We start from the raw sequence: 72,089 nt of genomic DNA, 5'->3' as shown, positions 1-72,089 counted from the left end.
AGTGCTAGCCCACTGAGATGCCATGCCGCAGTTAAACAGCAGTTTAACATGAATGCCCCACTCAGACACAGTCACAGCCCGAGCCGACCAGTCCTTGTTTTAGCCCCTTAATGACGAGCGCCAGACAGGGTAACAACAGGTACCTCTTTTTAACGTCTTTTGGTATGACGCGGCCGGTGATCGAACCCCGGACCTTCCGCTCTCCGGGCGGACGCTCTACCACTAGACCACGGAGGCGGTCAGCATACAAATGTGGACATGATAAATGTTAACAGGAACACAAATGCAATGCATACTGTTATAACGAACACGTTTATAAAGAACTGACGGGTTATAACAAACGTATTTTATGGTCCCGAACATTTGTTATATTTATGTTGTACATATGCTTCTAACGAACTACGGATATAACGAGCTAAAATAAGTGGTCCCTTTGAGTTCGTTATAACCGTAGTTTGAACAATGTGAGCCTTCAACGTAGACGAATAATTCCATTTAATTATTACATATTCAGCATTGTCTTACGTTTTCACAAATATGGAATACACCAGAGTTTACTGAGGCTCTTGAAATGCCGAATGTATCGTAGCCATCCAGCAATTACTTCCCAGTGGGAAACACCAGAAATGGCCTTTACACATTGTAGCCATGTTGGAAATCAAACGTGGCCTCTTAACTAACGCTTCACCACTATTCTATCCCACCTTGAAAACCACATGCGAAATGATGACGAATAAATGCGAAACATTGGAAAACGGCTCTACAAGTAGCATTAACTGAAGGGGGCGTTATGACATGACAAAAATCATGCTGTGGGGCGGTGGGGTAGGCTAGTAGTTATTAAATCGTTTGCTCGTTAAGCCAAAGACCCGGGTTCATACCCGATATGGGTGTGGCCCATGTTTTGTGTCCACCGCCGTGATATTGCTGGAATATTTCACAAAGGCGGCGTAAAAACATGTCCACTCACTCACTTGCGGGGTGTTCGACGCTTTACGAGCTGTACACCACCAGACCGAAGGAAAGTAAAATCCCCGCCAGTGACACACGTATCGAATTCATCATTACGAGTTCACAAGTACATTTAGTTTCCGTGAAATATTAGTGTATGACAATTATATCTATCCTGCAACTGCCATCGGGCTTTTAGCGGTTCAGTTGTGCTAAAAATTATGACGTCATGACATCCGTAGAGGCTGGCCAATCGACAACAAGACGTTGACATGCCAACTTGGGGAGTGAGTGAGTGAATATGGTTTTACGCCGCCTTTAGAAATATTCCAGCAATATCACGGCGGGGACACCAGAAATGGGCTTGACACATTGTACCCATGTCGGGAATCGAACCCGGGTCTTCGGCGTCACGAGCGATCCCTTTAACCACTAGGCTACCCGACCGCCCCTACGTGCCAACTAAACTGCTGGATGACTGAACGAGTTGTAATGAAACCTCTTACAAGGGATATCCTTCAGCACTGTCAGACAGAGGGCCGAGTTCTACGCTGAGGTTGTACGGCTTGACACACTTGTGGTTGGCAGGCAGAAAGTGTCTATCAAGCTGGTCGTAGATCCCTCCTTGGGGGTTGAAGGGGTTGATGGGGTTGATGGGGGTTTGAAATGAGGGATTGTGAAAGGGGAAATTTGGAGGCAAATTGAAAGGGAGATTTGGTATTTGGACACCGAATTGTTGCCCCTGATGATCCGCCTGGCGTTTTGCGATAACGTGGTTATTTAACGCTGCACCCAGACAGGAGGAAATGCCGAGGGCAATAATAATGATCTGAAAATGAAAAAAAATAAGGTAAGTAAATTAAAAACAATAAAACTAATCACTGTCAGCGTATTCGTAATCCTGACGATGAAATACTGTACGACATTGGGTACAAGTCATGATATGTTGTATTTGTCAGGATACACTACTTCAAACTTTTGACTTGGCTTTGCATGTGTTTGTGACCGGTGCCGCAGGTGGGACAGGATACGCACACCTTTTCGCAATCATCTGGTATCATTACCACTTCACGTTTTTTCATAAACATAATGTCATGCTTATAATGTCATGATCAAAATCGTACAATTTCTTATGATTATGGAAGGGGTACGGGTGGCCCAGTCGTCTAAGGCGCCGTGATTCGCTCTGGAGAGTTGCGTCCCTTCTAGCACGCCATAAACCTATGATTGTGGGTTCGAATCCCTGTTCGCCTCGATTATGTTTCTAAGTTTGTCAGCACCATTCCCGTGCTCGTGGGTTTCACCAAAGTGGTAAACGTCTGAAACATACATCACTTCAGACTTTCCTCCCACATTAAGCTGACACGCCGTGATATAACTGGGACACTGTTTAAAGCGGCGTTAAACCCAACTCACTCACTATGATTATGGAAATAGTATTGTCACTGTTATTTAGCAGGGTTCATTTTCCGTACTGCTCACAGATCCCATAAGAAATAGAAATGTGTGGTAGTCAAAGTTATATGACATACTTCATAAACCTATTACAACCAGTCTTGCACACTGTCCCAAATAGTTATCTATGGTAAAAAATAAACTATTCAAATCATTATGCTATTTGCTGCAATAATGGATTTTTTAGATGTACTTATGTAGACCCTGCAACGTTGTTGTGCTATGAACATGTGCCAGACATATTTAGCACTAAGTACAGAAAGTACATTTCCAAAATGTCAGCATAATTATGTAGAACGTATACATGTTCACGAAATGTACTGAATATAGCATTTGGTAACATTCCGTAGTTATCCCGTCCCTTTCAGTCGACACGAGGCACGTTCGTTTACAGTGACATAACAAATTAATGAACACAGAAACGTGTCCGGCAACACTTCTAGTCCCTTGGACATGGCAAAACCCTACGATTGTGGGTTCGAATCCCGGTAATCATCTGAGACCTGCATCATTTCGGGCTCTCCTCCCACATTAAGCTGACACGCCGTGATATACCAGTAACTAGAATACTGTTTAAAGCGGTGTTAAAACCAAACTCACTCACTCTCATATAGTAAACCTACGTGTCGAGTTACATGCATGGTACATGTACCTATTGATACAACGCTATATTCAATCTTCATTCTATCGTATCCAATAAAAGGCGGGCCTATAGTCTGGAACAAAGCCCATAAGATCCGAATGAGGGAAGACCTGAGCTTTCACCTTTCTTCTTCTCAAAAAGTCAGTTTTGTTCATTTGAATATTTTCATATAGTATTTTGTAAAGAATGATTTAACATCTCAATCACTTAGAATCTTCTTCGGGCTATTGTCCATTTCTTACGTGATACAATGCTACATAATTTCTGCTTCTGTTATACATGTGTCAAGTATACACATATTAACATCATCTAATGGCAAATGGTCATGGACAATTTCGTCATTGATATTTACATGAGCATCAACATTGGCAAATAAGTTCTTAAAATGATTAAACCACTCAGGATTCATTGCCGATATTGGACTGATTATTAGATTCCTGAAATATTTCTCACTCCTTTCCAAAATCTAGCTGAGTCTTTAACTGACAGTTTACGCTTTGTTCGTTTGGTTCTCTGATTTCGTTTATCTATCTGCACATACATTATGTATGCCCACATACATTTTTTATACATTTCTTATATGGCAGTAGATACGTTTATGTACATCTGTTTTATTACGTCTGAATCGTCGTAGGCATTTTTGGCTTCTTGGTTTGCTTTTTATGTAAACATATGTATAAAGGATTATTTATGCACCTAACCTAAATAGCACAAGAAATGTGCTATTTAGGTTAGGTGCATACAATATTATTCTTCATAGCTTTGTCATGCATTTCATCAATTTAAACTCATGTCAGAAAAAACTCTGATTTGAACAACCTATTTTTGCGGTTCATAAATTAATTTTTGAAAGCTCATTACACATATTACAAAAGAAAAAAAAGAAAGATTCAGCACAAATGGGGCACTCACCTTCATCATTCTGTCGATTTGTCGTCGTTTCGTCAGGGAGAACTGGTCAACAACTGAATGAAGAACTGTGAAGTTCCCTCCGTATTTAAATTGTTCGGTGAAAATAAAGAGACAATGCGATTCCATTGAGGTAATCCTACAGGCTTCTGATATCCTCAACGTAGCAGCTTAGAGATTATCTGCATCATCCTAATGCTCCAGTCTGTCCATATAAGTCAATGATCAAAAGGAGTGGACACTTTTATGACAGATTAAAAGGCCAATTTGGTCCACAGGGGTGCTTTTATTTACCGGTTCACGTCGACCATCCATGGGTAATAGGCGAGATTAGCGGTCAAATGTGCGTATACAAGTATCTGCATGATTGTTAAAACGGTTTGACGTTTCGTCTGAAATAGTTCTCCCCCCAAAAAAATTAGATTACAGAAACGTTCAAAGATACATCTTATTCCATATCAGGTATAATTAAGTAATCATTTTAACAATGCGTCTAAACCGTCTGTACCTGTATGCACGTGCTACAATCATAATCGTCAGTGTAGATTCAGCGGTAAAGTCGGGAGGAGGGTTGATGTTGCGTTAACATAAGTTTTTGTCCGATCAATACAATATTGTTGCAATATGACTTGTATGACGTTTAGTTAGTGGGTGCTTTCACCCGTTTGTATAATGTGACCCTTTGACAAATGTAAACGCAGGTTGTTTAAATAAAGCGTGTCAATAGATGAATGCTACAAATATGTGTGTATTAGTGATATTTGTTATTAAAACCGTAATCACATTATGATTGAAAAGGAACATACGGGTGCTCTTGTCTTCATCAACGTCCTGACAGTGATAATGCAATAGCCGTTACTATTTGTGCAATAAACTGTGTTTTAAACTTATCACTTTGAAGTACTCATTGATGTCAATGTAATGAATCGAGTTGACTTTTGCTTCGCTGCATAACGATCATTTTTACAGGATAACCTCAATTACAATCGTTGAATATAGCGATGATGTTAAAAGGAATTCACTTTTTTAGAGGACTGTAGGACCGTTACGGTATAGCATCTGGGCATAATTTGAAATTAATGTATTCCCGGAGAATCATATGTCAGTATAATCCCGATATGCCTGGTCGCAAATTCTTAAAAAATGCCCAGGAAATAATTTAATGCAGGAAACACACCAAGAATGACCTGTCATTTGGTGTAATCATTCTGCTATAACATTTATATCATAGTTCTTTTCCATATATTTTTACACAATTATTGTTTATGATAGATAAACATAGCAAAAAAAGACATTGTGCACAAGGGTTAACTATTGCGATAATAATAATTATTGAAGCTCATAATTTTGAAAAATGACTCTCTCATAACGCACGCGCCAGTACACAGAAAGCACCGTGAGCAACAGTTGGATTGACATTGCCAATCATGCATGAAGGCGCGGTTAGCGTTTAAATGTATGCTTACTTTGAGAAAGTGCAGATTCAAACATCGACGCAATATAGGCGCTTGCAAAATGCCCAAAAGCAATTGGGAAAACGACCAATGACCATAAACAAAAAATGTCTTTGTTTTTTCAGCGTCATCTGTTATATATTAGATATAAGCAAGAATATAAAGAGGAACAAACCACTATCAATAAGGCTATTTGAATGGAGGACGACTTCACCTTTCCAATAGTCAACTTTCCCTAAGTATGGCAGTATGTATGTGTGTATATGGTGTGAGTGTTTGTGTTGGTGAATGTGTATGTACATGTGTTGGGCTTCTAATATAGTCGTTATCGAACAATTGACTCTGGTTTGTGCAGAGATTTCTTATGATTGTGGTGACATTCTTGAACAATGTTGACAATGACGTCCCATCTGGGCGAAGTGTGAAATCAGCATATGTTTTACACAAATGGAAGGAGATATTCGGAAATAACTTAGAATTTCCCAAACTGTAACTGGTATTAGTTTCTAGTTATAGTTGTATGATAATAATGAAGGAATTCGAACACATTGTAACCGGTAATGAGGTATGGCAGTAGATGTTATGACTGCCACCGATCAGGAAGGACGTTAGGGGTAAGATTGGAAATTTTGAAGTTGACGTGTTTGTATAAGTAGTGCGTAACATCGCCAGGATATGTCAAACATTCATTCACTCGACTAGGCATACTGCGTATGATTCTTCCAATGGCGATTTGAAGGAGTCTGTCCCACTCCTCTTGCAGCACCTGGCCAAGTTCAGTTAACTTGGTTGGCGGCCTATGACGCGCACGTCTCCCTATCATGTCCCAATGGGTGACAGGTCTTGGCCCATTGGTGAGCAAGGGTGGTGTCTCCGTGAAAGACAACACGTCGACCCACACGTTTTGCAACGGGACAACAAAGGGTGTCAGAAGGTTGTGCCGATGGGACCGTTCCGTGATCCTTCCTTGCACAATATGGAGTGGGGTTAACTCAGTCATAGTAATGCCACCCCATACCATAACCTTTCCACCGCCGAATCTGTCATGAGCTTGACGTTCATATCGACGTCGCCTCAGTCGACCACGCCTTTGAAGGAAGTGCAAAGTGAATCGGGATTCATCTGAAAACAAGACACGTGACTAGTGACGATTACTCCAGTTTCGACGATGTGTACACTAAAGACAAAGTTTATGCATACCAACTTCAGACAATCTTTAATTACTGAAAAGGCGACGTTTCGGTATTGATCCTTATACCGTTGTCAAGCAAGACTAAACACACCGTCACAATGGCTAGACTGGAGCCTAGTGGAATAATATAATTATGCATATATTCGACCAACCGAACATAGGCAAACCTTGTGTTTATGGTCTGGTGAACACATGTCCTTGGTCGTTCATGAACGCAAGTCAGCATTTCAGGCATAACGTGATCAGAACATGTCCTGCATTAAAAACGATATATTCAAAAAGGTCAACGATGGATGGCACAGTACAACTATTTTGTGAACATTTAAAAGAGGATACAATTACTAAACAACACAACATAAAATCGGGCTATAGCAAAAGTTAGGCCACCATACAAGGGACCGTGGGACTTACGGTACCTCTGCTACCCCAGCAGGATTTACACCATCCTTAGTTTGCAAGTTTAGCCAAAACATTAAAATGTCAAATATACCACGTTTAAGACGGTATCTTCCCATTATGAACTACTGTTTCATTTTTTCATGGTTCAGTGATTGCAAAGTACTACCTACTACTGTTTCTGGTTATAGGCCGGGAAAGCCATATTTGAAGAGCAGAGAGTCCTGGAAACGCCAAACACATAATTCTATTGTTGGTCTTGGTTTGTTGGTTAACGTCGCGCACAGCAATATCCAAGCTATATAACAGTGGTCTCAAAATAACCGAGTCTGGACCAGTCAATCCAGTGATTGACATCTTGAGCATCGATCTTCGCAATTAGGATACGATGACACGTATCAACCAAGTCAGCGTGCCTGACCATTCGACCCCCTTAGTAGCCTGTTACGACAAACATTGGTTGCTGAAGACCAATTCTAACAAATTCAATATTGCCAACCCGACTCGATGTGACATTTTAACTAACTCACTCGTTCTAAAAAGAAGGTGCGGTCGAGTAGCCTAGTGGTTAAAGCGTTCGCTCGTCACGCCGAAGACCCGGGTTCGATTCCCGACATGGGTACAATGTGTGAAGCTCATTTCTAGGTCCCCCGCCGTAATATTGCTGGAATATTGCTAAAAGCGGCGTAAAACCATACTCACTCACTTCGAACGGTATCGTCCTCATTCATGTCAATACACTATGCCTGCCAAACAAGATTAAGTGTTTGTAATAGTTTGTGAGGTGCACCCTACAGTAACAAATCATACCATGCCCTGGCAGGACTACAAGAAGTCGAATATGTTCCATCCCGTAGAGGTACCCACGGTTCTGAGCTGAGCAGACATATTTGTACTGAGATGTTTTGACTTTGTTAGATACGGTTTTTATTAATTTTGTGTAATTTAAATTGTTATATCAACATGCTGGTACAGAAATGAAAAGTTTATACATACACACACATACGAGTATATATATATACACACATACAGATTTACACTTATTCGCGTACATATAGATTACTACACGAGTGCAGTAATCTGTTTCTTACACACCCTAAAATCGCACCTTTTTATCATCGAATGGATGCATTTTGTCTATTCTCATGATCGCACTAGCGCATTCATACATAACACCACTGTCATAAGTGACGTCATCCTATGTACTGCTTACTACTTATAAATGATTGAGTGTACACAAAAAAAGGTTTCCGCCATACCTGTGGATTATCAAGGCGGTGATGATAATGCAAACTAGATAAAAACAAAGATCACGCCGAGATAAAAAAAACTTTACACCTAAAAAAATTTACCAAATATGTACAACAATGTTTACTTCCGTATGACATCACTACCGGTGACCGACTTTTACAAAATGGCGTGTTCACTGACAACAGTACGCAGGATTTCCAGAGGAGGATTTTCGTTGATTGAGGGATCGTATATACATAAATTGTCACGTAAGTAATCAGAAAGATTCTGACAATCTGCGTACTGTTATTTGTTTACCATGTTCTTCAATGTAACAAAGAGAATTAGTCAGAAATGCAGATAACAACCGTCGTCGTTGTGCGTGATTTAGCGTCAGTCATGGCGTCACACAGGACGGAAACTTTTACGGTTTCTGTTGAATTTACCACATCATTGTTATGCATATATTTGAAAATTCAATAGTTAGTGCAACGAATATTCTCAAACGCGTGATCAAGTCAATGTAAGCAACAATTAGACGAAAGTACCTCTAAAAATGCTACATAGTCCTAACTCTGAATGTTGCTTTGTTTACATTTCGTTTCCACACCTAATTTATTTCGCATGATTTCATCTTGATAATTTGCATTGGTGACAAACACCTTTTGTCATTTGTTTCTAAAATGTATGAGGAATTCAGGGATGCACGTTTTGCAGCTGAGTTTGAAATATACCTGATTGAATAGGCGTCTTATAACCGGCATTTTGAAAACACAATCCAATATGGCGGAACGTCCACTTCGGCGTTCGTGTATGCGTATTTACCAAATCATTCTGAACGATTCTAGGCTTATCAGCGAATTATCAGAATTATCATTGGCGATGTGATACCCGTGATCACTAATATGCTATTTTTCATCTTTATTATTCGAGTAAATATCCGATATTTAGATGTCTAAACGCCGTGAATTGTAACTTGGCGAGATTTACGATGTACCTAATTTTCAGAAGTCACTTTCAGTAATTTTGCTTTGCCTAAAATGACAGTAAATGATAAACAGAAGGGGGAATTCAAAACTGTTTAGTGTATGTTTGCGTGATGAATTTTGAATTTAATTCCACTTCGAAGTGAGGGTTGAAGAGGAGGCACACATGTGTCGTTGTGGCATTAAGGGGGTTTACACTCTAAAAAATCAATAACGTTGACATATCAACAGATAATGTAACTGATTAAAATAACAAACTCGCAGACGAGGACGAGTTTGTTTGTTTGTTATTATTATTATTATTATTATTATTATTATTATTATTAATTACACGGCCCTGTGGATCAATACAGACGTAGGTGAACTGAAGAACGAGCAACTTGTGAATGGCTTACACTCAGGAAAGTAGTCCGTCATCATCTGACCTCAGGTCATCACCATTGAGTAGCCAATCACGCGCCTGGAATTCGATCTCACGCATATGTTTGATACCAGTTATCTCAAATGGGTTTCTCGCCCACAAGTGTGCAAGAAATATATATAACCAACATAAGCACTCTCATACCACACACCCATACCACTCACAGTCACCCAGCGACAGCACCTTCACCACCCCACCCCCTCACATGCATACAAACGCTCACTACCATTATCATCACCCCACACAATATTTACATCTGTAGTCCTTCCCACAAACATGTACATACACATTCACCAACACAAACACTCACACCATATACACTGCCATACTGTGTATACACAAATACTATAATAGGCGAGACAGTTATGTTTGTACACATATTGCAATATAATAAATATAGATATATAAATAAAAGCGACAAAACCCATTACATACTAGTATTCAATAAGGGTGAAACGATACACCGATATTCCGATGCATCGCGATACTTGACCCACGATACGATATACGTGGGCCCATTTATCGATACGCCACGATACGGAACGCAAATCTCAAGTACAGCGTTTCCTTACTATTGTGCATTTCAATAAACCGCTAACTTGGTTATAGCGCGCGGTAACGCATGGCTAAAAAAACCGTAATAATCTTACATTTTTAATACACTGACAGGTGTTTTTCCCAATCTCCAAAAACATTATTAGCTGATCACCGCAATCACATAACACCGGTCAGCAAATCCGAACTGAAGTACGCAATTCAATACCATTATTATACTATCTTTTTTATTAAAACGTGTTCATTGTATATCTGGACTTGTGTTTGTAATATATTTTATTAATTTTATTCAAAATTTCATTTAATATTGTTTTCATTAAGTTAGCTGAAATCGTGTGTGAAGAGATACAGCAACCACGGTCAGATTACCGCTTTTGGCGCACTGAAACGAACTTTAGTTGCTAGATACATTTATTAACAATGCCCCACTTTGACTCGTTAAAAGTCATATTTGTGGCAATTTGGCTAATATATGTCGACATAACGTTTTCGCAATCGAAATACATGTAGCGAGGGAAGTCCCTACGGTGACTGGTCAAATTGTTCCATACGTATAAATATCCTGCAACAATAATCACCAGTACCAAAATCCTACGCTTGTGGTTCTTATAATTTTAAGAATATATATAGTAAAAGTTGCAACTAAAGTAACATGATATTAGAATATATTGTTCCTGATAAAACGATAATTTCAGATACAATTTATTCGACCATTGCATCAAAATTCTTTGAAGTTGTATCACTGGTGAAGTACATTAATTATTTTCTAGTGTTTGAACTTTGAATTGTTTTGAAGGAAAGTAAGGGAAAGTTCCACCTTGAAGCCTAACCACTTCAGTAGTCTTGTTATTATAAAATAATTTTGACTGTTCCAAAATCATGAAAGGTTCAATCTGGACATGCTTTAAGTCTTGTTTTTTTATCATTGCGTTTGGAGATACGTATCGTATCGTGACCAGACTATTGAGATGCGTATCGTCTCGTGACCTTCCTGTATCGTTGCAGCCCTAGTATTCAATAGAAATGTCTGCATAAAGCAGAGTTGATTATACAATTCCGACTACATCATGAGCATGTGTTCATACTATGAAAAATAGTGATGATACAGGTGTTCACGAAAAGGTGACTATATCATGCCATGCGAAGGCACCGTCATAAACACATGCAAAGGCAAGTCAATTGTTCACTTGAAAAAACAAAAGTCAAAATGGGGACTTGTGACTGATGCGTAATACACACCATAAGAACACGATCGTATATCTATGGACATATAATATTTAAAACATGGTGTTTGGAAAATATTGAACACATGTGGTCCTTCTGAACATCTTATATAATGTTGACGATAGTTGATTTGGCACTGAGTGTGTGGTTCATTACATGACAATCTGGTCTGGTTAAAGCTGGTGTTTCTACACGCTCTCCCTAACAACCAGTTATATCACGAGATGACGAATAACCAATCCATCCAATGTAACGGAACAGGACGCAGAATGTTACGCACTTTCATTCGGGCCTAGGCATCTCATCCCCTCAACAAGCATTAGGTAAGAGAGACTTTGGTCTTACAATTCATTTAGAAACCTATGAGATTTAAGCTTCATTGTTCAACAGAACTATGTGTGTATACATACATGAACTGTGAATGGTAAGCAAGTATTGTCTTGCCTAAAAGGCTGTTTTAAATTAATGTTCTGTCGGATTCGTTTTGATTTCTAACCATTAAGCTCTTTACATGTAACGTTTTCTTGCAATTGATGACTGTCAGGGTTATATAACAGAAAATGTCTTAATATGTTTGCATAATCTAATAACAGTATTCGTGAAGATACATATTATTGGTTACCTGAGCGTGTGAAGTGATATAAAAAAGTGGGACCCGTGCTGAAAAGAAAGACGTTACCCTGAACGTGTGGTGGATTGTTGGTTTAATTTAACCAAATAAAGCTCTTGTCAGTGACAATGAGGTGGTGAGGTGACATGGGGTTTAACGTTGCATCCAAGATTATTGCACTTATATAGCGACGTCGCATGCACGTGCACCAGACCATATGACAATGAACGATAAGAATAATAGGGAAAGGGAACTGAGATATTTATGCGGGATAAGTCTGGCGCAGTTTCAGTTGCAGAGACCTCTACTGTTGTGCTGTCTAAAGTCATATCAAATGTGATGGCTGCAGCAACTTGAGATATTTCTGTGATAGTGCTATCGTATATGTGTTGATCTCTACATTTAGAACAGACGAAGCCGCCTGATATGTCAGTACAATATCTGTGTGCCCATTCATCACAGACATCACAAGAGATGTACTGCTGACGAGGGTATACCTGACGGTCTCCTGACACTCTGAACACTTAGGTTTCATAGTGAAGAATGATTCTATATTGAATTTCTGAGTATATATATACTTATTTTGAAAATCCTATTTAATCTCTTAAAACAGCTGCATCAAAACAACATCACAGGCCAGTGTACAAATCATTAAGTGTCATATCATTCACTAAATGTAACTTTATCATATTCGAGCAAAAATATACAAGAAATAAGTAAGCGTGACCAGAGAAAGTTTTCTTTAAACATAGCGGACGTTTTCTCTAAGTGCAAAGGGCGTTTTCTCTAACGCGGCGGCCGTTTCCGCTAATTGACCAGCGGCCGTTTTCCCGGGCTGACGTTTTCTCCAGTTCCCGCCATAACTCTGTACAAAATGAATTTACGATACCAATTTTCGAACTAATTTGAGATCAGGAAGGACGGACGGACGGACGGACGGACAGACGACCTCCGTTCCTATACCCCCCTCCCCACTTGGTCATTAAGTGGTACACCTTTGAAACATCTTTTCTTAACGCTCATACGTCTCTGCATGTTTCTGTGGTTGTCCGGGAGTCTATTATTGTAATCCAGTTGATGTTATGACAAATGTAAATGACAAAATAAGTGATGTGCTTCTTCATACTGCTGGTGAAGTGTTCGGATTTATTAAAAAGTGTAAGAGAAAATCAACATCACACAAGCGCTCTGGTTTGGTATACAGTGTAAAATCGCCCGTGGAATAAAGGTGATCCACCAAACCTCGACAATTACAGACCTATCACCTTGCTGAGCTGATTTGGCAAACTTTTTACAGCAGTTTAAAATAACTATTTGCAAACATTCATCGAAACCAACTCTACACTGTCGGAAACTCAGGCAGGTTTCAGCAAGGAAAAAGAAATACATTTGTGCGTTTTTAGATTTTCAAAAAGCGGTTGATACAGTTTTGCGATCAGGACTTTGGCAAAATCTATCCCACAATAATTTGTTTGGAAAATGTTTAAGGTTATTTATAGTATGTACCAGAATATGAAATCATGAGTTTCCTGTAATGGTAATTTAATAAGTTTCCTTTATGTAAATCTGGAGTAAGGCAAGGAGAAATCCTGTCTGCTGTTTTGTTTGCAATATTTTTAAATGGTCTCACAAGTCGAGAAGCACCCATTATCAAATTTCGGGGAGTGTCCATCTAACATAACCGTTGATAGCTAAAGTGGTGCATATTTACCTAGGCCTAGATAAAAGCATATAGCTCTATGGTGCACTGTTTTCACGCATAAATGTACCGTCGTACACCCATACAGATGACCCGTAGTCCAAAATTGACCAGACCATTGTGTCAAATAGTTTGCTGAATACATTAAAGGACATGACTCCGAGGGATTTAAATTTGGAAATCAAGAGTTCAAGTGCTCTACTAGCTGATTAAGTTGCTGACTTCGCCATGTTGCTGTAATCTGGATGCTGTGTTAATAAAACTCCCAGGTAATTGTAGCAGTTTCTTTTCTCAGCTCCGTCTAACTACACTTAAAAACTGTTTGTGTTCTCGTGCTAGATTACCCTCTGAAATGGACCTCTTTAGATAATAATAATTTATCTTGATTTATCACCATCTTGTTTTTGAGGCACCAATTTGAGTTTGAATTTTAGCTGGCGAGGGCTGTGTGCAGTACTGATGATGATGTTGGAGATTTAACGAGCGCTTCCGGAGGTGCCGATTTCGAACTCGGATATAGTACAGGGTGCCGTTGTACAAAACAACATTACCGCTACGACTGTCGTAAGTCTATGTTAAGATATGGGCGTTACGATCTCCTCTGCGCCAAGATCACTTTGTACAACGACATTTGCCACAGCTCCGATGTCCTTAAATGAGACGCGCGGACGTCAGTGAAGACAACCTCCCCTTGCTAGCCGCGAGAATAGTAACAGAATTTCTTGAATAGGAAAAACACGTATAGCAACTGAACTACCAACTGAACCCATATTGGAGGTATCAAAATAAGGGCTGAACATATTCTACCAAAAGGTACCATGAAACATTTACAATCAGATGAGAGATACATATCAGCTAAGAGAGAGGCACAGACAATCCCCATATGGATACCTACTACTTGTGTAAATGTTCTATCCTCAAATTTGACGAAGATATTACCAGTCAAATATCATATCTTGAAAGACACCAAGGTACAGGCTGAAAAATGCATCCACGTTTGAGAAGTCAACAAAAGAACTTGACAGGGGTGAGACGTTTGAGAAGTCAACAAAAGAACTTGACAGGGGTGAGCGAAACTGCAAAAATGAGCAAACTGAGTAACGAACTGTGATTAAGTACCTGCATAAAATGCCATGTCACCAAAGGAAAAACTCAAATGTAAAAACGCACACTTGGGCATGACTCATGTTCAAGTGTTCTAATGGGCTTCTGAATGAAGCAAGATGGAATAATCACACAAGTGGCAGTGGCTGCATCCGCGTATTGCGGCTTTAATCGCTCCGCCATGTACCTGACCCTCTTCTCGTAAACTGAGCAACGTCATTCGCCGACGAGGTACGATGACACACAACCATCTAAGTCACTGGGCCTGACAACGCGACCCATTTAGTCACTTTTTACAAAAGATTGCTGGGGACTTTTGTAATTACGCAGAGACCACACGGGGAGGATCAGAAGCGCTGCCACATGACAGCCACTTCAGATGGCATTTTGAAACCACATCGACATTTTATTACGTCAGTAGCTATAGATGAATTAGATGTTTGTATGACCGTGGTGGCATGACAGAAATATAAACATTGGAAATTCAATTTATTTGACAATTCATTTGAGAACACATAATAATAGTCCATTTGTATGGCGCTTTTACATGCTAAATGTCATGCTCCAAGCACAAACGGGATTTGGTTCAGTGTTCATTCTGTTTTGATTCTCTTCTCCCTGGAGAGTACACAAACAAAGCAGCCAGTAGTTACCATTCACATTACCATCCCATTCTACTGGGTACCCACTTTCTGCTTGGAGGAAAGTCACTTTCCCAAGGAGATAAGCTTTAGAAATTCACAGGAGCCAAGCTGCCGAACACATGTGTCGTAATATAAACTAAACTAGTTAAAGTAGTGGTATTCATGAATGGAAAGATGAGACACACTACAGTGGCCACTGTGTTGATGGCGAATATGTTTACACGTTTCATTTATTCCCCAATTGTAATGATGTAAGATTTCGAGCCTGACAGCAGCACAAGTCGTTTCCAGCGATAGGTTTGCGTGTTTCATTTATTCCCCAATTGTAATGATGTAAGACTTCGAGTAAAAGGCAAAATAGACAAATATTGTAATGGCAAAATAGGCAAAATAGGCAAAAATTATATGAATAGGTCACTGAAAATCAGTGATGATGCATTTTATTCACGAACATAGACGCGATGTTTTTGCTGTCGACGTGAATCGCGGCACTGGTTTGTAAGTGGAATCCTTTAGGCTTAGAAATGTCGCTGTACGTCAGTGTTTCGTTTTGCTATTCTTATGTTTATTAGTGAATCAGATTATGTTGGTAATAACTTCATTAATATTCCATTTGCCTGTCAGTGAGTAACCTACGTGTATGACGCTATTCATACATTAGCCTACAGATAGGTCCCCTTGGAGACCAACGGATTGTGGGTTATATATTTATAATTTTGTAATTTGAAGTTTACACCATATACGGCTTTTCCATTGGACGAGATGTCGGTCACATGACCGCGAAACTGACGTTCATAAGTGTATGAACGACACAATTTGACGTTCATACGTTTTTTACGAAACCGTGTTCTTGAAATGACGTTAACACTGACGAACTACTTCCACACGCCTGGGGAAATCCTGGGTATTCCCCAGCACGAATAAATACAGAAGCGTTGTTTCTCATCATTTAGACCCTTTTTTCTTCCACGTTTAGAAAACATTGGGATGAGCTAGAGAGTATCAGCTCTGACATCCCAACAGTTTGGCCCTCACTCTATGAAGGTGCATACAGTCCAATGAACATACACAAAGTGAAAATCATTTCTTAAAAAGATCTAAACGTTCTTTGTGGATGGTAAACAATAGTTGACAGATTTAGTCAACATGCGTATAGTAGACCCCATGCACGGAAAGAGCAGTTAGGGTCTTTAAGGGTCAATAAAGGATTACAGCGTGGACATTACAGCCCCTGTATTCGCAGGTGAAGGACACGCATGGTGCGCCATCTGCAGGGAAAACCTGTCTGGCCAGTTTATGGCGCTGAACATGAACTGCAGATTATCTTTAAATGGCATTTTAGAAGCTCCAGTACCAATTAAGACAAAACTGACTTATGGATGTCAAGTTCTATATTATTACAGACGCTCGTACCTTATCCAGAAAGGGACAAAAGTATGATCATGACTTGTTACGAATTTGGACGGAAACGTAGCTTTGAAGTAAAATAGAAGTTGAAATCAGTCAGTCAGTCAGTTTCAGTATTTTAGTAAAGGCTATGCTCTTACCAACAATCAGGTGTGGTGAAATGGGCTTTAACGTCGTGTCCAAGATTATTGCACTTGTATAGCGACGTGCATGCAAGTATGATTATGTGTATGTGTGTGTTGCTGCTTGTACCAGTTCGGACTAATGCCGATTTCATAGTGCTAGCCCACTGAGATATCATGCCACAGTTTAATATGCATATATCACTCAGACACAGTATACTGACTCTGAGCCGACCAGTCCTTGTTTTGCCCGCTAATGCCGAGCGCAGGGTAACAAAAAGTAGTATCACTTAAAGTCTGTTGGTATGACGCAGCCGGGGATCGTACCCCGGACCTTCCGCTCTCGGGGCGGACGGTCTCCCACTAGACCACGGAGGCGGTCTACCTACAATCAAAGTGTACATCTGATGCATTACTTTGTGAATATGTCAGCGACGTGACTTACAAGTAATCGAAACTGAATATCATTAATTAGGATGCTCGGCGGCTAACAGATAGTTTCAATTTGTTCCAAATGTTATGCACTAGACGATATGTGAAACCCATTTCTGGTGTCCGCCGCCGTGGGTTTTCTAGAATATTGTTAAAAGCTATGTACATAGAACTATTCACACAACTGGTCTCATGACATTGGCTAGTGCCCGGTTGCCTGTTGCAATTTAGTTTTAAAAACTTCATTCTTAAACATGTCATATTACAAGATGCACGTTATACTACTGGTTGTACAGAAAGGTCGAATTTTGGGAAATGAAGATCATGGTACGTTCTCATTGCAGTTAAACGCAACGTAGATTCAACATCTATTGTCACAACGAAGGAAGGATGTCCGAGCAGCTTCACCCATGGGATTATGCTGCAGTGGGCGGGTACTTCGCCCTGGTGTTAGGGGTGGGAATATGGGTAGGTATTTAATATTCAGACGGTTATTGTATCTATCAAATCTTAAATATTTCTTAATTTGAATTGCAGAGATATTACGTGTCGCTGCTCTCGATCTATCGGTAGGTAAGGATCAATAACGTACGCAGTAAAAACGAAGAAATAGAGGGATTATTAACACCACTTCAGCTTTGACCAGGGTGATCGTGTGTCATTGACACTATGATGGCATGGGTCGTTGTTCATGCTTTTGACCACCTGTTTTTCGGGTCCAGACTGGATTACAGACATGTACTGTCTCTTATAACAATTTCCTGAGAGGTGGATATTGTGTTCTTTTATCGATTTCTGTTCCTGTATGTATTATTCATGACAAAAGTGGCGTTTCAATTTTTTTTGTATAATTGTGTCTTACATGATTAGTGTTATTTATTTTCATTTTTGATTGACAAATCTTTCTCTTCTTACAGGCCAGTCTACGACGTGGTAAAGACAGTGCAGAGGGCTACTTTCTGGCCGGGAAACATATGACGTGGCTACCGGTTTGTTATTTTTAGTTTCGTTTAAAGACATGTTTGAGTCTAAAATTATCATCTACGTAGATAATACTTTCATCTACGTAGATGATGCTTCTTTCATTTACGAAGACAATACGTTCATCTACGTATGTGATATTATAATCGTGCGTATCGTTACCTCAACAGTAATTTGTCTTGTGAAGTTGCGACCCGAGTTGGATACTAGTTTATACAAAACAAATATATGTGGCAACTTAATTAAATAATTGGGAGCATGTTGGTCGTTTATTATATTTTCGCCTTTTCCGTATTTTTACGCTAAACTGCGATCATTTCAAATGGTCAAACTTTCTGCTAAAATTAAAACACAAACTGTAGAAGTGTACCTTTAGTGATTTATAGGATGATTACGAGTATTGGTTTGATATAGTTTTTTCATAGTTTGAATGATTGTCACCCCTTCATATTCACGCTTTACCTCTGAAACCTATAAATCATAAGAATCTCCGTCTTTAACCATTTTATCGTTGATTTTTTTATTTCAGAAGTTATCTATAACTGACCCGATTAATCGAAAAATATATTGTTACAAAAGTCGATAATTCGACAGAAGATGAAAATAATAATATCATATGCCTAGATGAAAGTATCTTCCACGTAAATGTGAATAGTATCATCAACGTCGATGAAAGTATTATCTACGTCGATGAAAGTATCATCAACGTGGACGATATAGTGTTCAGATTATGGCACGAGTACGCTTCCATACCTATTGCCTTGAGGGTGTCATTGAATAGTGAAACGATAATCCGGAAACCCCTCCTTCCGGAGGAAAGAGTGAGTGAGTATCTGTCTTTCTTATTTTCAACCAAACGCAATTTTAGAATTAGTTAGTATCAGTGTTTGAAAATATGCACACATGTTAATCACAGTGACTGTTGGAAGCACACAGTAAGTGTGAAAAATATCATGCCGTCATGAGGAATTCGTTTTCCGAGCTAAGCGGGTCTGAGTTATCCTCCTTAGATTATGACGTAATTGATGCGAATTTAACTGGTTCCCTGTCTTTTATTTTTCCCAAAGGAATATATTTTTGGACCCACGATACGGTATTCCTGACCTTTTCGCTTATCACACTTGGCAACAGCTTCCTGGAATGTCATTTGTCGACGTTGTAAATCTCCATTATTTGAATGGTTCTGGTTAACACTTTCGCATCCTCATCACGCCCGCATCCTCATCACGCCCGCCTCCGCAATGTGTTGGATATAGAGCGTATGTCCATAGAGCGGGAGGTCGGTAGTTCAATCCCCTGGCATAGGGCGTTTTACCTTGTCCAGCGCTCCGCATTTAGGTAATACAACAAGGACTGGTCGACTCGGAGTCAATATAATGTCTCTGAGTGGGGTTTACACTTTCAACAGCGTCATAGTATCTCAGTGTGCTAGCACCATAAAACGGGCATAACACACACATGTTCAGGCAAATCGCTATACCCATGCAATAATCTTGATCGCGACGTTAATCTCCATTTCAAATCACCATCTCATCAACATAGCTTCTCACAGCGACATTGCAGCTGTATCGGGGAACGAGTGGCAGACGCTGGGGCAAAGCTTTGCCGGGACAATGCGACTCTCTTGTACTTTTGTTTTTAAACATCAGTGGGGCCAATTAACCTGTTTTATTGCATATCCCATCATTGTCGTAGGAGTCGACAAACTTGCATCGGATGGTCAGGCTCTGATGATTTCACTGAGGGGATTGCGTGTTATTGTTGTGGCGTTAATCGTTCTTTCAGTCTGTTTCTTCTGCTCCATGCGCGATTATTTACAGACCACTGTGAAAAAGCAGAAGTATGGAAAACTTTGGCCTTGAAGAGCATTCACTTATTTCAGTCTTCCGTGTGTCGTTTTCTGTACTGATGTGGACCGCCTCCTGGTATAGTGGTAGAGCGACCGCCCGGATAGCGTAATTCTGGCCGCGTCATACCAAAAGACGTTAAAAGATGGTACTTGATGTTACCCTGTCTGGCGCTGCGCATAAAGGGGGCTTAAACAAGGACTGGTCGGCTCAGATTCAGTATACTGTGTATATTCATGTTAAACTCATGTATCTCAGTGGGCTAGCAATGTAAATCGGCATCAGTCCGGACTAGTACAAGCACACACACACACACACACACACACACACACACACACACACACACACACACACACACACACACACACACACACACTATATATATATATATATATATATTAAGTGCAATAATCTTGGACGCGACGTTAAACCCCATTTCAACTCACCTCACCTGTTCTGATGTGATTCATATATCGTATCCGCAAATTAAGGACAAATATTTTCTTATTTACGACAAGCAACACAAAAATACTCACAGTATAATGATACCCGGTAAAGACAAATTGGTTATCTGATCACAAGGGATAGTGCATTTTCGTTGAGGATTCAAGCTAAATTATAGTTAGCACACTTTCATAGTCACTTTTATAGGCTTGTCAGATTGTGGGGTGAATTAATTTGTTTCCATAAAATAACGTGTCATATTATATATTCTGTTACTATAGCGATAAACATACAGTGATTTATCGCTGTTGTAGTTAAAACAAGAATGATAGCTGTTACTCACAATTCAAGGACACAATAGTTTCTCGTTTTCAGCGTCAGATTTCGCGAAAACCTTGTATCATCTGTTCACCATTTGCTAGTGATTTATAAACAACAGGTCATGATATACATGTAGTTGTAATCGTACAATAGACTCTGCTTCAACGGAGATTTATTATGATTATGAAAATTGTTTTGTCGCTTTCATTTGGTTTCAGCCATCTGATGTTTTGTTTTCCTGTTATTTATGCAGGTAGGAGCATCTTTGTTCGCGAGCAACGTTGGTGCGCCGATGTTCATTGGGTTAGCTGGAGCCGGGGCTGCATCCGGGTACTCAGTTGTGCTTTATGAATGGACAGTAAGTATGAAGAGGCAGAACAGAAGCCCGATGCAGCGGATACCTTTGCACTTCCACACATACATTTGTTCTGTTGCATGATGACCACCTCCGTGGTCTAGTGGTAGAGCGTCCGCCCAGAGAGCGAAAGGTCCGTGGTTAAATCCTCGGTCGCGTCATATCATCAGACGTTAAAAAGATGGTACTTGTTGTTACCCTGTCTGGCGCTCGCCATTCAGGGCCTAAAACAAGGACTGGTCGGCTCGGAGTCGTACTGTATCTGAGATGGGTATTCATGTGAAACTGCAGCATGGTATCTCAGTGGGCTAGCACTGTAAATCGGCATACGTTCGTACTAGTATAAGCAGCCAAATACACACACGTGCATGCAGGTCGCTATATCGCTATAAGTGCAAATCTAGGATGCGACGTTAAACCTCACCTGTTGCATTATGTTGCATATGTTTCCGACACCATGGTTGGTAAAGTATTCGCCACATGCCGACGAATTTTATTATCCCCCAGTCTAGCTATTGCAACAATACAGTCACAGTCTACTTACTCATTCCTATTACCGATAAATCTATTCACTACTATATCATCCGTTTTGCGACTTTACATTCTCAAGTATTATCAGTGTAATGGAATATATCGGCAAATATATCAACAGTAAGTAGCACTTAGTACTACAGTAGTAGTAGTAGTACAATAATAATCTTGACGAAGTTATGGACCAAAAGAGTCATCTGTCTTGAGTGTCTTTTGTTTAATGTGGCACAGAAGAAAAAATGAAAATTCATAATTGTAATTCTGAATGTTTGAACACAAGTTGTATCTGATACTGTTAAGTGTCCATGTGTATCTAGTATCCAGGTCTCTCTATTCCCTTAAGCATTTTGACAATACAATAAGTAAAATTAATTAGAACAGCATCTCGTGTACAACCGTCGGTAGTGTTTCGAGAAAAAAAAGTTGAGTTGAGGTGCAAGAATCGTAACCACTTGTCTCCTTAAGGTTGTGTTGCCCGAAGCGTGTCCTGCAGCTGAACACAGTAGGACGTGGATAACACCAATCTGTTTCTTATATATTGTGTCTTCAAGTATAGCTTGAAAAGCCAATGGAATGTTTTGTCAGTGTGCGAGTATATTTCGGAATATAGGGCTCTTCAGTACATACCTTCAGATAGCCTTCAATTGCGGTTGTGGTTGAATGTGTTTTGCGTTTGTTACATCCTCAAAATGATTTAAACCTTATGTTTGTTATTTGTTATTTATGTATAATTACAAACATCCAACAAGGAACATAGGTCAATGCTCCCACACTGTGTCAACAGAAATCACTTGCACGAGTGACCTGAACCCAATTTCTTTTATATTCCCTACAGATTTAACCCCTTAATTATTCTGTCGATGTTTAATTACAAATAGTTACCGCCCTTGACATGTCACGATTCTTGCGTATGGGCGTTATGGTGGATGGAGTAGGCAAGGGGTTTTGTTAAAAGCTTTTTTGAACAGTGTTTCAGTAATGTTACAGTGTCACAGTTCAACCTTGTAGATATCAAATCGATAACGTTCCTGTTATTTAAAACATGACAAAAGAAGGTGCACTAAAAAGTTTAAATGTTTTTTTTTGCAGGCAACGTTCCTCCTCATTGCTCTTGGTTGGTTTTTCGTTCCAATTTTTGTCGCTAGTGGGGTAAGTTATGTTCTGCAAAGAAAAAAACTAAAAAATCAATTTCTTGTCACTTATTATGGTTCCTGTATGAATTATTACTTAATAATTATTTAATATGACAGAATAGTTACTGTAGATAATATTTCCTAATAGTAACTGGTTTAACGATGTTAAGTTGGATGTCACGAGAAAATGCATCCGCAGTGAACATGTAGATGAAGAATTGCAATGTCTTTGAACATTTATTGATGATTATAACTTATTTCCATCCTCTATAGGCCTACACTATGCCGGAATATCTGATGAAGCGATTCGGTGGAGTTCGTCTCAGGATCTGTCTCTCCATCCTTGGGCTGTTTCTGTATATCTTGACAAAGATATCGGTATGGAATTTAATTTATCATGAATTCAGTTTTCTCTGTGTCAGTTATAATGGTTAAATCTTAAATTTAAAAATCCTTCTAAGTTAAAAAATAAAATTGAAGTTCGAACTTACCATAAACCGTATACATATGGCAAATCATCACCAACAATGATCTCTTTTCTCGTTTACTTGCAGTTAATATGGTCATATTTTATGTTTTGTTTTGTTTTTAAATCAGGCTGAAATCTTCTGCGGGGCTCTATTCATGCAGCTACTTCTTGGCTGGAATCTCTACATATGCATCATAAGCTTACTGGCCGTTACAGCTGTCTATACAGTCATAGGTAAGCCAAATCACTTAAGATTATTTCAGTAGTATTGTGAGGCCACAGTTCCAAGATAAATTGCCCGACAACCTCGATCATCCACCGGAACGGAATAAATGAAACAGGCATGAGTAAAGAATAAGGAAAGACAATTTCATTTCAGCTGTTTATTAAATGAAAAGTTTTGTTAGACGTAACATTATTGACCTTTCGTTGAAATGGTCTGTGGAATGTACCATATGCCTTCGTACATTTCTTTTCAAAATGTGTGAAAGTCCTTAAAATGTTGCAGTTATTACAAAATATAATTGATACGTTTTCTAATTCTTGCTATGAATCAATAGTCTCACCTACATTTCTTGAAGATTATGCTTACATAAAGTTCACATTTCAATATAAACTGTACATATCTTACAACTAACAAACACATCCAAAATAATCAAGATCATTTGATGTATCAGACCTTGAATGTGTTTGTTCGAATTGTAATATTTGTGCTATCGAACATGAATACTATGTACTCAGTGTTTGGGACAAATACTCATAAATTCGTTGTAAATAGCTTGCAAATATACATTTATAGTATAAAGTTAAAACAACGCAATCACTTTAAAATACACACTTCAAAAAGGAAACGCACAGGTAGCATGTGGTTCAGTGAACCTGACTACACAAAAAATCCGGTATATAAATTAGATATTTGTCAAAACGCAGCTGTTGTCGATTTGCAATGTCTTAATATAAACGGCATTCTTTTCACACTTGTTCAAAAATGTCATGGAGAAAAACAGTAAAGCACATGCAAGTTATGGCATTCGTAACTCGTGGTTGTGGCTATAAAAAGGCAGCATTAGCCAATAATTTGTCATTCAATTGTCAACATTTTTCAAGTTCGAAACTGCCGAGACTCAGCGCTGCCGATCGGAACATCGCCATAGGACGTATCCACAGAGGGGAATCGCAGTCTTCTGTTGTACGCCACGCCACTTCAACGTCCATCACAGCACCATTTGCCGCCTTTGTGACCGATACACACAGTCCAATGCAACTGCAGACCGTCCGAGAACCGGCCGACCAAGAGTTACCATCCCTGCACAGGATCGCTACATTCGATTGTTCCACCTTCGTCATCGCAATGCCACAGCTACGGAGACTGCAGGACGCATCCCTGGTTTGAGGAGGATATCGGACCAGACTGTCAGAAACCATCTTCGCGAGGCTGGAATCCGACCCAGAAGACCAGTTATCGTCCCTGTTTTGCAACAGATCAATCGACAGCGACGCTTGCGTTGGTGCCATACCTTGCAGCCTTGGTATTTGAGAAACTGGAGACGAGTGTGGTTTAGCGATGAATCACGATTTCTTCTTCGCTGGCTAGATGGGAGCGTTTTGTCCCTCATTGTGTACGTGAATTCGACAATTTCGGTGGCGGTAGTGTCATGGTGTTGGGGGCCATATCTAACATCGTTACATGAATCAAATTCTTCAACCACACCTACTTCCAATCATTGACCGCCAGAGGGAGCTGTTTCAACAGGACAACGATCCAACGCACACAGCTCGTGCATTAATAATGCCAACATCAACGCCTTGCTTTGGCCTTCGAGATCTCAAGATCTCAACCCAAACGTACACCTCTGGGATGAACTCGATCGATGTGTACGTCAACGTAAGACCACGCCGCAGACACTCCTACAACTGGCTAACGCGTTACAAGCAGAATGGCGCAGAATTCCGCAGGACAGAGTTCGTACACTTATCCAGTGCCGAGGAGATGCAGAGCCGTGATTGCTGCCCGGAAGGTCAGACGAGATACTGAGTTCAGCGCAAACTTGTGGCCTTATGTGACATGACAATGAACAGTTTGCAATGCCTTTGTACAACGACAACATGTAACTATCTAGCTCCAAACTTTCATATTTGTATCTATGATATTAAATTAAATATATCGACCTTATTGGGTACAATAAATTTGCTAAAAATCTGCCTGTGCCTTTAATTTTCTTAAGAGTATATGTTCTTCAAGAAATAAAAGGAAAATACAATACAACATGTTGCGCTTTTCTTGATGCATATGTTTACAATGTAACATTAATACTTTGTAACACAAACTATATTACTGTATAAACATTTCCTTGTTTTACTTTGCAAGAACATCGATAGTTTCCCGGATTTGTATTAGAATGGTAGATCTTAATATAACCGACAAAAAAACATTTCCATAATCTCTGCTAAAAGCAAAGTCCATTGTTCGTTTCCGACGATTAGCACATCATGAGCATGAGGCTATGAACCACGATCAAATATTGATGATACCAGGTGATCGCGAAACATAAAAAAACACTCCCATAATAGGCATTTTACGTATGCTTTAATGTAATTCAAAGTTTCTTAACACTGGAATATGTTGTCAATCATATCTACTTTTGGTCAAACTGACTCTTATAATGAATCTACACCTCTTATTCGCGAACACACACTCAGAACCAATCAAAATTATCACATATTCACTTGAAATCAAATTTGGTGATTGCACATTTGTGGGTGTCACGACAACGGGTAGAATCATGACACCAGAGCTTACATATCACGTTCAAGAGAAACGCTTTCTTATAAGAATACCATCTGATTTTCATCACATCGGCATTGTAGTATAAGTAGTATAAATACTGACGTTTATTGCACCTTCTACACACAGTGTTCTATCAGAAACACGAGGCCCCAATCCAAGCGTCTCCGGACGCATCTCTGAGAATCGTTTTGATAATAATTACCTATTTGTATTTATAACACGTAATTATTTATCAAGTCTCATCACATATATTTGTTTCATAAATGTAAATGGCTTCACGAACCACGTAAACATGTGAAGGATTTCTCTTTGCAGGTGGTCTTGTTGCAGTTATGTACACGGACACACTACAAACAGGGATAATCTTAATCGGGGCATGCATTCTGACATTTAGAAGTACGTTGTACATGAGTATGACAGATAGTGAGTGAGTGAGTTAGTGAGTATTTGCCTTTTGCAATATTCTTGCAATATCACGGCGGATGACACCAGAAACGGGCTACACACATTGTAGCCATGTGGGGAATCGAACCATGGACTTCGGCGGGGAGCTTTAACCACAAGGCTACCCCACCATCCCTTTAAGTAAAAAATATCATATAATGTATTAGTAAGTGAGATTGATTTTTACACTGCTTTGAACAATATTCCATTTCTGTCGTGACACCAAAATAATGCTTTGGGACTTCAATCCGAAAAAACACCAATACAAATTATATGGAATCAACTTTGATAATCTTAGTTGTATCGTTTACTTATAATGAAACCATTATCTTGAGACTGTATGACGTCTTTTGCATGTGTAATTAGTTACTTCATAAACACGTGTTTTAGGCTTCCAGGAAATCCACGGCTTCGATGGCTTAGAAGAAGGGTTTGTGACCGCAGTCTCCAATATAACAAAGGCTAATGTCACCCACTACAGCTGTGGTCTTCCCCCGAAGGACTCTTTGCACATATGGAGAGATCCCGTGCATGGGGATATACCATGGCCAGGTGCTGTCTTTGGTCTTTTAATCATAGCAACGTGGGTGTGGTGCACTGATCAGGTAAGTCAGGATACATGGAGGATCAACCACGGTGTTCTGTTGTTATCGAAAAATCTACACACGAGTGATTCATCTGTCACGATTAGAACGAGGCTTGGCCGAGTGGCAGATTTATCACGAGTTAACTAATAAAAGCTGATGGGAGTAACGTTTTGAGAATTAGTAATGTGATTTGATGTTTGTTAATGGTTTTGGATTACTCGGCCCATAACTTTATTTGCATTCGTCTCGACGTGACTATCATTCTCAATGCGTAACACTAAATAGGCCCACCTTTTTAGTGTATCATGTAAATACGTTATTCGTTTATTTGTCCGCTAGAAACAAATGTTGTAAACCCAATTAAGAGGAAATTAAATATTGTCTTAAATATTGTGAAATATCGTTAACGAAAAACAAGGGCCCAAGGAACTGTCAGCAGGGTTGATCAGGCAAGATTCTATAAATACCAACTCAGGCAACTGATCAGCTGATTACTGCTAGGTAAATCATCTCAAATCCATCAATGGATTGTAATATTTTTTAACGAATTTTAAAACGAATTTCACAGTGAATAATTTAATAATATTATGTAAAATGATGATTACTTCATGTCATCTTTTGTTTTGTTTTTGTTTGTTCATGAACGTGTTGAGCACATGTGTTTTTATTATATAAAAAAGTAAAATTATTCAGTGGAATTTTTTTCTTTTTGAACATAATATTTAACAACATAACACAAAAAATGTTACTTAATGAGTTATCTAATTTCCCCATATTTGCGAATGACAAGAAACAATGTGAATTTGACAAGCACAATACTTTATTGTGTGTGAAACATAAATACATAGGATATATGTAAACAATAAATTATCATTTCAATAGTTATACAAATATTTGCATTTTAATACCCTTGTAATGTTACATTGTGATTTAACTGCAACAGTAACCTCCAAACTTTATTCTTTTCTTATTTTATCAGATTAGAAATTAAGACTTACTGATAATAGGTACTTTAAAATTAACATTACAATGTGTATACTAACCTGCGGTTGCACGAATCCGGACAGGACACTTTCTTCTTTATCTAGAGGGGCGGTCGGGTAGCCTAGTGGTTAAAGCGTTCGATCGTCACGCCGAAGACCCGGGTTCGATTCCCGACATGGGTACAATGTATGAAGCCCATTTCTGGTGTCCCCCTTCGTGATATTGCAGGAATATTGCTAAAGGCGGCGTAAAACCATACATACTTTTTATCTAGAACAACATCTATTTCATAAATTGAAAAACATATTTGGTACCTTATATGAAAAGCACTCGATATACATGGTGGTATCATGCTGCTCCACGAGTCAGTTAATAAGAATTAAAAAACATATCTGTATATATGTGTAAACAAGTAAGGATTACGTTAATTACCAATTGATTTTTTAAAACCTTTCAGCTCTCTGTGTCGTGATGGTGCATTATTTGCATGGTCAGCAGAAGTTTATAATTTTTGGTTTTAATCGGACTGACCTAGGGGTTTAATGTATGAGAGATAGTATACGTACGCTGTATCATTACATGTACCTACAGTTGATGGTGCAGCGAACTCTCGCTGCTAAGAACATCAGTCATGCTAAAGGTGGATCCCTGTTCGCCGGTGCCCTGAAGATATTACCCTTCTTCCTCTGGATCATTCCAGGGATGATTAGTCGGATCCTCTACCCAGGTACATGACGTTACAATGTGGAGAACCAGTGATAGTAACAATACTTAATGGACGCCAATGGAGCTAGCAAAACTTGTTCCTCAGGGTAATATTAGATCCATGTTGGGGCAACTAACGGCGTGGATTTATAAGTGTTCAAGAGATGAGAATAAATGGCAGTTCGTATGTACATTTTAACATTAAATCATAAGTCTCATAGTTTTGGTATATTCCCTGAAATTGCAAAAAAGTTTATCCTGGCTCTATTCACTCGAAGCATAAACTTGATAAAATGAATATTTCTTTTCAGATGAAATTGCATGTTCTTCGCCTGAGCGATGTTACGAAGTATGCCAGAACAAAGCTGGATGTACGAACGTCGCCTATCCCATCCTGGTGTTGAGGCTGTTACCTCAAGGTATGGACCCGTGAAGATTAGGGTTAGAATCTGTCTTCAGCAAACCATTCTTGTCGGAAGAGGCGACTAACGGGATCGGGTTGTCAGGCTTGCTGACTTGGTTTGATGCATGTCATCGTAGCCCAATTGCGTGGATCGATGCTGATGATAGCAATCGCTGTGTTGTCTGGCCCAGACTCGATTTTATCCATACAGCCGTCATATAGCTAGAATATTTCTGAGTGTGGCGTTAAAGAACAACAAGACTTAGTATACAAAACCTCAAGGTATGAATGATATATAAATGACACATAATGCACGATACGTAACGGTAGTAGGTTATTTATCCAGATGGCCAAAAGAAAAACATGAGCTATTACACTAAACGTTGTTTCAGGTACAAATATTGTTTTTCATACTTTCTGTATCATTTTGTAACCTAGTTACGGCCACCCCAACGTGACTGACGCTTTCCTGTCTTGCTGCTGTTGTAGCTTTAACGGTAATATCCATCCGCATTCTACTCATAATTATCATCTTGCAGGACTCCGAGGTCTGATGCTTGCTGCTCTGCTTGCTGCCCTCATGAGCTCCCTGACCTCCATCTTCAACAGTGCAAGTAGCATGTTCACTATTGACATCTGGCCTCGGATCAGAAAGAAACCATCGGAAAATGAACTCATGATAGTTGGACGAGTAGCAGTGCTCGCCTGTACAGTAATAGGCATACTGTGGTTACCAATCTTGCAGCAAGCCCAAGGAGGGCAACTGTGGGGGTACTTGCAATCTGTAACTGCCTACATTGCCCCTCCTTGGACAACGCTGTTTATGTTTGCTCTTCTGTGGAAACGGACATCTGAACAGGTTAGCAAATAGTTTCCTTCTTATCTGACTTCTGAACAGGTGGAGTAATTATTGGAGACAATCCACAGAACAATTTCCTGAAACAGGGTACCTGAAACAGGGTTCTGCAAATAGACCTATGATTACTTTGGATAGAGGTTCTACGTAGGAGTATAGGAATATAGTAGGAGGAAATTCAACGTATAGTCACATAATCTGTAACACGCGTTTCATTGTAGGGAGCATTCTGGGGTTTGATCGCGGGGCTGGTTGTTGGAATAATCCGCATGGTCGTGGACTTCACATACCCAGCCCCTTACTGTGGCAGTGGAGAGGAAGACACTCGCCCAGGAGTTTTGAAGCATGTACATTTCCTCTACTTCGCCATGATCTCGGCTGTTGTCACCACTGTCACCATCGTCCTTGTCAGTCTCTGCACCGAGCCCAGATCAGAAGCTCAGGTAGGGCTGGTGTCAGCGAGTGAGTTTCACGCAAATATTCCAACAATATTACGGAGGGGATAAGGCAGGGCAGAAGGATTATAGAAAGACACATTACAATTTCACAACGTCAGTCACCAATTCAAGTCTGGGATTCAAGCCAACGATCCGTGGATCATTGTTCGACTAAGGGTTGACACTCTGCACAACGAATTCGGGCGCCAAAGTTGACTGCGGCACTGTTATAATTAATTAATCAACTGACTTACTGTATTTACATATAAATAAAATGAAATCAAATCTTTTTTTCTGTTTGAAAGAAGGAGGCACGCCCCATGCCCCCCAAAATGTGTTCTCAGGGCAAACAAAAAACTAAAAGAGGATCGACGATTAGATATATCGTTTTAAATTGTATTAAAAAATTTACGATTATCAGCGATTTGAAAGAACAACACTATCACATTATGTCCTTTGATCTGAAGCTCCACATCTCGCTGAACAGATGTGTTACCCTCAGTCGTGTCATTTCCATCCTTAGTCGGTCTGTTTAGGCTTTTTCTGACACTTAAAACACAACATCTCATTATTGTACTAGTTTAAACTTCATTGGGCTTTTCTGGATACTGAAGTTACACCATTTGTGTCGTGTTAAAAAAGCGTTTTCACGTTTTAAGGTCATGTGTTTGTTTATGTATTCCAATCTTCTGATGTCGCTCGAAGGCTTTCTTTAAGATGACATTTCTGTACCACTGTTCAAAACAGCGTTTAACGCAACTCCCTTTTTGAATTACCAGTATATAGTATAAACATCTAATACACAAGGAAGTGGCGAGTGAGCCAATTGGAACGCTGATGTAAGAACGATAAATCACACTGTATTAAGCACACGCACGCATGTCTTTCAAAATGCAAAAGATCAACGCCAGAGAATAACAGTCTCGAATATGTACCGGAACAGATTCCATAGGGCGTAAAAGCCAACTATATATTAGTAATAAAAAGCATATGAATGGATCACTGATCATGAAAATCAGTGATGACACCAGGTGTTTGCGAAACACGGGAAAATAGATATTAGAGCACGCATAGGACTCTCATCAGAAAAAGAGTTACGATAAAATTGATTCTCTACATATTTTTTTGTTTTCTGCATGAAGCTTGGCCGCACCACTTGGTGGACACATCACCATGCTGATCCTGACTTGGAAATAGAGGACGACAAGGATGACGTCGATAGAGAAATGGGAGAGGAAATTGGAGAGGAGAAGGCTGACGAAAAAATAGCCGTCGAGGCTGAAGTCTGTCCTTTCGATGTTAATGTGCAGTCACACAACCACAATAGAAAAGGTAAAGGCCATCAAAATTTACCACTACTGCTCTACGTATTATTAACTATGTATTATTTTTTAATTTAAAGCTTTGTTCTTTACAAGGGTTCTTTCAAACTTTTGTCGGATTTAAAATTGCGATAATTATTTACAAGACATTTACGAAAATATACTCCAAGCCATTTATCTGGTAATTGAAATATGCGCAGATCAATGTTCATGATGTCAATCACTGGATTGTCCGATCCAGACTCGAGTATTTACATACGGCCATCATATAACTGGAGTATTGCTGATTGCAGCGTTAAACAACAAACCAACCAACAACCTTAAATTGTATATAGTAATTGTATATAATATCTTTTAGGGAGAAATGAGGCAATATGCAAAAGCATCGCTATGTGGATGTGCGGAATGACCCAGAGGAAGAGCCTTACACTTTCCAGAAGAGAACGAATCGCCATAAAGAAGCGGTTCACCAGTTTGGAAGAACATGAGACAGCAAGCAAAGCATTGAATGCTTGCGCCATAGGACTGTCATTGATAACCTTCTTTCTTCTGGGTTATTTTTCTTAAAAGATTTCGAGTGTCTATTTGAACATCAGACTCCATACTGTTATCGATAGGATGCAGCATCTCATTGTCCCTCATGAAACAGTTTTGTTAATTTGTGTTTTATTTATACAGCTTGTAGTATGTTTATGTGGTTATTCTTCCGCTTTTTGTATGTTTTATGTTGATTTATATATATATTTCTTACTGATACCTTTTTCTACAATTTTACTTCGAATATTGTTGTAACAGAAACACTGCATTGTAACCATATTATTTCAAAATGCGACAATATTTTAGGAAGAAATTATTTTCTTTCAACATGAACTCAATTGATTCATTCGAAGGTGGATTTTGTAATTTGATGCCTCTGATTATATATCTATATATCTATGCCTGTTATTAAAAACCATGACGAAAAATAGTTATTACGTGTGCATAATTATTATATGTGGTTATTTTAACTCCTTTTGGAAAGTTTTCACTGCGTACCACGGGTATTACGTATCTTTAAGAACATTTGTATAACATGTCCATTAAAATTATAAATGATCATTACTCTACTTCACAAATGATTAAATTGCGAATCACTCAAAATTAGTAATGGTTATTAAAACCCTCTACAAATATTTATTTTGAATACCACTTTTAAATGTTTATTATGCGTCATAAAGAACACTGTTATGACGTATTTAATATCTGTATATGGATATTATTATTATGGTTATTACGGTTTGTTTTTTTTCATAGCGAATCTCTCATATTATTAATGATTATTTAACACCTTTACGAATATTTACATTGTGTAACACTTTCAATTTTAAAATAAGCAATGCGCACATTCAGGAACATTTTCATTTCGTAATTTGGGACGCACTCGGCGCGTATCACTCTTTGCAGAAATTACGGCTCTAAATAAATATCCCCAGAAGTCGTTGCCTTTCGTGATTTTTTGACAGTATGTATTAACGCTCTGTAGAATGTCATGGACAAACAACGATTTCGTTACTAAGATCCTATTACATAGATAACATTATTTGCAATCAAATTTGAAAGAAAATATAAAAGGCGACTTAGCTTGTCGTGAGAGGCGACCAACGGGGTCAGGTGGTCAGACTTGCTGACTTGGTTGCCACATGTCATCGTATCCAAATGCCAATTACTGGGTTGTCTGGACCAGACTCGATTATTTACCCACGACCGTCTTTCAGCTGGAATATTGCTGAGTGCGGTGTTAAACAACAAACAGCAAACAAACAAACAAGGCCGTGGGGGCCGTGCCAATTTACATTTGCCAGAGGAATACACACAGTACCGGAACTAGACTACCATTGCCGGACTTACATTTTTGTGGATGCCTCGATGGCTATCACGTTGTTTTTTTGTGTGCTGGAGATTAGGAGCCTCAGTTTGGGTTCGAATCCCGGATGGGACTCAACCCCGAACAAAAGGAAAAAAGTACTAGAATCTGTACTTCACTAATAATGTGTTATCCCACATGTAACATTTGGAACATATTTTAGCTGTTTAATAATCTTCCACACGTTAAAGTCCAATGATGCGCTACCATTTTACTACGACAGTCTACTCCACAACATCGGCCATTTTGCCCTAGAGGGTCACGCAACAAAAATAATATTCATGGCATCATGATGTTTATAAACTGAACCGGAAAAAAAACGTCACCCCAAGTTACAGTGCATTAAAAGTTGTCATTTAAATATCTGGGTATTTTTTTGTCAAAGTTTCTAAAATTTAACATTACCTTGACCGGAAAAATGAAATTTGATAAAAGAAACGCCAAAGCAGATGACAATAAAACCGATCGCCCATACGCATCACGGCAACGGCCATCCTAACCCGAGTTCATTGCAATTGAAATGCACATGCGTTTCCCCATTTCTTGCCCTAAAAAATCCACCCAGATCGGATAACATTCATTCGTTATTGAATTGCTACCACATGCCAAGATGGACAAGAAATCAGCGACACCAAGCCCTTGGACGATTGCAAGCTGGACAAACCGCCCGGCAAGTAGCCAATGCATTTCAAGTCCACGTAAGGACCATACACAGGCTCCAGCAACGGTACCAGACCACCAACACTACAGATGCCCGACCACGTAATGGATGACCAAGGGTCACCACCCGACGTCAGGATCGTCAGATTGTGCGACAGCATCTTCAAGACAGCTTTGTTACTGCTGCGGAAACAGACCATTGGGACACACCAAAGACACATTAGTGCAGGCACCGTGCGTCGGAACGTTATTCGGATGCTTGTGTTGTTGAGAGAGACTCGTTGGGTGGTCCGAGCATCATGCTGTGGGATGGAATTGGTCTTGCACAGAGGATCGGCCCTGTGGTCTTCCAGAACATCGGTCCAGGGGGAGGCAATGGTGTCACAGCAGTCGGAACACGGGGTAGAGTAGGTGTTCAGCAACCCATGCTTGCCGTAAAAGACGACTATGCTTGTCGTTAAAGGCGACTAACGGGATCGGGTGGTCAGGCTTACTGACTTGGTTGATGCATGTCATCGATTTCAATTGCGTGGATCGATGCACATGATATTAATCACTGGATTGTCTTGTCAAGACTCGATTATTTACAGACCGCCGTCATATAGCTGGAATATTGCTGAGTGCGGCGTTAAACAACAAACAAACAAACACAAAACAAAACCAAATCCAATATTTGAATATATATCTAATCAATTGCATCACTGCCCAACATGTGCTTTGATTGCTTTATAAAGTTGAACATTTATGTATACAATTCAAAAATAGGAATCATCCATTTCCTGCACGCTCTAGCCTTGATTGATCCGCTTTATGTTTTTGGTTTGGTTTGCTGTTCAACGCCTCACTCAGCAACATTCCAGCTATATTGCGGCGGGCTGTAAATAATCGAGTCGTGACCAGACAATCCAGTGACTGACATCGTGAGCATCGATCCACGCAATTGGAATACGATGGCATGCATCAACTAGTCAGCGAGCCTGACCACACGATCCCGTTAGTCGCCTGCTACGACATGCATACTCGCCTTTTACGGCAAGCATGGGTTGCTGATGACCTATTCCACCCCAGTTCTTCGCGGGTCCATTACTTACATTAGACACGTAATTTTATTCAACGGCAGTAGTCAACGACAGCATGGTATACAATATTATCTTTGTTATTGTATGCCACGGTGTCGTGAGGAATACATAGTTTCTCGTCATACGCTGACGTCTGCCGTTGAATATGAATAAGCGAAATATAAATTTCATGTGTCTCACTGCCTGATGTAGAACGTGGCGGGCCTGGTTGTTATAAACCGTGCGCATCAGTTTAACGTCAGTCGCATCCACTGAGTAAAGATAAACTGATCGCATACATTCAAACAACTCGAGGGATGCTAGGGCAGCTTAAAACCGGTGATTATTTGGCAGTGGCCGGATATTTTGTGCTTGTGCTGGGTGTAGGAATATGGGTAAGTACTGAATCTTTTTGACAATATTATTTATGGGTCAAGTTTAATTAATATTTTACTGAAAGAATTTCGGTGAGGAATTTCTAGAGAAATTTAATTGTACATGTTTCATGTGCACTGCCAGTAGGAAGGATTACTGTATGGGATTAAATACTTTTTCTGACTCTTAATGATATATTTTATTTAGCGCCATACACTTTTTCTAGATGTTGAGTCTGAAAGTACTGGTTATTGTATATTGATGAGGGATAGACATATCAAATTTATTTAGTGTCATGAGATTGTTCTATTATAAATCATGAATAATAGTACAAAATAACACTCACAACATATTGATTGAACGTTATCTCATCAACAGTAAACCTTTTTTCGATCACTTTTTTCTTTTTTTTCTTGGGAACAGGTAGGACATGTTATTTCAATAGTATATTACATGAGGATGGTCATTATGAGCGTGTAAAGTTAATCTATTGTGATACATATCAAATACATGTTGGATAGGCACATTTGTCGATACAGTAGGGTTATGCAAAGAGGCTTTGGCAAGACAACCAGAAAGTCATAAATTTATCGTATTCACATTTCGTATATGAGACATATGTTTGCGTATGATATAGGCTTAAGAGATATGTTTAGAGTTGGGTAATATTGGGGAGAGAGTCTGAACGTTTTTGTGAGTCGATAAATTGCTTTGTTGCAATGTAAATTTAAATAAGACGTCATTATGTATTTCTTTGAATCCAAATATATTATTATTCTTATCTTTATTCAGTTCTGTTCTCTATCTATTGCTGCCACAACATTGTTCCATGTGTACATTGAAAATGTAAATAGAGGATATTTTCAGTTTCAGTAGTGCAAAAAGAACAAAGCGAGGAAGTGATAAATTTATATTTGACAAATCTTTATTTGTTGTCAGAATTCTGTGAATAATACCGTATTGGACCATCTTAGCTTTGTGTTGTTTGTTGTTCTAAATGGTAAATAGTAGTAAATCCTCGAAGTGTCTCTCGGCATTTGTGTGTTATTATGTACTTCCCATTTTAATTGACTCCGTATTTTTTCTTTTAATGCATATTCGTTCAAAAAACGTGGCAAAGACTAGTTTACATCCCTCTTTCCACTTTATATAGAATTTTGAAATTTCATGGAATGAATGGTTGTTCAATTTTTTCTATCTAATGATACAGATTTTGAATCCATACATGTTTTTTATGGATCTAATAAGATCTGCCTGTTCTAAGAAATTTTATTTTAAACTATATTACGTGTAGAATGTACCGCCATCTTTTATCAGATAATTGCTGAATTTTATATTTTCGTTTATGCAGTGTTTGAATGTAATACGAAATTATTGGTTTATATCCAATCTGGATATTATCGTTTCCCAATGTATACTGTTTTGGTAAGTCTGCGTTATAGTTTGTTTGCCGTGACTTTATTTTAGACCATGTTCCATGGTCATCGGTCAAAAAATGATTTTTGATTTTAAGTAAGACATTTTTCTGAAGTATTTCGATCCCATTTCTGTTGGATGAAAGTCAACGAGTTTGCTTAGCTTTGTATTTTTGGTAAAGGTTCTTCGTATACAAGTTATCTTTTGAGCTTGTGTTAAGTGGTACCCTTAAGTCCTCCATCTTTATATGTTTCTCAATAACAGTGGTACGTTTTATCTTATCAGGTTTTCCCTTCCAAATATTTTTTTTTTTCAGATTAGTAATAGTGTCCATTCTGGCATTAGGAAGTATTGTAAAAAGGTGATTAAGAGATGGTAAAATGAGACTTTTGAGAACAGTAATTCTACCAAAAGGTGTAAGATGTCGTAGGGTCCACAGTGTCAGTCTCAGTGTTGAAGCTGTCGAAAGTTTATACAGCAATGACATGTGCGCTGTGAGATTAAATGGTTTGCTTTCACCTTGGTTTAATGTACCAAGGGGATTACAGCAAGGATGCCTTGTCTCGCTATTATTGTTCTCTATTTACATTAACGACCCAGCGGCCAATATGAAAAATCATGAATTGTGGTGTTGATATGAATGATTTAAATATTGGTATGATGCTATATGCAGATGGCATTTTATTACTGGCGCCGACGGAGGATAAACTGCAAAATATGTTAAGCGCTGTCACTAAATGGTCTCAAATGTGGAGACTTGCCTACCAACACAAATTGCTCCACACCCAACTTTTCAATTGGTGAAACGTTTTAATTAAGGATTGACTGTGTATTTTATTCGGTTCATTGAGGTATGAATCGAAAAACCGATGTGCAAACTGTATGATTCTTACAAAAGTTTGCACATCGGTTTTGATGTCGGTGGTTTTACTTATGCTAAATTGTATGAATCCTTGGTGCTACCATCTTGGGGTGGTATGAACATAAGAAGTTAAACACATTGCAAAATGTATACATGGTATGTGTGTGTAGGGTGTGTGTATATGTGTGTGTGTGTGTGTGGCGAGGGATGTGTGTGTGCGTGCGAGCGTGCGTGGGTGGGTGGATGGATGGATGGATGGATGTGTGTGTGTGTGTGTGTGTGTGTGTGGGGGGGGGGGGGGGTGTGCAAACCGATGTGATAACTTTTGTAAAAATCCGCTACATACCTCAATGAACCGAAAAAAATATACAGTCAATGCTTATAATTAAATTCGACAACGTAAAACATGTTTTATCTACAATAGTTTAACCCAAAACAGTTGCATATATCAAAACAGACAAAAATGACGACATTGATAAACATTCCAGGTGTAGGAATACATACAGTGGCGTGACATGAATAAGGTGATCGTTAAATTTATGCACATAACTTGACAAGCCTACACAGTCAGTAGCCAATCAACGGAGAGTGGGATTAAAACAATGTTCATTGGACCTGTCGAATAAGGCAAGAGGCGAAAAGAATTGCAACAGTCAGACTGTAACGAACCGGAAGAAATATGTCCGAGAGAAGGCGGCTGTTTCAAATAACATGGTCATTTAGTGACATTTACTGCGTGATTCATACATTACTTCACTGATTACGGTAAAACACAGTTGGAGAAATGCTAGTTATAAATGAAACCCGAAGACATGAAAGTTGAACCGGGGCGAGCGGGAAAAAAACAGGCGAGCGAGCCTGCACGTTTGCTGTTTCATTCATTCTCGGCCTTCGGTTTCAAAGGGTAGTTTGGACAATGAATATGCATAAAAGTCGCTAAATGTCCTGTGCATGACGATACACGTGAGCAGAAAGGGAATTCCCTCGACTGTAATATTGGGACTCCCCGACATTCCGCAGTAATATAATTAGTGCGCCGCGGTGGTCGTGGCTTAAGTTTTTACATTCGTTGGGAAATGAATGCAATAACACGTGACCAATTCAGCTAATCAGAATGCAGGAATTTCCATGAACACAACCAAAATCTAATTATAGTACAGTAACATTTGGAAAACATCTTTTATGGCTCAACGAACATATAGACTTTAAGTTCACAATTAATGAACTAGCTAAATCGGCAAGTCGAGCTTTTGGTGTTTTTCGTACAAAATGTTTTGATGTCGGTGGTTTTACTTATGCTAAATTGTTTGAATCCTTGGTGCTACCATCTTGGAGTGGTATGAACATAACAAGTTAAACAAGTGTGTGTGTGTGTGGGGGGGGGGGGGGGGGGGGGGGGGTGTGCGTGCGAGCGTGCGTGGGTGGGTGGATGGATGGATGAATGGATGTGTGTGTGTGTGTGTGGAGGGGGAGGGGGGGGGGGGGGCTGGTAGTTGGGGGGTGGAAGGGTAAACATTTGCATAGAGTGTATATGGTTCTGACAGTATGCATGTTCGTAAGTGTGCCTGTGTATGTGTCTTCGTGTTTATGTATGATTGCGCGTGTGACTGTATATATAATTTGGCGTGTGTGTGTGTGTGTGTGTGTGTGTGTGTGTGTGTGTGTGTGTGTGTGTGCGTGCGTGCGTGCGTGTGCGTGTGCATCAGCATGTACATGTGTGTATGTATGTTCAACAAATTTCATAACCTAACTTAAAACCTTGTGTTGGTATATGTCTCAATTCATCTTATCCGGATCATGACCTTATACATATGATCTTATACCTAGTGTCTCGTAGGCCATACCTGGTCGGATGTTATATTTTATTGTTTTTTACGTGTTTTAGTGATACTATAATACACATTATTCTCTATCTCTTTTTCATATTCTATCAATTTGTTTAAGTTTCTCTTTATAGTTCCGTTCAAATATTTTTGCTTTGTTGTGTTGAAAATGAATCCCGAGTAGAATAGAAGGTCGTTGCGACCAGTCCAAATTTAGTCATTTACCATACTGTGTGTCTGAATATTCGAGCCAATCCATATTATTATATTATTTCGATGTTGATTTTCTGTCCAGAAAAAGGTGCGTGTATTATCAGAATGTCTATAGTTGCCTGAAAGCATGATTCTGATCCATCAAGTGTGATGGCTGTATCGTCTGCAAATTGTATCAAGAGATATTCTGTATTGAGCAGTTTTATGCTTTTTACTTTTTTCATTTTCTCGCAGCATATTTTCAAGAAATTCTGCACATATAACAACTATGTATGGCGAGAGTGGATCACCTTGTGGATCACACTATTGTAGAATCTTTGTCAATTTTTGATTGAAGGCCCCAAACTAAAGAAATCAAAGCAAATTTCCATTCAGCTGAATCAAAGGCTTTTAGAAGTCAGTCAATATAAGTATGCCTGGTATATTCTTGTATTTTGTATAATCCATAATGTCGTATATAAGTCTGGTGCATTCACACACCGATGTATCTTCCTTTCGTAAAACCTTTTTGATCGTCACTACAGTAGGAAGTATTTATTTAATTCGAGATGCTATTGCTGCTTATGCTATCTTATAAGAAATGTTCAGGAGGGATGTAGGTAGGACATTTTTTGTTTGCTCTCTTGATTTATCTTACTTAGGTTTACATGTTATAAGACCTTGCTTTTGACTGCTCGAAAGTTCACCTCTTCGGTAGGCACATTTTATAGAATTAATTAGGAATTTGTTAATACCTTTCCAAAACAATTTGAAGAATTCTTCCGTGAATCCGGATGGACCGGGACTTTTGTCATTTTTCAAACTTTTCAAAGCGTCAAGCACTTCTTCATATTGTAATTCTCCTTCAATCGAAGGCACTCATATCCAGTAATTAAATCCATTAATCTTAGGTTGACCACACAGGTGACATGCGTTTGTGAGATATAAGTTGTCACTCGCTCAGGTAGTCTTTTGTAAAAATGACATTAACGGGCACGTCTCCCCTGTTATTCGCGTGAATTGTTATGACGTTAAGAAGCAATTTGATCGTTTTGCGATCACACTTCCTCATTCAATACTAAAAGTGCCCTAATGGTAATTATGTTACGATCTTTTTGTGATTGAACAAGAATTATAACATTTTACAGGCGAGTATACGGAGAGGTACAAACAGCACGGAGAGCTACTTTCTGGCCGGGAAACATATGACGTGGCTACCGGTGGGTAATTACTTTTCTCTAGTACGTGCAGTGCGTTAATATTGAAACCACACACTGTAATAATAACAAATGATAAAAAAGCGATATGTGGATTTTCTACTTTCAGAAACGTGATTTCAATATATAGTTCCATTGTTTGGAAGTAGCGTTCGGAAAAGCACGTTTCAGTCAAAATGTGACATATCTTTTTTTTAGTTAGGGATGAATATCATGACTATATGTAGATTTTGGTATCATAACGTTTCACGCAAAACGTGACATGTTTTAAGTCAGTTTGAGGTGAAAATCATGACTACATGTTTACTTATGTATCATAGTGATGTGTTTTCGGACTGGCCAAATGGATTCATCAAGTTGTTTGACTTTGCGATTTGACAATTATGTGAGAGTTAGCTTGTCTGCATGAATATACCATATATATTTTATTTTTCCACCTGACAAACAACTTTACAGGTAGGAGCATCTTTGTTCGCAAGCAATGTTGGTGCCCCGATGTTCATTGGCTTAGCTGGAGCCGGGGCTGCATCCGGGTACTCAGTTGTGCTTTATGAATGGGCGGTAAGTATACATAGAATTATGTAGATGTTCATGAAATATTGTTTCAGTCATTTTATATAGGTCCATACTAAAGCCCGAGATATCCTCAAACTTATGGAGAGTGGAGCACCTATTGTTTAGTACCGAGTTGTGCACGCCATCAAGGCCTTCTTTTGTGGTGCAGCAGTGGGTCTTCCCTAGGAAGGGCTGTAATTCCTTCATCTGACGTTTCTTTGTGACATATGATGAGACAGCCTCTCCACAAACACCACGCAACCGTCCATATAATCATGGACCGCCTCCGTGGTCTAGTGGTAGAGCGTTCGCCCGGAGAGCGGAAGGTCCGGGGTTCGATCCCGACCGCGTCATACCAAAAGACGTTAAAAGATGGTACTTGTTGTTACCTTGTCTGGCGCTCGGCATTAAGAGGCTAAAACAAGGACTGGTCGGCTTGGAGTCAGTATACTGTGTCTGAGTGGGGTATTCATGTTAAACTGCGGCATGGTATTTCAGTGAGCTAGCACTATAAATCGGCATCAGTCCGGACAAGTACAAGCAGCCACACAAACACACACGGGTACATGCACGTCGCTATATAAGTGCAATAATCTTGGACGCGACCTTAAACCCCATTTCACCTCACCATATAATCACGCACGTGTGTGAGTGAGTGGGTGAGTAAGTGTGTGAGTGAGTGATTGTATGTGTATGTACCTTTTCGATGACCTCCCCAATACAAGAGTACTCTGTGCACTGTACGCGATAGAATGACAATTCACTACACACAGTGGGAGATAAGATCTAAATTTGTAAAATTAACATTTTGTCTTTTCATGGTTTACAAAGCGTGTGTGTGACTCAGCAGATATATGTCACACAAAAGCATAACAGCAACCTAGATATGCCAGGACCAAACCCTGATATCCCCTTGTGTAATTGAGTAATGGCATGTTTCGTCTTTTTTCAGGCAGTTTTCCTGCTGGTGGCTCTGGGTTGGTTTTTTGTGCCTGTGTTCGTCGCTAGTGGGGTAGGTTATGCACACATTGTACACTGGCGATTCCTGGCGTATCAATATATAATGACTACCATAAATATGTATCACAAACGAATGAAACATACATAAATTACACTATCGGTGACAGTAACCAAACTGTTTTCAAAAGATGTCATGTTAGACTTTTCCTAGCCTATCAATATACAATGACTACCATAAATATGTATCACAAACGAATGAAACATACATAATTTACACTATCAGTGACAGTAACCAAATTGTTTTCAAAAGATGTAATGATAGACTTTTCAGTCATTAATAAAATGATCGTCATCAGTTGATAATCATCCCTTAACGCGATGTTAATGTTAATAGATACTCAGATATATTTCCATCCATGTAGGCCTACACTATGCCGGAATATCTGATGAAGCGATTCGGTGGAGTTCGTCTCAGGATCTGCCTCTCCATCCTTTCACTGTTTCTGTATGTCTTGACGAAGATATCGGTATGGAATTTAATTTAACCACGAATTCAGTTCTATGTATGTCATTTATGATTGATTGGGGTAAAGCTACATGTTAAAGCGTTATCTCATCAGACCCAGATTAGGTTCCATAGGTGCAAATTCTGAATCACATTTGCGGTATCCAAAATTATGGTATTGCTTGGATTTTTCTTAAGGCAGACACGATTAGTGGATATCAAACTCACCTGTCATAATTAAAACCATGTGCAATAAAACTTGATAAAACAGAATACTTAACAAGTTCTGTTTTGCACAATGAAAAAATGTTCACGGACACATCGTTTGATAAGGCTGATATGATTGGTTGGTTGGTTGGTTTAACGCCGCACTCAAGCTATATGACGGCGGTCTGTAAATAATCGAGTCTGGACTAGACAATCCAGTGATTGAAATCATGAGCATCGACCCACGTGATTGGGATACGATGACATGCATCAACCAAGTCAGCGAGCCTGACTACCTTATCCCGTTAGTCGCCTTTTACGACAAACATAGTCGCCTTTTACGGCAAGCATGGGTTGCTGTAGACCTATTCTAACCCGGATCTTCACTGATCCGATGTGACCTTCATGGTGTCATCGCTGATCATGAACACATTACACCTGTGGTTATTTCGGGTCAGAGGGGGCAGGGGTGTCCCAGTCGTCTAAGGCACCGCGATTCGCTGTGCAGAGTTGCGTCTCTTGGGCACGCCAGAAACCTATGATTGTGGGTTCGAATCCCGGTTCGCCCCAATTATGTAGACCCGTGAAGATCCGGGGTAGAATAGGTCTTCAGCAACCCATGTGTCGTAATAGGCGACTAACGGGATCGGGTGGTCAGGCTCACTGCCTTGGTTGATGCATGTCATCGATCCCAATTGCGTGGATCGATGCTATTGATATCAATCACTGGATTGTCTGGTCCAGACTCGATTATTTACAGACCGCCGTCATATAGCTGGAATAATACTGAGTGCGGCGTTAAACAATAAACCAACCAACCCAATTATGTTTCTAGGTTTGTCAGCACCATACCCGTGCTCGTGGGTTTCACCGAAGTGGTAAACGTCTTAGACCTGCATCACTTTGGGCTTTCCTCCCACATTTAGCTGACACGCCGTGATATAACTGGAATAATGTTAAAAGCGGCGTTAAACCAAACTCACTCACTCATTCGGGTCAGAGTAAACTCGAATATCTTTGCCAATGATATCACTCACTGGTGTGGATACGTAGGTCCGACCGACTAGCTTACTGGCCGCCGTTATATTGCTGAGTGAGGCATCAAAAAACAAAATAGCAAGTTTACATGGTCTGTAATCATCTTGGCAGGCTGAAATCTACTGCGGGGCTCTATTCATGCAGCTACTTCTTGGCTGGAATCTCTACATATGCATCATAAGCATTCTGGCCGTTACAGCTGTCTATACAGTCATAGGTAAGACGATTTCATTTCAGCTGTCTGTTTAACTTATCCAGATCTTGGTATCCGTTGAGGGCCACCATGGATTGGATATCCTGAAGTATATCTGCTGACGTATACCCAGATGCGTTTCGGGGAAGTATTCGGTGGTATACGCCAGGAGGCTGGCAGACGGAACCCAATACAACGTATTACTTCTGGCATCGGCGTTATCACTTCTCTTTCTCTTTTCTTCCCGACATTTGCCTTGAATAGCGGCCATATTGATGATTCGGCATCAAAAGGTATTCAATCACCCACTCACAGCTCGATCGCCGCGAATAGCTGCAAAATTGCTGATGCGGCGTTAAGCAATATTCACTCACTCACTCACAGCTCGAAATGGCATGATAAAGAGTTCGCTCGTTGATAGTTAGACTACCTCATTTTTTCAAAACACACTAGATTTATCTCTGTTCTCCCATAACCACAAGAGCGCTTGGAACTCGTGCTGACAAATGGGCAAGTTTTCTCATAACGTGCCTCAAACGGGTCACAGGTACTTACAAATGTACCAAAACATACACTTAAAAATAATTAGTTATTATATATTCTTAACTAGTTCAAAAGAATTAGTTTTTGAAAACAAATTGTTGAAAGAACCCCCCAAAATAAACATTTAATGTCATTACAACCTTTTGCAGATTTGCACTGCTGAGTGAGTGAGTGAGTGAGTGAGTGAGTGAGTGAGTTGGGTTTAACGCCGCTTTTAACAGTATTCCAGTTATATCGCGGCGTGTCAGCTTTAATGTGGGAGGAAAGCCCGAAGTGATGCAAATCTCAGACGTTTACCACTTCGGTGAAACCCACGAGCACGGGTATGGCGCTGACAAACATTGAAACATAATTGGAGCGAACCGGGATTCGAACCCACAATCATAGGTTTCTGGCGTGCCCAAAGGATGCAACTCTGCACAGTGAATCGCGGCGCCTTAGACGACTGGGCCCCCCGCGCCCCCCTGCACTGCTTAGACCCAAACAAGGCATTTGTTGAAAATCCACAGAACAGAATGCGTGGGGGACAGGTTATAGAAATAGTGACATAGCTGAACTAGCTTTTTTACAAATAACTGATCAAATTACAATGTTATTTTGAAGTTCTATTCATGTACAAGTTGAAATAACTTCCAAGTAACAGTAATACATTATTCAGAATCTACCAGGAACTTCCACATAGCAGAACGAATTGACGAGCATCCGTTACCTTTCACTGTCCCTTAACAGTGTCAATGTAGTGTCTCCGTGTGAACATTGCAAATGACCTCATCTACAAGAAGATGATAGTATGCATTTGTGTTGTCACCATCTGACTCATAAACACATAACAGGTTTCTTCAACATGTATATGTAATGCACACTCGGGATCGCGATAAGGAAAGGAGATTCACACATTAAAATATTCGCAATCTCATGTTTCTGTTGAATGTATCCCAGTGAAATGGGTTTTAGGACGCTTAAGAAACATTCGTAGTCTTTTACTAATCACATTAACCCTAAAGCATCACGCTAATTTATAAAAGACAACTTTATCTTAAAAACAAGACATCATCTGTGTTTTTACAATGTCTAACGCCACACCACTCGTTTTGGCGCCAGTAATCGCGATAAACACAGCCCTCCGAAAACGATAAAACAAAGTTGATGAAAATGATTAAAATTAGACTAAATGTTACTTTTATTAATATTTAGTATAATGAGTTCAGCCGTAGTGGGTCACATAAAGAATATAGGCAAATTTCAGATGTAAAAACAATTTCCCATGTCTGATTTTGTCTTGGTGTTTCCCACAAACACATGCCACCCAAAATGAACATGTGGTTGTCAGGGAAAATGTCTTTGTTTGAGAGACTCCGCTGTACATTTTCTGGTATTATCACTGCAAACACGAAAACGTCGTTTTTTTTCGTATATGGTCATTGGACGGAAAACGACGTTATTTGGACGTTTTCAAACCATCGTTTTCCGTCCAAATAGCGTCGTTATTTGACATCGGAATTTACTTGGAGAGAACGATATTATCAAGCTCCCCCCTTTCTTGATTGACATTGTCAATCAAGCAACAGCGTCTACCGGTATTTCTACTTCTCAGATTTCATTGGTCAGTTCTCGCGTGTTAGATTACAGGCTACACTCGAAGCGCTTAGCGGAAGTACTGAAATCAATCGTTCTGCGCATGCGGATTACTTAATGCCTTGTCCGTTCTGTGCATGCGCGATTTCGCGTATTGTTTCCTTAATGTCACCACTATTTGACAATGATTTATAAACACAGTCTCGTGATAAGTTCGGAATCGTACAATTCCAAACTGGTGATGTCTATTCAGACTAATGCTTAGTGTCTAAAACTGTATAGTTTTGGAAGAAACAAGTAACTCCATTTAAATTGAAGAGGATCCCTAGTGATATGGGAGATTCCGAGATGAACCTATTCTATGGCTATCTAGGCTGCCACCCAAACCGATCCAAACGGGACCCGAAAGCTTATTTTAATTATGCTATATAGCCATATAGAAGTGGACCAGAATTATACATTGTATTCCGGCCGATTGTGTTCTTGCATTTACTTTTAAGTCAGGAAAAAAGACTTAAAAGGGGAGTTGTTGAGTTTAATTATTAAATGTTGCCTCTAATCTGGACGTACTACTCATTGTTCTATTTATGTCATCCTATATAATAATATATATAGATCAGATATACATTAACGCATGCTACTCTCATTATTTGTGCAGTGACAATATAACAATTATACACGTTTATTGGTAACTTTTATCAGTTGTGCTCTTCATTTAAATAACTTTGTTTTCACATTAACATGTAGCAATACCCGACAATCCTGTCATACATAATTATGGGGCAGTTGTCAATCTTCTACTGACTTGCACGCACGCACGCACGCACGCACTCACAACGGACCTAACTAACCTGGACAGGAAAATTAATACTGCTGATAGCCTCTGGTCAACTCAGTCGCGCTACCGCAGAATGTTCGTCCAACTCTGCAGGGGGCATTCTCAGTTGCTTCAAACGCGCTGAAATGTTTTCGCCTTGCATCCAAGTCAAAGACCAACGTTGTCCGGTTTGATGACACGCAATCTACCAGGTAGCACATTGTGTACACCCTATCCCCATTTAAATCTTCACTGTGGGTATTCCTGGTGACGAAAAGGCCCCATGTACCTGGGAATCTCATGAATACATTCATGCGCGGCATTCTCTACGTTAAGAAGATCATAGTTAACATGCTTATCCAACTCGAACTACCATCCCGCACAAGATGAATGTTTTATGTAAATTCCAACAGGCTCGTGGGCACACACACACACACACACACACACACACACACACACACACACACACACACACACACACACACACGCACTGAAATGTTTTCGCCTTGCATCCAAGATGGTGGACAAGTGAAACAAGTGAAATCGTATGACATTTGGCTATTTTAGGTCGCTATCTCTTTTTTGATTACCCAGTAAAGTCAATTCATAGTTACACGGTTGTGAAGAAGCATACAACTTTATACCACTTAACGTCTTTCATCTCATTCCAATAGAGCTACTCGTGCTCATATAAAGTTGTAGTTATTATGTCACGGTTTTATTTCTTTAAAAATATATTATTCATCAATAACACTTCAGATGAACATTCAATTTCCGATACAAGTAAATTAATAAGTGTGTTTTACGCCACAATCAGTCAAAGACCAATGTGTCGGATTTGATGACACACAATCTACCAGGAAGCACATTGTGTACACCCTGTCCCCATTTAAGTTTCTAATGTGGGTATTCCTGATGATGAAAAGGTCCCATGTACCTGGGAATCTCATTAATACATTCATGCGCGGCATTCTCGACCTTAAGAAGATCATAGTTAACATGCTTATCCAACTCGAACTTCCAACCCGCTCAAGATGAATGTTTTATGTAATATCCAACAGGCCAACAGTTACACACACACACGCACGCACGCACTCACGCACGCACGCACGCACGCACGCACGCACACACACACATTTTGATTTACCATTTCCTGAATTGAGAAGACGTGCGTTACGAAGCTCCTCACAGTCGTCATCAATATCCGTAAATGTCTGTGATATTATTACCCATCCAAAGCCGAATATACATTTATTGTGCTTATGTGTATCACTTCGTAATGCCCTTCAAAGACTCAATCTAGCTTTGTTTTTGAATGTGGTGATATTTGCGTAGAATATAATATGGTCATGCCTATAAACATTTGGGTCTTTGTCTACATGAGCATTTAGACATAAATTTTATAGCTAAGGACATTGCTAAATCTGCAGGAATGCAGTACACGCCATAGTAAGCTGTGATCTTTATTCACACTTTTGATATCCGTAATGGAGATCTGTAACTGAAGTTTATCGTAATCTTCCGCAACTCCCACCTCCTGACCAGTTGAACTTCTGAGTGCATTCTGATGCCATTGTAATATTCCAGGCAGCCCTTCTTTCTGTGATGTTTTGACGGATCAAATCTATTGCGTTATAATACTCTCTGTTTGCTGATATTTAATATGTACATATTGTAAAATATTTACGATATTTTAAACATGTGTTTCGATGCATGCAGTGCAAAGGGAACATAAGTGCGGATGCACGAAGACGGTTGTAGTCATAGTAAAAGTGCGATGGATATAGGGGAATGGTAGGAGGGTGTATGTATGTAAGCACGAATACCGGTACATGAGGGCGGATATAGTTAAAGTTCGATTGATGTTGGGGAATGGTGGTAGGATGGATTATGTATGAAGGCATGCGCTTGGATCCATGATGGCTGACGTAGACATAATGAGATGGTTGTAGGGATATGGTGGGGAAAGAAGAATGCGATGATGTGTGTGCGTGCGTGCATGCGTGCATGCGTGCATGCGTTGTGATACGAGGGTTGGCGAACATGTTGTGAGATGATTGTGTAAGTAAGTTATGTGGTTGAGGATGTGGCAGGTATGAGTATTGATACCTGCAGACTTGGGGTTGGGGAACTTGGTGTGCCTGTACTGATGTCTTCTGTTTCCCTCACTTATAGTGTTTTCTTTTACTCAAAAAATGTTTTAAGCATTTTAATGACTGGAAATGGAGTGTCTCAAAGGTCATACTGGCCATTCTACATATCTACCCGAACTATGTAGCCATTTTTATGCTGTACAACTGCCTTTGTTCTGTAAATCTCACCAAGTTTCAGCTTTCGACTCTTCCTTTGTGGAATGAGGTTTCACATTTGTAAAATGATCTCTCTTATCTGTCTGTACCATCAACTTAAATGCCCTCACCCCCTGCAGTTTCCCCGTCCCATATTGCCAAGCAGCTCACCCACAAGGAGGAATACGGCCCTCCCTCATTCCAGCTTTTCTGTGCCTAGCACAATATGTTGTGAATACGTAGCCTTGCTGTGGCCCAACAGTTTGTAAAAATTTGGCAAACTTTGATATGTGAACAGCAAATATAATTCAGTTTTATTTCAACAAAAACGGGGAAAAATCGGATCCTACTTATTTTGTGGATACCATAACAATATAAATCAAACCAATAGATCGTTTGAGCTAGCTTGAATATAAAAAATAATTAGCAAATCGATAGTCATAATTCCCGCTGTTGGTCCCACGTGAAATGTTCTTCATGAAAACTGTAAATCATGAAATTAACGCAATAATAGGTCAGCACATTAATGCGAGTATAGAACCTTGGCCTAAAATGCGTCATGACATTTATGAAAGTAGCCTTGTAAAATAATCACTGTAGACTCACAGTTCAATAATGTAGTATTGGCTGATAGACGTTCGACCAAATAAAATCATTTGCTAACTTCAACTGTTCGTCTAATTTCCATTAATGTATGTTACATAGTTAAAATGTTCATGGGCTTCTTCACTGAATGTATAGTGTGGAGGACTAATTGGGATATTATTATGATGGTATTGCCATTATTATTCCTTCAGATTGTTAAAAAAAAGTTATTATGTTTTCAAACATAGAGAAAGAGGTATGGAGATTGTGGAGATTATTTTTTAGTATCGGAGTTGTTAACATAATTCTTAAAGATATTATGTTTTGTTTGTTTGTTGTTTAATGCCGCACTCAGCAACTTAAGGATATTACAACATACATGTACATACATTGAGGTTCAGTTGTATTTTTAAATTTGTATTATTTTGCAAATGTTACAGAGACCTGATAAGTGATATAATAATGTACAGTCGCTATTCTTAAAAGTAAGAATATGTTAGATTTATCAACCAGAAATATTGCACACCAAAGGATAATCATATTTCATGACATTATTCTACGTCGAAGTCAACGATATTTGTGTATGCTATTGCTACATGATTGGTTATGACACGTCATGATAAAGCAATGAGAAATTGACATTTGATGATAAAAGATAGCTACGCGATAAATCGCAAAGAACAAAGAAGGAAGCGATATTTATTTCACGATAAGACATTGTTCTATCATTCGAACATGCACTCGCAACTTGAAAACGTCGTAAATCTGACCTTATTTTTGAGAGATATGTGTCTAGTGAGTTGTTCCCAATAGATGTAGCTGGGGAAGGTAGATAAACGCAGTGCCCGAACAATCGCATCCGAAAGTGAGAGCAATATGACAATTGGTATTGGGAGAAAAGGTACAGATAATCGACGAGAAAATTGTGAGAATATGCGGGAAAGACCAAATTCAAACCCTCCTGTTCATAAAATGGATTTATCTGGCATGGCCGCGGTCGGATTCTATTCAAGGAGTTATCATTATTTAAGTACGGGTAAATATTTTAAAGCGTGTACTTTTTTCTGATGTGCTATCATTCTATTTTGAAATAATGACATAAATAGTTACCACTCATCTTTTAATGTTTTTCAAGGTTGGGTTAATCACAAACATATTTGAATGTATACAACAGCTATACTTACTTATCTTTATACTTAAAGGCATCAGGTTTGTCTGTCATACAGACCCCGAAACAAATATGTCCAATACAGCCCAATATTTGGCAAAATGAAGAAAGTCTCTTGGCTCCTTTTTATTATATTTTATAACTATTGTTTAACAACTGTTTTTTCTGTAAAATATGTAAGTTCATTTCAGACATTAGATGTTATTCTAGCATCAGGTCCACTGCATCAGTGTTGACATTTAAACGATATTTACATATATACAGAGGAAATGCTTTGCATTTATCTTTAAGGAAGAGTGTAGGACTTGCTTAATACATAATTATATATGTGGACATATATGCATGGACATTTGGATGAATATAGATGCCTCCTTATAGATAGTGATCGTAGATGATTGTAGAATGTGCATGAAGAAAATTGAATAATTATGTGAGTCATCGGGTTAATACCACGTTTAGCAATATTCAGCCATATTGCGATATTGGTTTTCAACATACAAGACGGACCATGAAATTATGACTCGAATTTGGACCTGGCTTTCTGGTGTGATGTAACACCCCATAATCTCCTGGAGAAATAGAGCTAAAAGCACGAATAAAGATAACGAGATGAAACTGATGTATACATCTGGACATATATTTACGTAGTAAAACTACGTTAATTCATCAATATTTATGTATTTTGCGCGAAAGGATATTGTAGGATCGACGCTGACATGCGCATATAACCTATGCACCAGTGCTGTAGTATTTAATTCATTTGTCTTTTGATATATATCGATAGGAACATGGAGAGTCTGTCTGAAGAAATATGGACATACATGGGATCTTTTGGATAGTTGTACTTCACGGTTAGACTAACGTTTAGTCTCTGAAAATATATTATTTTGATTTAAACGAGAAACTATATTAAAATTTAAAAGGAGCCCCAGTGGGATGGAAATTTCAGCCTGAACCTGTTTAACATCTAGGCTTGTTTCATTTGGGGCTATAAGCATTGCAGTAAGGCCTGGGCGGAAGGGAAAACCTGTTTGCACCTATCAGATACCAGTCACTACTTCAGAACAGGGACAGAGTCCGACTTTGTGGAAGACGACATTTTGGATTATCTTGAAGGGCGTGATAGACCATTTTGATTTACAGAGATACTCTCCTGACACTATTTTGAATAAGTTTGGTAAATGTTTGTTGAACCTTTGCTCTGTCTTAAATATTCATATTATGAATGGTCGTTGTTGTGGCAGTGACGTTGGTATTTGGGACTATACACTCATTAGTAGTACAGGGGCAAGCGTACATATGTTTGAACTCTGTAAAACATACGACATAGACACACGTTACGAGTCGCAACATTTCCCATTAACAATGGCTTTACGTACGTGTACGCTTCACTCAGTCATCGAGGGTTATGATGATATTAATTATGCAAGTACATTTAGATTTATGTGGAGAATTGATAAAGAAAAAATATTTCTTTGTAACTCAGCTTCAGACAAGTTTGTATCACTGGTTGAAAAAGCAGTAGATGCCGTATTCACAAATATTGATGAAAGTATCGAGTTTATTTGAGAGGCACTCTCCAATGCTGGGAACGAAATGAAGAAAGTGGTTCACGTGGACAAGAAAACACAACAACGGTTTGATTGGGAATATTAGTTACTAAAAAAGAGAGATGTACATGCCCTCAACATATTCAGAAGAGATAAAGATTTACAGTCGTTAAGGGAATATACAAGAATTAGAAACCCACGTGCAGGGAAAAGAAAAAACATTATTTGGAAGATAACATTAAGTCGTCGAAAGAATTTTGGACAATAAATCCACATTATGATTTTAAAAATAATATTGAAATTGATAAATGGTATGATTATTTCAAAAATATGTTTAGTGGTAATGGTGTTAGGGATGATACCTTCTTTGAATTATCAGATCATGTTACAAGTTATTTAGTATTATGTTTCACGTACGTTAACATAAATGTTATCACTCGCTTTGTTCGGATGGTGATAGAGTGGTTTCATTTTACCATATTGAGCAGTCGTAGTCGTAGTCAAGGTGCTTAATATCGTAAGGCGACCACATTTTTAGGTGGTCACACTGCGTGACTTGGTTAATTGCGTGTCCAGATTCGATATGGCCGACATCGTTAAGCTGAAATATTGAGTGCGACATTAAACAAAAACGAAACATTTATTTGTTTAACTATATAATTTTGCAGGTGGTATTGTTGCAGTAATGTACACGGACACACTGCAAACAGTAATAATCTCAATAGGGGCCTGTGTTCTCACATACAGAGGTAAGTCACATATGATTATTGTATGGGCAATATGTACAGTCTCAGCTAACCAATATGTCTAAAATTGCTGTACAGATGTTATTATATTATAAAAATATATCAGCAACCTGTACCTAATTATATCGATATAGTTGTTTCGGAATTTCTAAATGAAAATACACGTGTTAACAAAATCATAAATATATAATTGATTTGCTGACTTCATTTTACTACATATATTCAACCCGAATCTGAAATTTTCTTTTTGTCTGCTTAATATGCATGTAGTTCCTGTAATTCAAATATCTTGTTTCAGGCTTCCAAGAAATCCACGGCTTCGATGGCTTAGAAGAAGGGTTTGTGACCGCAGTCTCCAATACAACAAAGACTAATGTCACCCACTACAGCTGTGGTCTTCCCCCGAAGGACTCTTTGCACATATGGAGAGATCCCGTGCATGGGGATATACCATGGCCAGGTGCTGTCTTTGGTCTTTTAATCATTGGCTCGTGGGTGTGGTGCACTGATCAGGTAAATATACAACGTCAACCCCAGAGAGTAATCAGCCTCGATTATACGCCGAAATAGATTCCACTGAGCGTAAAGTGCAAATTTGCGGTGAACATTATCTGGATGATTAATGACACCAGATGTTTGCGAAAAGAGTAAGCTTGTCCTGCCCTAAGAGTAGCATCCGTCACCCACGAAATTTGAATGAGAAACTAAGTGTTTAATTTTTTCCTGACGCCGCACAGCAGTACATTGCCACGCGATTGCGGTCTGAAAACAAAACAATCAAAAGATGAACCTGACATAAAATCCAGTGACACGACAGCGCATTTACTGATTTTGTTGAAACTATAAACGATATATTAATTTTGAATTACGGCGGTTGCGTACAAGTGCGGAGATTCCGCTGGTTATAGGTAAAGAAAAAACGTTTAAAAACATGTTTTTTTTATGGGGGGCAGTGGGCAGCTTTCAAAAGGTTTTTTATGCTAGACACGTGGAGGACATTTCCGAATTTGACGCATAAGTGACAACAATTTTGTCCTATGCAATTCCCTATTTTGACTTGTACCATATTTTCCCGTGTATTTCAGGTGAACAAATGTTTGTTTTGTATTGTTTATTTAACACCGCATTTGGCAATGCTCCAGCTCTTTTAAGGCAGTCTGTAAATAATCGAGTCTGGACCAGACAATCCAGTGATTGACATCATGAGCATCGATCCCCGGATTGGGAAACGATGACGTGCATCACCTTAGTCAGCGAGCCTGACCACCCGATCCCGTAAGAGGCCTCTTACGACAAGCATAGTCGCCTGTTATTGCAAGCATTGGTTGCTGAAGACCTATTCTACCCCGGATCGTCTTCATCATGCAAAACCATTTCAATAATCATATGTTCATAAATCTCAGTTTGCTACATCAAAGTCCGCGAAAAGGTGTTCGCGAAAAGGTGAGTGGAACCTGTCTCAAACGCTTGTCAAGTGTTCACCTGAACAAGCACGGGGACATATGTATACGTTAAATATTGCTTGACATTAAGGGAAAGTTTACTATCTTGGAGTTCGCTCTTGTCATACAGTCTTGTGGATAATTTATTATCACTCTCAAACTTGATATGAAACCGATGAGGCGGTTTCACTGGTCTCTTATTTCTTGCTCACGTGTGTAAATTAGTGGAAGAGAATTGGCTATTTGACTATTATTGAACGGTCTATTATCTATATACTTGAGTGAGTTGGGTTTAACGCCGCTTTTAACATTATTCCAGTTATATCGCGGCGTGTCAGCTTAATGTGGGACCTCAGACGTTGACCACTTCGGTGAAACCCATGAGCACGGGTATGGTGCCGACAAGCCTGGAAACATAATCGTGGCGAACCTGGATTCAAACCCACAATCATATGTTTCTGGCGTGCCCAAGGGACGCAACTCTTCACAGCGAATCGCGACGCCTTAGACGACAGGGCCTACCGTGCCCCCTACATACTTGAAACTTAATTAACCTCTTGAACTAATAATGTCTTGTTTTGAATTTGCCAATCAGAGCAAAAACTGAGATATTCACAAAGAAAAAGTTAAGCACAACCAAATATATTTCATTATTGTTTGGTCTCAATATTTGTAACAGTCATGAAAGATATAATTACGGGAAGAATTGTGTTTTTTCGAGGTGATTTAATCAGTCATGCGTGACGAAAGCTCACGTGCCATGCATGGTATGCCCATGCAGCATCCCACCCTCGCGTATCTCTAAAAGCAGTATATCCAAACGTTAAATTGCTTGCTTAAGCTCGGTTTTAAACAGTTTTTCCATGACATCGTATGACCATTGCACGAAGGCTATTATAAAACGCCACAAGATGGCAAATAATCGGCATGCTTCACGCAGGAATGTCTTATAACGCCATTGGTCGGAATTTGGGTTATCATCATACTGTCGTAAGCCGTTTTGTTGAGAAGAAACATCTCAGACCGGCGATGTACAGGACCGTCCCAGATCCGGAAGACCTTCTGTGACGACACATCGCGAAGACAGGGACCTTCTTCGTCTCATAAGCCGAGAACCCTTTTTTAACAAGTACTCGTCTGAAACAGTTGTGGTTGCCCAATCGTCGTTTCAGCACCAGAACCGCCAGGAACCGGCTGAAAACAGCAGGACTGAGGGCTAGACGAGTCATAAAGCGTCTCTTGTTGAGAGATCACCACGAAGCTGCTCGTTTAGCATGGTGTATTGCGCGACGGAACTGGAATCTGAGAACTTGGAGACGAATCCATTGGTCAGACGAAAGTCACATGAAACATCAAACGTAACTCGTTTACCTAATCCTGCAGCTCCATACTTTTTTTTAGGTATTGTCTAAGGTCAAAAACAGTACCTGTGTTACCATGATGTTTTTGTCAGTAAATTTCAATCACAACGCACCAATATCTTCACTATTTGTTGTCAAATGTTTGTTCTATCCGATGACATTGGTATCGCCCAGCTCCTGTGGTCAGTCATCCCATGCCATGATTTTTGCCATTTGTCATGGTTCAGAAATAGGGGTGTGCTTAACTTCTTTCTTTGTGTATATATGAAGATGCATAAAATGACAGATGAGCAAGTTGGAAAGCACAATTGGGCTCGTTGGGGACACCTACTTCTTGTCTAAATGTGCAATCTCAAAACTTTCGACGTTGATGGTATCAACAAGGAATACCAGTATTTCACATATTAATTTCTCAGTGAACTGCAGATGACATTGCTTTCATTTTCAACAAATTTTCCTGAACCTTTGATAGTGATGTAACAATAGCCACTGTGATGATTTGGTCAGATCATGCAAACTCACGTTCCACGTTAAGAAGTAACGACAAAGAAAACATTTTAGGTTTCCCAATCGTGAACAGTCAACTTTCTACTTTCAGATAGAAACTGGTTTAATTCATGTGTTATTCACAACCCTTAAGTAATTGATGTATTCATTACAGTTGATGGTGCAGCGAACTCTCGCTGCTAAGAACATCAGTCATGCTAAAGGTGGATCCCTGTTAGCCGGTGCCCTGAAGATATTACCCTTCTTCCTCTGGATCATTCCAGGGATGATTAGTCGGATCCTCTACCCAGGTACATACACGCACGCACGCACGCACGCACGCACGCACACACACACACACACACGCACACACACACACGCACACACACACACACACACACACACATACAGACAAACATACATACGTTGGCGGAAGTGCTATCATTTATACAGGTTACCTATGTCAACGTGTGGGTATTATTGTTGTGTTGACCCGTAGGGATCCCTTCTAGAATAGGTCTTCATGTCGTAAGGTCATGCTTGTCGTAAGAGGCTACTAAATCGGGTGGTGAGTATCGCCGTCTTGGTTGATGCATGCCAACTGCGTGGGAACCTTGAAGATCCGGGGTAAAATACATTTTCAGCAACCCATGCTTGTCGCTAGAGGCGACTAACGGGGTCAGGTGGTCACACTCGCTGACTTGGTTGATACATGTCATCGTATCCAAATTGCGTGGATGCTCATGATGTCAATCACAGGATTGTTTGGTCCAGGCTGGATTATTTTCAGACCGCCTTCATATAGCTGGAACATTGCTGAATGCAGCGTTAAACAACAAAGTTTGACACATTATTGATGTGTTAATGTTGTTAAATTGTATCATTTATGTCTTATGTGAGATTACACTTTGGTATATTTCATGAAATAAGAACATAAAATGCAATCATGATAATGTTTCTTTCAGATGAAATCGCATGTTCTTCACCTGAACGATGTTATGAAGTATGTCAGAATGAAGCTGGATGTACAAACATCGCCTATCCCATCCTGGTGTTGAGGCTTTTACCGGAAGGTATATATGTTTATCTTATCAATATCTCGTTCACCGGTAAATATTCTTTCACTGAATGTTGAACCACGTCATAAAAAAATAAAAAATAAAAAATAAAAAATAATTTATTTATTTATTTTTAAAATTTTTTGGCCCAAACCATCTTTTCATTGCATAGATTATGAAATCATTTAAATCTATCCTACATCATTCGTATTGTTTGTTGGAAACCAAAATGTAAGAAGAAAGTCTTTATTGAGACAAAGCAACATTATTTCAACATGCATTTACAAATATAAGTGGTCAGGCTCGTTGACTTGGTTGATGCGTGTCATCGATCCCAATTGCGTGGATCAATGCTGATGATATCTATCACTGGATTGTCTGGTCCAGACTCGATTATTTACAGACCGCTGAGTGCGGAGTTAAACAACAAACCAACCAACCAACTACAAACATAATTTCTCTATGGCAGTTGGTTATGACTCCTATCTCACTTCTCCTATACCTGCAATATTCTCATAATCATCTTCTTGTAGGTCTCCGGGGTCTGATGCTTGCTGCTTTGCTTGCTGCCCTCATGAGCTCCCTGACCTCCATCTTCAACAGTGCAAGTAGCATGTTCACTATGGACATCTGGCCTCTGATCAGAAAGAAACCATCGGAAAATGAACTGATGATAGTTGGACGAGTAGCAGTGCTCGCCTGTACAGCAATTGGCATACTGTGGTTACCAGTGTTACAATATGCCCAAGGAGGGCAACTGTGGGGATACTTGCAATCTGTAACCGCCTACACTGCCCCTCCTTGGACAACGCTGTTTATGTTTGCTCTTCTGTGGAAACGGACATCTGAACAGGTTAGCAAGTGGTTTCTTTCGTATCTAACATCTGAACAGGTGGAGTAATTGAAAAATCTTAAATTACCTGTGGTTACTGGCGTCTTTGTTATTCGACCTTTTGTCTACTTAAGAAATAAACGACGAGGGGTTTGGGGGTGGGGTGGGGTGTTATAGGTCAAATAAACATTTGTTGATCTCCCTGTTGTGTTTTATTGTACGATGAACAACGATCACGAGCCGTTTATTTCTTACATGCGATATCAACATATTTTACAGCCTCTTTAGGGATGTTATAAGGTGAGGTGAGGTTTAACGTCGCGTCCAAGATTATTGCACTTATATAGCGACGTGCATGCACGTGTATGTGTGTGTGTGTGGCTGCTTGTACTAGTCCGGACTGATGCCGATTTATAGTGCTAGCTCACTGAGATACCATGCCGCAGTTTAACATGAATACCTTACTCAGACACAGTATACTGACTCCGAGCCGACCAGTCCTTGTTTTAGCCCCTTAATGCCGAGCGCCAGACAGGGTAACAACAAGTACAATCTTTTAACGTCTTTTTATATGACGCGGCCCGGGATCGAACCCTGGACCTTCCGCTCTCCGGGCGGACGCTCTACCACAAGACCACGGAGGCGGTCAGGGATGTTATAAATATTTACAAGTTTAAAAATATTTACCCGTATTTAAATAATGATGACTCTCAGAAAACAATCCCATGTCGGACGAGTCCATGTTATGAAAACGGGGGTTAAGTTAGATTATATCCAGAATATTCTCAAAACAACACCATACTGTGAAACACGAGCGCGTGAAGACGTTTAGAAAATAGTGACATGTGTAACATTACTAACAGTACTAAGCGGAACATCTTACTGCCACAGAATATTAGCATCGTCCACTTTACGACGTCATAATATTGCGAGCGTATGAAATGACGTCATGATAGAACCTCGTTCTTCATTGTTTCTTTGCGATTTCTCGCTTAGCTAAATTATATCCTAATAATTGATGTTCCTTTCTGAAACCTGTATGTACATGTACAATCAATCGAAACTTGTGGAAGCCAAGGCTTGAATCGACACATTGATGAAGAGATTAATATGCAGATGTTTGTTAATGTTTCATTGTAGGGAGCCTTCTGGGGTTTGATCGCGGGGCTGGTTGTTGGAATAATCCGCATGGTCGTGGACTTCACATACCCAGCCCCTTACTGTGGCAGTGGAGAGGAAGACACTCGCCCGGGAGTTTTGAAGCATGTGCATTTTCTCTACTTCTCCATGATCTCGGCTACTGTCACCTCTATTGTCATCGTCCTTGTCAGCCTGTGTACAGATCCCAGAACAGAAGCTCAGGTAAGGCTTGAAAACGATCGACAATCATTGAATATGAACGTGTTTGCCTGAGAGGAAGCTTCATATAAGTTCGTTAATAAATATAATTGTGAAATTTTTGTGTGTGTGTGTGTGTGTGTGTGTGTGTGTGTGTGTGTGTGTGTGTGTGTGTGTGTGTGTGTGTGTGTGTGTGTTTATAGTAAGAGCCCACTGAGTTTGTGTATTTGTTGTTTAACGACAATCCAGTGCTAAATATACTGACTCCCAGCCGACAAGTGCTTGTTTTAGAACCTTGATGCCGAGTGCCAGGCAGGGTAACAACTAGTACTATCTTTAGGTGTCTTACGGTATGACGCAACCGTAGCGGGCCGTGGACCTTCCACCCTGCGGTTAGTTGCTCGATCAACTAAACTATGGAGACGGTCGGAGATAAAGGAAACTGAAGCCCTTAGTGTCGGAAGATAGTTAACGCCCAACATCAAGTATCAAAGGGTTTAAATATAGGAGAAAAGACATGTACTAAGATGTGATTTATGAAGAGTCTTGCCAGAAGATTGATTTATCGATTGATTGCATGTTGTTTAACGCCACACTTAGCAATATTCAAGCCATAAGACGTTAACCTGTAAATAATCGAATCTGGACAAGACAGTCTAGTATTGCAATCATGGGCATCGATCCACGCATTTTGGATACGATGATATGTAATTAAGCTTAAGCATTTAATTTGGCGCCCGTCATATGTAGCTGGGGACATACATTCTTTTCACGCTATTTATGACTTGTGGATGGGAACAAATGCAAGTGTACAGTGTAGGCTGAAAACGTTCAAACTAGAACATTTGAGAACAATTTTCACCCATTATTGCAGTGCACATTATACTAACACGATCCTGATTGAACACAATTCTCTCTGAATATGGACTCGTGAAGATCCGGGTTAGAATAGGTCTTCAGCAACCCATGCTTGCCGTAACAGGCGACTATGCTTGTCGTAAGAGGCGACTAAAGGGATCGGGTGGTCAGGCTCGCTGACTTGTTTGAAGCATGTCATCGTATCCCAATTGCGTGGATCGATGCTGATGGTGTCAATCACTGGATTGTCTTGTTCAGACTCGATTATTTATACAGACCGCCGACATAAAACTAAAATGTTGCTGAGTGCGGCGTTAAACAAAAAACAACAACCCAAAACAAACAAAACTCTATAAATGTGGCACATTTTAATCAACATGACTGTGTGTAGCTTGGCCGCACTACTTGGTGGACACGTCATCATGCTGCTCCTGACTTGGAACTAGAGGAGGGGAGCGATGACGCCGACGGGAACAGGACAGAAGACAATGGAGACACGGATGACAGTGAGGAGGGAAGGGACGATGGCAAGGTCGGAGAATGTGCATTTAGTACAGGGAACATAACACAACCCACTGACATACAGAGCGAGGTTGACGATGATGTTGCAGTGCAGAGCTACGAAGGGAAAAGTAAGGATCGTGTTATCACGTAGAAACACTATTTCGTGCCAAAAGTATTAAATCATCTTCCCTGTTTACTTCTTTTCATATTTGTGTCAAATAATAATACAATTCAAGGAAATCCTGAATAATAATTGGAATCTGAATTGATGGTCTTTGTTAATTGGTTTGTTGTTTTACGCCGCACTCAGCAATATTCCAGCTATATGACGGCGGTCTGTAAATAATCGAGTCTGGAACAGACAATCCAGTGATTGATATCATGAGCATGATGGTCTTTGTAAATTATGCAATGATAATAGTCAGCAACAAATACATGTAGATTTCTACTAGATTGCCTCCTTTCCGTGTATTACTTACCATATTCAAAAGGTGAATGACGAAATGTAAATAATTGAAATATTATTATTACTACGATTATGTATCCTTGTATCGTTCCATACTAGTTTTAAATACACCTCTGTATTACTCTAGTTGTTTAAGCGTCCATTGTCGACAGGTTTTATAGAGACTAAATATATTATTATTAATGCATAACTTGCTCAAGTCACTGTATGGCTGACAAATTGCCGATGTGACTTTAAATACTAACTCACTCGCTCCCTTCTACAGAGTATCTATAGTAACCCTGCCATGATAGTCCTGGACTACACGTGATATGAAACATTGATGTCTAACCTGTATCCCCATCTTACAGGTGATATGTCAGAAACATTGATGTCTAACCTGTATCCCCATCTTACAGGTGATATGTCAGAAACATTGATGTCTAACCTGTATCCCCATCTTACAGGTGATATGTCAGAAACATTGATGTCTAACCTGTATCCCCATCTTACAGGTGATATGTCAGAAACATTGATGTCTAACCTGTATCCCCATCTTACAGGTGATATGTCAGAAACATTGATGTCTAACCTGTATCCCCATCTTACAGGTGATATGTCAGAAACATTGATGTCTAACCTGTATCCCCATCTTACAGGTGATATGTCAGAAACATTGATGTCTAACCTGTATCCCCATCTTACAGGGACAAACATGGACGCGTACAAACACATAGGTATGTGGATGTGTGGGATGACACAAAGACGGCCCCAGAGACTTTCGTCAACTGAACGATCTGCCATTCAGAAGCGGTTCACCAGTTTGGAAGAAGATAAATCAACAAAATCAGCTTTGAATATAATCGCAATTGGACTGTTAATGATGACTGTTTTCCTTTGTGGTTATTTCAGTTAAATCTCACTATTTTTAACTCAACCTTCATAAAGTTCTTTTAACAATCACGCCTGCACTGTATAAAGACATGAGGTTATCTGCTCATGAATTGATTATGTACACTGATTGCAACCCGTTCACGTCGAGCTCATTGGGAGATTATTGTGCAATAAAATATATACGCTGATCTTGTTAACTCACTTTTGTCAGAAAAACATATAGCAGATATGTCATTGCTGCATGATGGTTCAGTAAATATTAAATTATACTGGAGCACGGGTGGCACAGATCTACGCGTCTAAGGCGCCGTAACTTGCATTTGTTGCGTTCCCAAGGCACGCTAGAAACTTTAAATCGGTTCGAATCCCGCTTTGTCCCGTTTATGTTTCTTGGTTTGTCAGCACCATACCCATGCTCGACGTACATCACTTAGGTCTTTCCTCCGAAAATAAGCTGACACGCAGTGATATAACTGGAATACTGTTCCAATCGGCGTTAACCCGAAGTCACTCAAATTGCATTACTCAGTAATAGGTTGGTTGGTTTGTTGTTTTACGCCGCACTTAGCAATATTCCAGCTATATCACGTCGGTCTGTAAATAATCGAGTCTTGACCAGACAATCCAGTGATTGATATCATGAGCATCGGTCCACGCAATTGGGACCGATGACATGCATAAACCAGGTCAGCGAGCCTGACCACCCGATCCCGTTAGTCGCCTTTTACGACAAGCATAGTCACCTTTTACGGCAAGCATGGGTTGCTGAAGACCTATTCTACACCGGAATCTTCACGGGTCTTTTGGAAAATGAATCAAGGTTTAAATGATCTGAATAATGGGGGACACATTCAGTTGGCCAGAGTGACCAGCTTCCAATGAAATGATGTGGGTTAGTTTCTGTTCTTCGATGTGGAGTCTCTTTTGTCAACTTCTAGAAGCTCCTCTTGGACCTTCAGTTTCTCCCTCTCCCCAGCTAACACACTACGTTGTCACCACGTTGTGACAACATAAATGGGAGTCCTCAGAATAACGTTGTATGGACGTAGTACCATAACGTTACCACAACGTTGTCACAAGGTGAGTGTTGTAGCTGGGTCCTGACCAAATTTCTTGATTTGTATATAATACTTTGGTTATTTTTTAATACATTCAGTCGCTGACCTATAATATGAACCGATTTGAAACCTTGATATACTCGTATATAGCCACATGCATGCATGACTTTTCACGTTCAACAGTTTCATCTCTCTATACTTGCATGACACAGCATATATTAACGCCTATACATGTCGAAGTGCAATGCAGTGCATGTGTTATGCGTATTTCATGCAGATATATTATTTGCTTGTATATATAAAATCATATAATCATATACAACAGTGTCTATAAACATCATATTTCGGATCCGATTTCAAATATGGCCGCCAAATGAAGCAGACATACATACTTATATGTATAAAGTAGCATTATATGCCAGTATTATGCCCATAATACACATTCAATTATCATCGTAAAGTCTGATGTCAAGTTTGCATTAATGCTTACATGGCAAATATGTAAAATGTAGCTCTATATATTTTGTTTTCAAAAGTGGCCGCCAAATCACATAAGCAGTCAAATATTGAAAATAGCACTATATACCAATATTCAACCATATATACCCATCTATGTACCATTGTTAAGAGTGAGTGAGTTTGGTTTAACGCCGCTTTTAACGGTATTCCAGTTATATCGCAGCGTGTCAGCTAAATGTGGGAGGAAAGCCCGAACTGATGCAGGTCTCAGACGTTTACCACTTCGGTGAAACCCACGAGCACGGGTATGGTGCTGACAAACCTAGGAACATAATTGGGGCGAACCGCTATTCGAACCCACAATCATAGGTTTCTGGCGTGCCCAAGGGACGCAACTCTGCACAGCGAATCGCGGCGCCTTAGTCGACTGGGCCACCCGTGCCCAGTTTGTAGATACATGACAACAAATGCAGTATATTTTGCATACACACCTTAATTCAACCACATTTTGAAAAATAAAACATAAATAATAACATATATAAATGCGCAAATATGTACACCAGTTTCGTAATTGGCTCTATTTTCTGTTTCAAATTCATACAGTGCCACAGAAACAAGACTGTTATTAAACAAAACATGTACAATAAACAGTGTCTCTCCGGGAGTTACACTCAGGTGACGGATTCCGACAAATGACGCTATTCATGGTCACGTGATGGCAATTAGAGCAGCCTGTCGCGTCAAGTGGTTAATTATATATTAATGACGCTGTGCTTCACATACTCGGTTATTTATTCATTTATAATGTCAACACGTCACAATACACAAATTGTATGGTATTATTTCATCAGAGTAGTTGATAATATGACAATATATACAACTGGTTGAAGGATAGGTCTCGGCATCGGCGCGTAACATTGAATCAATTCGCGTGTATTTTTCTAGCGAATAAAGAAAAACGTTTTTCAAATTTCCTCGTCATCTGAAACAGACTTTGTTATCCATGCTTGACAACTGGCATTGTATCAAAGGGCCGCGGTAAAGGTGTGCCCAGTTGTGCCTGATGGTGCGCTTGGTGGGATAGAAAAAAATAAAATAAAAGGCCCTATACATCCCAACTCACATTTGAAAAAACAATGTGCCCGAGAATTATCTTTTTTTCAGCAGCCTTGTGTCCAACACTATGACTACGGAAACTGTTAAGGGGATACTATGCTCTGACAAATTTGCAGTACTAGCAAGTTTGTTTGTCCTTAAGTTCAAATTCAACCTGTTAAACTGTTAATGGTTCCCCTTATTACACGCAACCAATGTCTGAGTTTCACACAGAGCACTTATTATTTACCCTGCTGTGGGGATTCCGGCTTACAATAAGTCCCCAATTTCCTATGCTGGTCTTAAGAGGTGACTCAATGGATCGGATGGTCAGTCTCTGTGATAATGTTGATGGCGTGTTAACGTAGCGTGTTGCTCTTCATGTCAAACAACGGATGGTCTGATCCTGACCGGAGTTTGTTTGTTTGTTTGTTTGTTTGTTGTTTAACGCCGCACTCAGCAATATTCCAGCTATATGACGGCGGTCTGTAAAACAATCGAGCCTGGACCAGACAATCCAGTGATTGACATCATGAGCATCGATCCACGCAATTGGGACCGATGACATGTATCAACCAAGTCAGCGAGCCTGACCACCCGATCCTGTCAGTCGCCTCTTACGAAAAGCATAGTCGCCTTTTACGGCAAGTATGGGTTGCTGAAGACAGCAACAGTACGAGGGCTGCTCAAAATCTTCTAAGCCTGACTGACTTCCACTACATAGAAATTGAATTTTTCAAGATCAGTGAAGAAAGTTATGGCCACTGTATTCTGGGATGCAAAGGTTGTGTTCCTTGTTGATGAGTTAGAAAGTCAAAAGGCGATTACCATTGCCTGCTTTGCTGATTTGCTTTATCGATTTTTTTTTTCAGGGTGCCTTCAGAAAATATCTTGCCAACTGGAATTGAAAAGCTTCACTATCGATATGCGAAGTGTATTGAAAAGCGGGGAGATTTTGTTGAAACAAAAACCCCAAACTTTCCCAATTGTTGGCTTTTTGACCAGTTACAGTACAGTAGCATTCTCGAATCCAGCGCTGATTTTGCACTGGCCTTGACACAAAGTTTTACAACAATCACATCACCAACACTTCACGACCTAACTGCCATTGTTGCAAACATGTGGATGTAACACTGTAAATCTAGGTATGTACTGCTTTTCTTTCACTATCCTACGCGGGACAGTCGGGTAGCCTCGTGGTTAACGCGTTCGCTTGTCACGCCTAAGACCCGGGCTCGATTACCGACATGCGAACAATGTGTGAAGCCCATTTCTGGTGTCCCCCGCCGTGATATTGCTGGAATATTGCTAAAAGCGGCGTAAAACCACACTCACTCACTACTCTACACTAATTACTTGATACAAGAACCTCCTACCTTATAAAAGTCTGGTGCTGTAGAACATCAGCCCTCACCTGTTTACACGCACCATTCAACATCAAGTGCACAATGAAGGATATTGTAGCCGTCGTTATTCAGTGTTATATTTCGATGAAAACAATGTGTAATTTGTAGTCAATCGGAGAATTACATGTTTTAAATCTTACAATGAACAATTGCCTATTATTGTCAGATTACTGCCCAGAAATGACATACAAACAATTGATGATAAACGATCAGGGGGTGCGGTAACTGCCGCCAAGCAGCATGTAGATACTCATTTTGCGACATTTGCACATTTGCGATCATAAAATCAAATCGTAGCTGTTATGCAGATTCAAGGATGCACATGGAAGTTTCATTTTTAATATTTATTTCGATGTGATTGTAGTAATTTAACTTCAAATCGCACCTTTTTCGCAGTGCAAGATTTAGGTGTGAGCATGACCACATGAATGACAAAACCTCTAACATCATATACCATGTTTTGTAACAGCTGTGGAGTCACATAATGATTTATGTTAGTGCAGATACAAGCACATGTTGGAGGTACGGGCGCGAGGTTTCGACGGATTGTCGTAACTGGTTATTTTCTGGTGCTTGCGTTTGATGTTATGTTCAATCGCTGAAGCGGACAGATTTCTTTAAACACTGGCAATGTGGGACATATTATCTTTTCCTTTGAAATATCATTCCGTCAATCAGATGGATGATGTGGAGCATGACGACCTTGACGAGAAAGTTCTTTCATCAATGGTTAGTATAATAGGTCATAGACATATTTGTTTTCTCTGACAGGAGGAGACAAACAATTATTTTGGGGACATCAAGTGAACAATATTTCTTTATATTTATATTTCTTTATCACAGAAGTGGTTATCCTTTACAATGTAAAAGAGTGACGGTAAAATTAGGGAACAAAACGTGACCATTTTAACTAAACCGATGAACTAAAAAAAGATATGCTATATATCAAAAACACATATCAAAAGAAATATTAGCCAGGCCTGTGTGTTTGTCTTTCAGCAATATGTCAGCAGTAATTTGTTCAGAATATAACACATTGACTAACATTGACTAATAACCCGTGAAGATTCCGGGTTAGAATAGGTCTTCAGCAACCCATGCTTCCCGTAAAAGGTGACTATGCTTGTCGTAAAAGGCGACTAACGGGATCGGGTGGTCAGGCTCGCTGACTTGGTTGATGCATGTCATTGATCCCAATTGCGTGGATCGATGCTCATGATATTAATCACTGGATTGTTTTGTCCAGACTCGATTATTTACAGACCGCCTTCATATAGCTGGAATATTGCTGAGTGCGGCGTTAAACAACAAACCAACCAACCAAATAACCACTGACTTACAACAAGTATGTCTCATTATTTTCGATACATGACTTACGTTCAATGATGCAATCCCTATTTTGACTTGTTCCATGTCCCCGTGTTGATCAGGTGAACAATTGACTTCCTGATAGGCGGGTGCCTGATAGGCCTGGTATCAACAATGATATAGTCGGAATCGTAAAGTCCACTGTTTTTGGCAGAAATGTTTTAAAAATGAGTATGGAAAGGGTTTTGTTGTTTTTATTTACATTCATAGTGACCTCTAGTTGTAAACTGTGGCATACGACTACCAGCAGCCCAGCACAGAATTCTAGTCTCAATAATATGAATGTATGCTTGACGTTAAGGAATTAATTGTTTTCACATCTGGTTTTATTATCAATGTATATATATTATTGATTAGACTTAAGTGTGCCAACGTGTGTAGAGCGGTATATGCTTCATTTAATATCAGGGGGCACGGGTGGCCCAGTCGTCTAAGGCGCCGCGATTCGCTAAGCAGAGTTGCGTCCCTTCGGCACGCCAGAAATCTATGATTGTTGGTTCGAATCCATGTTCGCCCCAATTATGTTTCTAGGTTTGTCAACACCATACCCGTGCTCGTGGGTTTCACCGAAGTGGTAAACGTCTGAGACCTGCATCACTTCGGGCTTTCCTCCCACATTAAGCTGACACGCCGCGATATAACTGGAATACTGTTAACCCTCTAGTAACCAGAACTATTTCTAGTTGTCCAGAAATTCTTAAAATCCAAATTTGACACACTTGTGGTCAAACTAAGACAGAGATGTGTCGATTTCCACTGTTTGTTCAATTGTTTACAAAATTGTGTTTGTATCACCTGTGATACGATGGGTATTAGTGCTTTTGGTTTGCCATGTATCACCTGTGATACGTACTGGAACTCAGCACTCATGCCAAACATCTAAATAATAACAACTAAAACATAGATAAGAGATTATTTTGGTTTATTATTCTATCATTTTCTCTTGAATGAACACAACCATTTTTCCTCTAGAAATCTTGAGCCAAATGAAAAATAAATACAGTGAAATAATTGAATGAAATGCAAACTGTATAATCACTTTCAGTGATTAACGACAAATCCTGAAACACTTTGCAGAAGCACAAAGACAGTCTCTGACTGAATCCAAACAGTAACAAAACACATGCAGGTTATTTCTCTTACTGAAACAGGCTCTTTTGATCAATTACAAGGGTCTATTTACAAATGTGGAACTGTGCAAAACAGTTCCTCTCTTTGACAAAGCATGCATACTCTCTGCATTTAGAGCACATCACATATGTGAGGGATGTGCAGTTCCTGTTCTTGCATCGTCCACGTTTGACAGCCCACTCAGGAAGGTGAGACACTTGGTCCAAACGGACTTCTGCAGGCAAGAGACCACGTCTTACTGTGCGTGATGGTGGAGGACTGAAGTCAGTAGCTCGAGGACGGCCAACGGTCTGCTTCCTGGACACCAAACTGCCAGCTATGCGTCCTTGAAATGTACAAAGCTTCATGTGATGAGGGACACCAAGAAGTTTGCTGTGTCTTCGGTAGCGAAGCCATGCATTAACCAATGCAATGTGGAGGGTATGGAACCAGATGTACATGTACCATCTCCTTGATTTGACTCCAGGTTTGTACAGAGATGTCAGAGAATCCATCAGGTCTATTCCTCACATGAATGTGTTATATTCCTGTACTATCTTGGGACAGGTGACCATGATATTCTTCTTATCCTTTCTGTCAAAGCGCTTCACTTCACGCAAAGGTTCCTTTCCAACATAGGATGAAACCAGATCAACTGTGCGGTTGTCATACCACCTCAGTGCAATCAAACCAGTGTTCGAATCTACTTTGGAGTCCATACTTCCACGACCTTCTTTCTTTAGGGTCTTCTGGTCTTTCAGTTCACACCCTTTCAGCCTGTTCATCCTCACTGTTCCAACATAGAGGATTCCTTGCTTGTTCAAAGGGTCCACCAAACCTAGAGAAGTGAAAAGGTTGTCTGCAAAAACCTTGTAGTTTAGACCTTCAGGAATTGTTGATGTCATACATATGACTACCTCACCTGTCATGCCAAGTGGGGAGCGTTCCTTAACATTCATGGCTGCTCCTTGGTACACCTCAAATTGATACAGTATTCCTGAGGCCCCAGCTCTGCCCCACATCTTGAACCCCCACTTGTGAGGTTTGTTCCTCATGTATTGTTTCACCGAGGAACTCCCTTTGAACGGGATCATAACTTCATCCACAGCACTATGTTCTTCTTGTGGGATCTCCTTACATCTCTCTTTCAAGGCCTCCAGCCACGGACGTAGCTTCCAAAGCTTGTCACGCTTATCTTCTTCAGTGATACTTGTGTTATCTGTCATGTGGAGGGAAGAAACAAGTTTCTGAAATCGGTTTCTTGACATGAGATCTGCTACCATTGGATATCTAGTTTCCACAGCCCAATATGCCTGCACTGAATGAGCAACGACCAAACCCATACGGAGATAAATTCCAATTAGAATTGAAATTTCTCTAGAAGTTGTATTGACAGATAAGCCATCTTTCTGTATGGAATAGAGATTGGTTTGATGTGAAAGGTTTTCGATCATTTGATCAGTAATCATTTCGGTAAAATATTCAATTGGTTCTTTGATTCGTCCATCTATCGGAGGTTCTTCAAGACTTCCTTTAAATGTGGGGTCTGGGGGAAAGAATTCTTCATTTTCCCAAAAGGGAGTATCAAGCAACTGTGAAATCAATTTATTTTCTTCTGTTTCCTTTTCCTCCTGTGCTGCTTTGTATCGTTGTCGGAGATGAGCAATTGGAATGTCATCATCGGATTCAGAGTCAGCTGTCTGGTTCCTCCTTATTTCGGCTAAAGGCAGGTTTTCATTGTCTGACGAATCACCAGTCATCAAAGTTAAGGTAGTACATGACTTATGATTCTTTACAGCCTTCCTCTTTTTCTTTGGTGTAACATCAACCTCATCTTCCGACTCACTTTCTGATGTCGGAATGTACTCGCCGGAGGATGTTTCATACTCACTACCACTAAGATCAGCTTCAAGGATATTCTCCATTTTCTGAAGACAAACAGTAATGTAATTGAATTGTGTGTGTCAGTTGATTTGGTAACATCATGAGTTGGGCCTGAAAGTGTCACCACCTAAGCAAATAAATCTAAGATTCTTTAAATATCCAAAATGTATCACTGCTGATACAAAGAAAAATAACATGTCCCATTGTATCACTG

At 39.6% G+C, this 72,089-nt stretch overlaps 4 protein-coding genes across 4 annotated transcripts in view; 2 read left to right on the top strand and 2 right to left on the bottom strand.

The window, feature by feature from the left end:
- Window positions 1-4,026, bottom strand: part of LOC124112935 — a 6,221-nt gene extending 2,195 nt beyond the window's left edge. Inside the window, exons 1-2 of the mRNA XM_046473129.2 lie at window positions 3,962-4,026; window positions 1,458-1,780 (exon numbers count right to left, since the gene is read on the bottom strand). Coding sequence (XP_046329085.2) covers window positions 1,458-1,780; window positions 3,962-3,970 — 332 coding nt within the window. The 5' untranslated portion in view covers window positions 3,971-4,026. The remainder of the gene's footprint in view (window positions 1-1,457; window positions 1,781-3,961) is intronic.
- Window positions 4,027-17,610: 13,584 nt separating this feature from the next.
- Window positions 17,611-33,495, top strand: LOC124112949 (sodium/glucose cotransporter 4-like). Its single transcript, XM_046473161.2, has 14 exons — window positions 17,611-17,902; window positions 18,352-18,423; window positions 21,281-21,385; window positions 23,003-23,062; window positions 23,320-23,424; window positions 23,644-23,749; window positions 26,619-26,699; window positions 27,138-27,352; window positions 28,910-29,045; window positions 29,335-29,442; window positions 29,966-30,285; window positions 30,504-30,725; window positions 31,862-32,051; window positions 32,400-33,495. Exons 1-14 carry the CDS (start codon window positions 17,825-17,827, stop codon window positions 32,606-32,608), a joined length of 2,007 nt encoding a protein of 668 aa, XP_046329117.2. The 5' UTR covers window positions 17,611-17,824; the 3' UTR covers window positions 32,609-33,495.
- Window positions 33,496-35,814: 2,319 nt separating this feature from the next.
- On the top strand, window positions 35,815-63,679 carry LOC124112951 (sodium/glucose cotransporter 4-like). The gene is made up of 14 exons (XM_048388319.1): window positions 35,815-36,057; window positions 41,479-41,550; window positions 42,004-42,108; window positions 43,055-43,114; window positions 43,485-43,589; window positions 44,924-45,029; window positions 54,200-54,280; window positions 54,576-54,790; window positions 57,742-57,877; window positions 58,532-58,639; window positions 59,158-59,477; window positions 60,597-60,818; window positions 62,044-62,284; window positions 63,309-63,679. The coding sequence occupies exons 1-14, from the start codon at window positions 35,980-35,982 to the stop codon at window positions 63,515-63,517; spliced, it is 2,058 nt and encodes a 685-aa protein (XP_048244276.1). The 5' UTR covers window positions 35,815-35,979; the 3' UTR covers window positions 63,518-63,679.
- Window positions 63,680-70,518: 6,839 nt separating this feature from the next.
- On the bottom strand, window positions 70,519-71,916 carry LOC124112929 (piggyBac transposable element-derived protein 3-like). Its single transcript, XM_046473124.2, has one exon. It carries the CDS (start codon window positions 71,914-71,916, stop codon window positions 70,519-70,521), a length of 1,398 nt encoding a protein of 465 aa, XP_046329080.2.
- Window positions 71,917-72,089: the final 173 nt, after the last annotated feature.

The sequence above is a fragment of the Haliotis rufescens genome, unplaced genomic scaffold (genome assembly GCF_023055435.1).
Source record: "Haliotis rufescens isolate VD_foot unplaced genomic scaffold, xgHalRufe1.0.p SCAF_7, whole genome shotgun sequence".
In the NCBI taxonomy this organism is placed as follows: Eukaryota; Metazoa; Mollusca; class Gastropoda; order Lepetellida; family Haliotidae; genus Haliotis; species Haliotis rufescens.
This window is presented reverse-complemented; position numbering and strand designations above follow the sequence as displayed.

What these genes read in the sequence shown, in the direction of transcription:
- LOC124112949 (XM_046473161.2), top strand. Translation starts at nt 17,825, where the DNA reads ATGTCCGAGCAGCTTCACCCATGGGATTATGCTGCAGTGGGCGGGTAC. An exon ending in TGTTAGGGGTGGGAATATGG is followed by an intron (nt 17,903 to 18,351) that starts GTAGGTATTTAA and finishes CTCTTCTTACAG; the next exon opens with GCCAGTCTACGACGTGGTAA. An exon ending in AGCTGTCTATACAGTCATAG is followed by an intron (nt 23,750 to 26,618) that starts GTAAGCCAAATC and finishes TTCTCTTTGCAG; the next exon opens with GTGGTCTTGTTGCAGTTATG.
- LOC124112951 (XM_048388319.1), top strand. Translation starts at nt 35,980, where the DNA reads ATGCTAGGGCAGCTTAAAACCGGTGATTATTTGGCAGTGGCCGGATAT. An exon ending in AGCTGTCTATACAGTCATAG is followed by an intron (nt 45,030 to 54,199) that starts GTAAGACGATTT and finishes ATAATTTTGCAG; the next exon opens with GTGGTATTGTTGCAGTAATG. An exon ending in GGGTGTGGTGCACTGATCAG is followed by an intron (nt 54,791 to 57,741) that starts GTAAATATACAA and finishes TATTCATTACAG; the next exon opens with TTGATGGTGCAGCGAACTCT.
- LOC124112929 (XM_046473124.2), bottom strand. Translation starts at nt 71,916, where the DNA reads ATGGAGAATATCCTTGAAGCTGATCTTAGTGGTAGTGAGTATGAAACA.